The 63,721-nt window shown below is 46.7% G+C and overlaps 4 long non-coding RNA genes and 1 pseudogene across 7 annotated transcripts; 3 read left to right on the top strand and 2 right to left on the bottom strand.

Moving 5' to 3' along the window:
• Positions 1–17,115: 17,115 nt before the first annotated feature.
• On the bottom strand, positions 17,116–18,808 carry LOC147186604 (uncharacterized). 2 transcript variants are annotated; one of them, XR_015098936.1, is made up of 3 exons: positions 17,833–18,808; positions 17,328–17,384; positions 17,116–17,255 (listed from the first exon to the last, which is right to left on the bottom strand). It is a non-coding gene; the product is annotated as an uncharacterized LOC147186604 (long non-coding RNA). The 2 variants fall into 2 exon arrangements; XR_015098935.1 differs by lacking the exon at positions 17,833–18,808 and having other exon boundaries at positions 17,328–17,829.
• Positions 18,809–31,627: 12,819 nt separating this feature from the next.
• Positions 31,628–32,363, bottom strand: LOC147186603 (uncharacterized). The gene is made up of 3 exons (XR_015098937.1): positions 32,307–32,363; positions 32,043–32,057; positions 31,628–31,740 (listed from the first exon to the last, which is right to left on the bottom strand). It is a non-coding gene; the product is annotated as an uncharacterized LOC147186603 (long non-coding RNA).
• Position 32,364: 1 nt separating this feature from the next.
• Positions 32,365–33,195, top strand: LOC147186602 (uncharacterized; annotated as a pseudogene).
• An 18,039-nt stretch (positions 33,196–51,234) lies between these two features.
• LOC147186601 (uncharacterized) lies at positions 51,235–52,166 on the top strand. Of its 2 annotated transcripts, none has more exons than XR_015098931.1 (4): positions 51,235–51,355; positions 51,442–51,720; positions 51,886–51,949; positions 52,125–52,166. It is a non-coding gene; the product is annotated as an uncharacterized LOC147186601 (long non-coding RNA). The 2 variants fall into 2 exon arrangements; XR_015098932.1 differs by having other exon boundaries at positions 51,442–51,699; positions 51,902–51,949; positions 52,125–52,159.
• A 316-nt stretch (positions 52,167–52,482) lies between these two features.
• LOC147186600 (uncharacterized) lies at positions 52,483–53,195 on the top strand. Of its 2 annotated transcripts, none has more exons than XR_015098934.1 (3): positions 52,483–52,552; positions 52,716–52,885; positions 52,962–53,195. It is a non-coding gene; the product is annotated as an uncharacterized LOC147186600 (long non-coding RNA). The 2 variants fall into 2 exon arrangements; XR_015098933.1 differs by having other exon boundaries at positions 52,483–52,556.
• Positions 53,196–63,721: the final 10,526 nt, after the last annotated feature.

Genomic DNA, 63,721 nt, shown 5'->3' with positions numbered 1-63,721 from the left:
CTTTTCCGATCAGTGAGTCCCTAGGACTCACTGGCGGTAAACTGTAAAATTATTACTGCTATACACATTTACATTGTGATGCCTATGGTAGACATATTCATTAAATTGCATTTGTTTACTTTAGGTCATTACCTGCAACTGCTCCTTATCCTGAATCTGCTACTTATCCTGCATCTGCTACTGCATCTGCTTATACTATCTGCTACTGCTTCTGATATCATTCTACTGTTTCTGCAACTACCATCTGCTTCAATAAATGATCAAAAACGGACAGAGCGAGTAATCCTTCCATGCCGACTGACAAACCCTGTTCAGAGGGCCGTGAAAACGGAAATAACTGAACACATATCAAATTACACATTTTTTTTCGCCTACAAGTGAAACATCATGTTTGGCTATTTTATCGCTCAAGAAATTACTTTTATTGCAACCCTTGCTTTACTTAACGAAAATATAATTTTTTCGATTGCCGTGTATATCGATACGGCTATTTTGCCCAATCTATTGCTTTTATCGCAGCTGTTGCTTTACTTATGTGATCATTATGAAAATAAATGTGTTCGATCGCCGTGTATAACATGGTTATCTGCGTATTTTTTTAAAGCAGACTTTTCGCTTGACTCCTCTTAGTATTCAAAATCAGTCCTTGGTCCTTGGCCTTAGCCTCGGACAATTCCTCAAGTCCTTGGCCTTGGCCTTGGCCTCGGAGTTAAGTCATTGACATTTGTCATATTTTGGTTTGTGACCAACAGGTGGCACTGTAGGGATCTCCTGCAGCTGCACACCTGTTGGTTGTTAGGTAATTAGTGCTTTAAAAATACTCCCAGCCCGAGCACTCATTGTCGGGTCATTGTTGTTTGCTTGTTGCTTGCAACTGTCATGTTTGTTTCTGTCGTGGCTCTGTTCCTGTTAGTTTTTTTGCCACAGTTATGGTTTTGTTTTGGTACTTTGGATTCCTTGTGTTCTTGGAACTTTTAGGATTAAGTTTTCTGTGTTTTAATACAATTGGTCAAGTATACCCTGCTCCTCCCTCTTGCCTGCTTTTTGGGGTCCACCACCACCTCGCAAACGTGACAGAATGACCCGACCACCTGGACCCTGCAGGTACGAAGGACTGGTCCCCATTCCACCATGTGCCTGGCGGAGCACGTCTGCGGCCGACACCCTTTTCCCCTTCAGGCAGCGCTGATGATGCGGCTGTCCCATATTTTCATTTCGTCAAGCCGCGTCTACGGTGGGCCGAGCCCCGTCCGCGTCCATGTTGAGCCGAGGCTCGTCACGTGTCTGTTTGAACTGAGTCACATTCACGTACACGACGAGCTGTGCCATGTCCACGCCCACGTCAGGCCGAGCCCCCGTTCACGTCCGGCTGTCCCATGTCCCCCGCTACGTCGAGCTCCATCCATGTAAGGCCAAGCCCAGCCAAAGGGTTGCCGTCACTTTTGTTCCTGTTCCCTGGCGAGGCGAAGGTCGCTGTCGCTTTTGTTCCTGTTCTCCGGCGAGGCGAAGGTCGCCGTCGCTTTTAGTTCCCGTTCCCCGGCGAGGCAAGCCTTTTGGACAACTTTGGGACGTCTGGGATCCGTCCCTTAAGGGATGGGTACTGTCATGTTTTGGTTTGTGACCAACAGGTGGCACTGTAGGGGTCTCCTGCAGCTGCACACCTGTTGGTTATTGGGTAATTGGTGCTTTAAAAGGACTCCGAGCCCGAGCACTCATTGTCGGGTCATTGTTGTTTGCTTGTTGCTTGCAACTGTCATGTTTGTTTCTGTCATGGTTCTGTTCCCGTGAGTTTTTTTGCCACAGTCATGGTTTTGTTTCAGTACTTTGGATTCATTGTGTTCTTGGAACTTTTAGGATGAAGTTTTCTGTGTTTTAATACGATTGGTCAAGTATACCCTGCTCCTCCCTCTTGCCTGCTTTTTGGGGTCCACCACCACCTCGCAAACGTGACAGAATGACCCGACCACCTGGACCCTGCAGGTACGAAGGACTGGTCCCCATTCCACCATGTGCCTGGCGGAGCACGTCTGCGGCCGACACCCTTTTCCCCTTCAGGCAGCGCTGATGATGCGGCTGTCCCATATTTTCATTTCGTCAAGCCGCGTCTACGGTGGGCCGAGCCCCGTCCGCGTCCATGTTGAGCCGAGGCTCGTCACGTGTCTGTTCGAACTGAGTCACATTCACGTACACGACGAGCTGTGCCATGTCCACGCCCACGTCAGGCCGAGCCCCCGTTCACGTCCGGCTGTCCCATGTCCCCCGCTACGTCGAGCTCCATCCATGTAAGGCCAAGCCCAGCCAAAGGGTTGCCGTCACTTTTGTTCCTGTTCCCTGGCGAGGCGAAGGTCGCCGTCGCTTTTGTTCCTGTTCTCCGGCGAGGCGAAGGTCGCCGTCGCTTTTAGTTCCCGTTCCCCGGCGAGGCAAGCCTTTTGGACAACTTTGGGACGTCTGGGATCCGTCCCTTAAGGGATGGGTACTGTCATGTTTTGGTTTGTGACCAACAGGTGGCACTGTAGGGGTCTCCTGCAGCTGCACACCTGTTGGTTATTGGGTAATTGGTGCTTTAAAAGGACTCCGAGCCCGAGCACTCATTGTCGGGTCATTGTTGTTTGCTTGTTGCTTGCAACTGTCATGTTTGTTTCTGTCATGGTTCTGTTCCCGTGAGTTTTTTTGCCACAGTCATGGTTTTGTTTCAGTACTTTGGATTCATTGTGTTCTTGGAACTTTTAGGATGAAGTTTTCTGTGTTTTAATACGATTGGTCAAGTATACCCTGCTCCTCCCTCTTGCCTGCTTTTTGGGGTCCACCACCACCTCGCAAACGTGACAGAATGACCCGACCACCTGGACCCTGCAGGTACGAAGGACTGGTCCCCATTCCACCATGTGCCTGGCGGAGCACGTCTGCGGCCGACACCCTTTTCCCCTTCAGGCAGCGCTGATGATGCGGCTGTCCCATATTTTCATTTCGTCAAGCCGCGTCTACGGTGGGCCGAGCCCCGTCCGCGTCCATGTTGAGCCGAGGCTCGTCACGTGTCTGTTCGAACTGAGTCACATTCACGTACACGACGAGCTGTGCCATGTCCACGCCCACGTCAGGCCGAGCCCCCGTTCACGTCCGGCTGTCCCATGTCCCCCGCTACGTCGAGCTCCATCCATGTAAGGCCAAGCCCAGCCAAAGGGTTGCCGTCACTTTTGTTCCTGTTCCCTGGCGAGGCGAAGGTCGCCGTCGCTTTTGTTCCTGTTCTCCGGCGAGGCGAAGGTCGCCGTCGCTTTTAGTTCCCGTTCCCCGGCGAGGCAAGCCTTTTGGACAACTTTGGGACGTCTGGGATCCGTCCCTTAAGGGATGGGTACTGTCATGTTTTGGTTTGTGACCAACAGGTGGCACTGTAGGGGTCTCCTGCAGCTGCACACCTGTTGGTTATTGGGTAATTGGTGCTTTAAAAGGACTCCGAGCCCGAGCACTCATTGTCGGGTCATTGTTGTTTGCTTGTTGCTTGCAACTGTCATGTTTGTTTCTGTCATGGTTCTGTTCCCGTGAGTTTTTTTGCCACAGTCATGGTTTTGTTTCAGTACTTTGGATTCATTGTGTTCTTGGAACTTTTAGGATGAAGTTTTCTGTGTTTTAATACGATTGGTCAAGTATACCCTGCTCCTCCCTCTTGCCTGCTTTTTGGGGTCCACCACCACCTCGCAAACGTGACAGAATGACCCGACCACCTGGACCCTGCAGGTACGAAGGACTGGTCCCCATTCCACCATGTGCCTGGCGGAGCACGTCTGCGGCCGACACCCTTTTCCCCTTCAGGCAGCGCTGATGATGCGGCTGTCCCATATTTTCATTTCGTCAAGCCGCGTCTACGGTGGGCCGAGCCCCGTCCGCGTCCATGTTGAGCCGAGGCTCGTCACGTGTCTGTTCGAACTGAGTCACATTCACGTACACGACGAGCTGTGCCATGTCCACGCCCACGTCAGGCCGAGCCCCCGTTCACGTCCGGCTGTCCCATGTCCCCCGCTACGTCGAGCTCCATCCATGTAAGGCCAAGCCCAGCCAAAGGGTTGCCGTCACTTTTGTTCCTGTTCCCTGGCGAGGCGAAGGTCGCCGTCGCTTTTGTTCCTGTTCTCCGGCGAGGCGAAGGTCGCCGTCGCTTTTAGTTCCCGTTCCCCGGCGAGGCAAGCCTTTTGGACAACTTTGGGACGTCTGGGATCCGTCCCTTAAGGGATGGGTACTGTCATGTTTTGGTTTGTGACCAACAGGTGGCACTGTAGGGGTCTCCTGCAGCTGCACACCTGTTGGTTATTGGGTAATTGGTGCTTTAAAAGGACTCCGAGCCCGAGCACTCATTGTCGGGTCATTGTTGTTTGCTTGTTGCTTGCAACTGTCATGTTTGTTTCTGTCATGGTTCTGTTCCCGTGAGTTTTTTTGCCACAGTCATGGTTTTGTTTCAGTACTTTGGATTCATTGTGTTCTTGGAACTTTTAGGATGAAGTTTTCTGTGTTTTAATACGATTGGTCAAGTATACCCTGCTCCTCCCTCTTGCCTGCTTTTTGGGGTCCACCACCACCTCGCAAACGTGACAGAATGACCCGACCACCTGGACCCTGCAGGTACGAAGGACTGGTCCCCATTCCACCATGTGCCTGGCGGAGCACGTCTGCGGCCGACACCCTTTTCCCCTTCAGGCAGCGCTGATGATGCGGCTGTCCCATATTTTCATTTCGTCAAGCCGCGTCTACGGTGGGCCGAGCCCCGTCCGCGTCCATGTTGAGCCGAGGCTCGTCACGTGTCTGTTCGAACTGAGTCACATTCACGTACACGACGAGCTGTGCCATGTCCACGCCCACGTCAGGCCGAGCCCCCGTTCACGTCCGGCTGTCCCATGTCCCCCGCTACGTCGAGCTCCATCCATGTAAGGCCAAGCCCAGCCAAAGGGTTGCCGTCACTTTTGTTCCTGTTCCCTGGCGAGGCGAAGGTCGCCGTCGCTTTTGTTCCTGTTCTCCGGCGAGGCGAAGGTCGCCGTCGCTTTTAGTTCCCGTTCCTCGGCGAGGCAAGCCTTTTGGACAACTTTGGGACGTCTGGGATCCGTCCCTTAAGGGATGGGTACTGTCATGTTTTGGTTTGTGACCAACAGGTGGCACTGTAGGGGTCTCCTGCAGCTGCACACCTGTTGGTTATTGGGTAATTGGTGCTTTAAAAGGACTCCGAGCCCGAGCACTCATTGTCGGGTCATTGTTGTTTGCTTGTTGCTTGCAACTGTCATGTTTGTTTCTGTCATGGTTCTGTTCCCGTGAGTTTTTTTGCCACAGTCATGGTTTTGTTTCGGTACTTTGGATTCATTGTGTTCTTGGAACTTTTAGGATGAAGTTTTCTGTGTTTTAATACGATTGGTCAAGTATACCCTGCTCCTCCCTCTTGCCTGCTTTTTGGGGTCCACCACCACCTCACAAACATGACAGCCTTGGCCTTGGCCTCGGGTTGCCATTCCTTGGACACAACACTGATATCCGTGCTGCCTCGCAAACTAGTATTTACTCCTGCGTTCTTTTTTAAACCACTTCCTGAGCAGGGTTAAATTTGCCCCGGTTTAAGCTGTTTTCCGGTGCTACACTGGAATAACTTTGTAGGTGTGAAAGCTCTACGGGGGTAGCCCCGGTGCTACACTGGAGTAAAAGTTGCCGTGTGAACACCCCTTAAGTAACAGCGCTGGCGGGGCTGGCTTTTCCTTTGCGGAGGAGGTTGAAGAGCTGACGCAGATTGTTGTTTTGGGAAGCTTCCCCCTTGGCTGATGCCTGATTGCTCCAGAAAGTTTCTTTTTCATGTTGAAGGGAGATGTTACGTTGACTGTTGAGGAGCCGATACAGAGCCATGTGTATCTCGTCTTTTGTTAACCATGTCCAGGGTATCCTGGGATATGTAGGGCTTCTTCGGAGCAGGTCTTGTTCGCCCCATGATCTCTATGGAAGCCTTGATTACGGAAGTTGACATCAGACAGTGTTAAATTGTAACTAAGTGTTCATACCATCAAATGCTGATGAATTATTTTGCAGATAAGCAAAGTTGCTTGTTCATGCACGAGATTGCATCCTGTGTAGCTGCTCAAAATGCTGATTGTGCTTCACAGCCTGACCTTCACCCATCTAAAGAGAGACAAAATAAAAAGAGAGCGCAAGACACGGCGGAGGGATATGCTCTCTGGATATTTTCAAACTTTTAACAACTTTCACTTTGAGCTCCATTTATTTTTATTTACCCATTTTCTCATTATTGTTAGGATTATTATTATTTACAACATTTTTAATTAGTGATTTTTTTTATAGCTGTAGTGCCTGGGCATTCTCTGCAGTGGGAGGTGTGGCGGCTGCTTACTTATAAATGTGGATGTACTCAAAACACTTTATTTTTTTGGTGTAAATCTTAAACCTTACACATTGAGTTTCCAATGTCTCTTTCATCAAGTACTTAAAGAGACTCATTTTCTAATTTAATATGCCACAAAGACAATATTTAATGTTCAAACTGACAAACTTAATTGTTATTAAGCAAATGAATATTAACTTTTATGGCACTTAATAAATTTTATGGCTGCAATGTTTCAAAGCAAGCTGGCACATGTTCATGTTGCCAGCTTTGCCTCTGTGTTACATCAACTTTTCTTTTAACAACATTCACTCAACATTTGGAAAGTGAGGACACTAATTATTGAATCTTTGTATGGAGAAATCTTTCCCATTCTTGCTGAACGTACAGCTTCAGTCAATAGACTTCAACAGTCTCGGGTTTCATTAATTGTATTTTATGCTTCATAATGCACCACACATTTCAATGAGGGATAGGCGTTGGACTGCAGGCATGCCAGTCTAGAACCCATACTTTTACAACAAAGCCATGTTGTGACATGCAGAATGTGGTTTGCCATTGTCAAGCTGAATTAAGCAAGGGCAACTGTGAAACAGACATTCCTTGGATGGCAGTCTGGTTCTCCAAAGCCTGAATGTACAATTCAGTATTAATGGTCCCCGAACACATCTGTGGAAATTACCCATGCCATTGTAGCTAACACAGCCCCATACCATCACAGATGATAGTTTTTTTTAACTTTGTCTCCATTACATTCCAAATGGTCATTTTCTTCTTTTGTCCAGAGAGCACGACATCCACAATTTTCAAAAATAGGAAGTGATTTCTCACCAGAAAAAGTATTTGCCCCCTCCTGATTTCCGTTTTTTTTTTTTTTTTGTTGCAAATCTATCACACACAAAGGTGTCAAATCATTGATTTCAATCTCATTCAGAGACAATTAAAAAAATACAAAATGCATTTCTCCCTGATGACCACGCAATGTTGCAGAGGTGTGTCAACCAGGACAGCCCCACAACATCCAGAGCCTTGGGGAACTCCGGATGGATGTCATCCACCCCTGGGGCCTTGCCACCGAGGAGCTTTTTAACCAAATCGGTGACTTCAACCACAGAGATAGGAGAGCCCCCCTCAGAGTCCCCAGACTCTGCTTCCTCCAAGGAAGGCATGCTGGTGGAGTTGAGGAGGTCTTCGAAGTACTCCGCCCACCGGCTCACAACGTCCCGAGTCGAGGTCAACAGCGCCCCTTCCCCACTGTACACAGTGTTAGTGGTGCACTGTTTCCCCCTCCTGAGACGTCCGAAGGTGGACCAGAATTTCCTCGAAGCCGCTCGGAAGTCGGCTTCCATGGCCTCACCGAACTCTTCCCACGCCCAATTTTTTGCCTCAGCGACCACCGAAGCTGCATTCCGCTTGGCCAGTCGATACCAATCAGCTGCCTCTGGGGTCCCACAGGCCATAAAGGCCCGATAGGACTCCTTCTTCAGCTTGACGGCATTGCTGACTGCTGGTGTCCACCAGCGAGTACGGGGGTTGCCACCACGACAGGCACCAACTACCTTACGGCCACAACTCAGATTGGCCGCCTCAACAATAGAGGCGCGGAACATGGTCCACTCGGACTCAATGTCCCCCGCCTCCCCCGGGACATGGGAAAAGCTCTGTCGGAGGTGGGAGTTGAAACTCCTTCTGACAGGGGATTCCGCCAGACGCTCCCAACAAACCCTCACAATACGTTTGGGTCTGCCAGGACGGACCGGCATCTTCCCCCACCATCGGAGCCTACTCACCACCAGGTGGTGATCAGTTGTCAGCTCCACCCGTCTCTTCACCCGAGTGTCCAAAACATGCGGCCGCAAATCCGATGATACAACCACAAAGTCAATCATCGAACTGTGGCCAAGGGTGTCCTGGTGCCAAGTGCACATACCCTGATGTTTGAACAAGGTGTTCGTTATGGACAATCCGTGACGAGCACAGAAGTCCAATAACGAAACACCACTCGAGTTCTGATCGGGGGGGCTGTTCCTCCCAATCACGCCCTTCCAGGTCTCACTGTCGTTGCCCACGTGAGCATTGAAGTCCCCCAGGAGAACGAGGGAGTCCCGAGCAGTACTCTCCAGCACACCCTCCAAGTACTCCAAAAAGGGTGGGTACGCTGAGCTGCTGTTGGGTGCGTACGCACAAACAATAGTCAGGACCCGTCCCCCCACCCAAAGGCGGAGGGAGGCAACCCTCTCGTCTACCGGTGTGAACCCCAATGTACAGGCACTGAACCGGTGGGCAATGAGTATGCCCACACCGGCTCTGCGCCTCTCACCGTGGGCAACTCCAGAGTGGAAGAGAGTCCAACCCATCTCGAGAGAACTGGTACCAGAACCCAGGCTGTGTGTGGAGGTAAGTCCGACTATATCTAGTCTGAACTTCTGTACCTCGCACACCAGCTCGGGCTCCTTCCCTGCCACAGAGGTGACATTCCATGTCCCTAGAGCTAGGTTCTGAAGCCGAGGATCGGACCGCCAGGGTCCTTGCCTTTGGCTGCCACCCAGCTCACACTGCACCGACTCCTTTGGCCCCTCCCATGAGTGGTGAGCCCATGAGAAGGGGGACCCACGTTGTCTCTTCGGGCTAAACCCGGCCGGGCCCCATGGGTGTACGCCCGGCCACCAGGCGCTCGCCAACGAGCCCCACCTCCAGGCCTGGCTCCAGAGGGAGGCCCCGGTGACCCGCGTCCGGGCAAGGGAAACTGAAGTCCATTTGTGTTATTCTTCATAAGGGGTCTTTTGAGTCGTGCTTTGTCTGGTCATCAGGGAGAGTGCCTCTGGATTGACAGACCAGGGTGGTTGTCCCTCTTTTTAAAAAGGGGGACCGGAAGGTGTGTTCCAACTACAGAGGGATCACACTCCTCAGCCTCCCTGGTAAGGTCTATTCAGGGGTGCTGGAGAGGAGGGTTCGTCGGGAAGTCGAGCATCAGATTGAGGAGGAGCAGTGTGGTTTTCGTCCCGGCCGTGGAACAGTGGACCAGCTCTACACCCTGAGCAGGGTCCTCGAGGGTATGTGGGAATTCGCCCAACCAGTCTACATGTGTTTTGTGGACTTGGAGAAGGCATTTGACCGTGTCCCTCGGGGAGTTCTGTGGGGGGTGCTTTGTGGGTATGGGGTACTGAACCCCCTGATACGGGCTGTTCGGTCACTATACTACCGATGTCAGAGTTTGGTTCGCATTGCTGGCAGTTAGTCAGAATTGTTTCCAGTGAGCGTTGGACCCCGCCAAGGCTGCCCTTTGTCGCCGATTCTGTTCATCACCTTTATGGACAGAATTTCTAGGCGCAGTCGAAGCGTTGAGGGGGTCCGTTTTGGTGGCCTCTGTATTGCATCTCTGCTTTTTGCAGATGATGTGGTACTGTTGGCTCCTTCAAGCAGGGCTCTCCAACTCTCACTGGAGCGTTTCGTAGCCGAGTGTGAAGCGGATGGGATTAAAATCAGCACCTCCAAATCTGAAACAATGGTCCTCAGTCGGAAAAGGGTGGAGTGCCCCCTCTGGGTCGGGGAGGAGATCCTGCCCTAAGTGGAGGAGTTTAAGTATCTTGGGGTCTTGTTCACGAGTGAGGGCAGAAGGGAGCGAGAGATCGACAGGCGGATCGGTGCAGCATCTGCTGTGATGCGGACATTGTATCGGTCTGTCGTGGTAAAGAAGGAGTTGAGCTGACCTACCGGTCGATCTACGTTCCAACCCTCATCTATGCTCACGAGCTATGGGTCGTGACCGAAAGTACGAGATCCCGGATACAAACGGCCGAAATGAGTTTTCTCTGCAGGGTGCCCGGGCTCTCCCTTAGAGATAAGGTGAGAAGCTCGGTCATCCAGGAGGGGCTCAGAGTCGAGCCGCTTTTCCTCCACATCGAGAGGAGCTAGATGAGGTGGCTTGGGCATCTGATTCGGATTCCTCCTGAACGCCTTCCTGGTGAAGTGTTCTGGGCATGTCCCACCGGGAGGAGACCCCGCGGACGACCCAGGACATGCTGGAGAGACTATGTCACCCAGCTGGCCTGGGAACGCCTCGGGATCCCCCAGGGAGAGCTGGAACAAGTGGCGAGGGAGAAGGAAATCTCGGCTTCCCCGCTAAAGCTGCTGCCCCCGCGACCCGGCCCCGGATAAGCGGTAGAAGATGGATGGATGGACGGACAAAATGCATTTTACAAGTGGCAATTCAATTTATAAAGCCACCAAAAAAAATCTCAACCTTTCTGACCCTTTTTTGAAAAATTAATTGCCCTTGCCCCTCCACCAGCCCGTATTAAATTACCCTTTTGTTCAATCACAAATTTGCTGTTACTAACCACAAATTTGGCAAAGGTGAGTTCAATTTCACAAGCTACACCCAGACCTGATTACCACCAAACTCGTTGAATCAAGAAATCACTAAATTAGAATCTGACAGAGAATGTGAAGTCGGCTACAAAATCTCAAGAGCATCGTGGCACGACCCAAGAAATTCAAGAAGGAATGAGAGTGGCACGGCCCAAGAAATTCAAGAAGGAATGAGAATGGCACGACCCAAGAAATTCAAGAAGGAATGATAAAAATAGTGAATGAAATCCGTAGCAGTGATGTGTCGCTAATGTATGATTACACATGCCTGATGCTGTACATTTATGTCGTGTTATTAAACTAGGTTTGGTGGAGGACACTCCTGCAGGTCACTCAGCATTCACCGTTACCTATTTAGTCCTTCTTCTTTGCAGATTGGACTGTGTTTCGAGCTCTCCTGGCCCCTTATCATCGTTGGCTTCTTCACTTTGATTCTGCCTAAAGACCGATATCGATCAGGTGGGTCTTCGCATCAAAGTGATTATGTGGCCATCGCCTTGTGTTTTTTTTCATGACTGAAATACAACTCACAAGTCGTGACACATCCATTAACACAGATGTGGGCAAACTATTTAGCTCGGGGGCCACATTGATTTTCTAAAATTTGACAGGCGTGCCAGGTCAGCACAAGATACGGTACATATAAAAAACTGCATATGTTGACAGTCCATACCAAACATCAACAGAACAAAATCATCAAAGTATTAACATACTTTTTTTAATGAGAACAGTGAAACAACTATATATCTGTCCTGTATGAACGTCCCAAGTATGTTAACAACATACACGTGTGACAACACAAGCAACAAAGTGCAACAATATATTGCCCCAAAACTCTTTATAACGCAAAAAAACTGCAGTATACAGTACAGGTACAGTGAAATTCCTTTAGAACGAAACCTACATGGGCGAAAATACCCCCTTATGTGAAAACATCCTCATGCATTCACACAATTCCCATTCTCCTGCCCCCCATACAACAAAAACCCCCCTGATGCGTTATACGAAATCCTTTTTCTCTGCTCCAGCCTCGCGAAGACATTCACAACAACGAAGTCTTATCCAACAGTGACCTCTACTGGTTCGTTCGGAAACGGCAACAGCCACCACCACACTGGTTTACATAGTGAACGATGTTTATTTCGGTCACAGCTGCGAGTTTCCTGGACTCAACATACTCATAGCTGCTCTGCCATTGGCTTACTGAGCATCATCCTGGCCTCCGATTGGCAAAGAGGGACCTCACTGTCTATGTGTGTACATACTGAAGCAAGATCCGTAGCATCCGATTAGCTGCTCAGAGTAAATTGCTCATGGCTCGATGGACATTCAAATAAACGAACGTTTCCTCGAATGCTTTACTTGTTATCATGCTAAAAACAGCCACGGGACGCTTCGTAGTCCTCGATGGCCATAGTTAGCTCTCGAAGGCTAAAAACCTTACGCTAACTGGAGCGCTTCTCTCTCATTAGCGCTGCAGTTAGCGTAAGGTTTTTAGCCTTCGAGAGCTAACTATGGCCATCGAGGACGACAAAGCGTCCCGTGGCTCGACCGACATTCAAATAAACGAACGTTTCCTCGAATGCTTTACTTGTTATCATGCTAAAAACAGCCTTTTTCTTTGTGATGGCGCCCCCTGAGTGGCTGCCTCTCCAGCAGCGCATATCCCTGTTTGAGTTTCTTTTCGTCCTTTCACTTTATTTATTTTTTCTTCCCATTTTTTTTTTGCGTGGTTTTGTACCCCAAACCTACGGGGGGGGGGGGGGCAGCTTCATTTCTCCTCATCTCCTTTATTTGCTTTTATCTTTTTACTAGAGCTGTTAAAAGATTAAAATATTTAATCTAATTAAAAATGCAACTGTCATAATTAACTCAAATGAACTAAAAAATTAATTGTGATTACTCACACATTTTTTAACGTTTCTGAATTTCCTTTTACATTTTTTGTCCTATTTTTCCCCATTTTAATGCTCTCATCAACACGGAATCATGAATCAGTTTTCTATGTGCCAAATGCAAATATTTACTGAAATAACTATTTCGATTTTCAATTTTACATGAACATTTTTCACTTGGAGCAGTTATTCACACATAATCTCTCACACAATGTTACTGTCCATCAACAACAGTGAAAAAAATATTTTGTCACACAACAGCTGCTTTAACAGCTTTTAAACTGCTTTTTTAAAAGCTTTTTTTATGAAATCAAAACAGAGCAATATAACATTATAAAGTGCACATCTAAGGTAAACTAGTACTCAGCCTATAGTGGATTTAAACCATGGTTGCATACTTCGTTTTCTCAAGTTTGCTTTGCACACAGCAGTCTGTTTTTGTATGTTTGTTGAAGAATAACGAGACACCGGACACCAGTGTTCGTTATGTGCCGCTGTATTCAAAACTGCCTGCCGTACAAACAAGCGCACGCACTCCCCACTGCTGCTGGGCAAACCATTCAGAAAGAGGGGGGTTTCACTCCCCCGAACACAGTCAGGCTGTGTTGATTGTGTTGGTCCTTCTTGCGCGGAAGTCTCTCTACGGTTTTGTGTAGACCTCATTTCGGATGACTACACTTGGTTCGATGACAACACTGGAAATGTTTTATTTTTGCTAGGTCGCTACCACTGCAGCTCACTGTCAGACGAACACAGAGAAGCTCCACCCGCTCTATTTATATGGACACAGAACACCGTAACCTTCCACACAAAATAGTTCCAAACAAGTAACAATCGCGTCAGTGGCATACATCGTATACCTGTATGATACAGAGAGAGAGAAGAACAGGTAACTTTGGTCTTGTCAGTGGAGCAATCTGGCAACTTTTTAAAAGTGAACTTTCCATTCATAAACTCTTTAAGTATCCGTTTTCGGTGTCTCGCGCTGCCGTGGCTGGCAAAACAGACATGGGCGTGGACTTCTGCAGCGCGCTTGTTGTTTTGTTTCTGGTGTATTTATTGAGCAACGTAACATCCGCTTGTGACGTGTGCCGCGTTAATCTCGCGAGAAAAAATTTAATCCCGTTAAAATTCATTTAAATTAATGCCAATGAAAACGCGCTAAACTGACAGCGTTAATTTTTACATATCCTGTGAACGGGGATCCCGAGAGCACACGCAACCTCATTGTTTACAGTAAGGACCAGCTGTTAGCATGGCGGGCTAACAGCGGGCTACTGGCTGGTGACAAACCTGATATCCCACGCGAGTTGAAGAGGAGCAGATGAGGGTGTCGAGCCGGGAAGGAGCGCCGCACAAGGAGGAGAAGATACAGACATGTCCTCCCGTCCGTCATCATGGGGAATGTAAGATCGCTCCGTAAGAATATGGATGAGCTGGCGGCGCTAACGCAACATCAAAGGGAGGACCGCGAGGCTAGCCTCATGCTACTCACGGAGTCGTGGCTAACAGCAATCACTCCGGACACACATGCCGAGTTGGAAGGTTTCCAACTCATACGTGTGGACAGGAATGAAGGGAGTGGAAAGAGAAAAGGTGGGTGACTGGCTGTTTTTGTGAACGACAAATGGTGCAATCCGGGGCATTTCACGATCAAAGACAAACTCTGCAGCCGGGACATTGAGCTGCTAGCCATTAGCCTCAGGTCCCATTATCTCCCGAGGGAATTCTCACACGTCATAGCTGTGACAGTGTACGTCCCCCCCTTCGGCTAATTGTGATGCAGCGTGTGATGCCCTGATGACTGTCGTGAACAGGATGCCAAACACAGCCCCCCAACGCCCTGCTGATCATCTCTGGGGACTTCAACCATGTCTCTCTGCCGTCCTCCCTTTCAACCATCATGCAATATGTAACCTGTGCCACTAGAGAAAATAAAATTTTGGATTTGTTTTATGCCAATACTAAGGAGGCATATAAACCCCTCCCCCTCCCGCCTCTTGGAAGAGCAGACCACGACTTGGTATTTCTCGAGCATGTGTACAAACCCCTGGTGCACAGACAGCCAACTGTGACCCGAATGGTCAGGAAATGGTCCACGGAAGCTGAAGATGCTCTGCGGGACTGCTTCGAGACAACCAGGTGGGAACTCTTCAGCGAGGTTCATGGTGAGGACATTGATGCACTCACTGACACCATCACGGACTACATAAACTTCTGTGAGGAGAACATCGTACCCACCAGAACTGTGCGGTGTTTTTCCAACAACAAACCATGGATTAATCCTGACATAAAGGACCTCCTGAAGGAGAAGACGAGAGCTTTTATGTCGAGAAACAGAGAGGAGCTGAAGGCCGTGCAGATTCGGCTGAGAAGAAAGATCAGAGAGGGGAAGAAGACATACAGGATGAAATTGGAGGACCAGTTACAGGCCAGCAATGTCACTGGTGTCTGGAGGGGCCTGAAAACCATCTCAGGCCACGACGGCCCAAAGACATTGACTGAGAAGGACAAGGACTGGGCAGATGGACTGAACCGTTTTTTCAACCGTTTCGACCAGTCGTCTGTCCCTTCCCCCCAACCAACTGCACCCACTCTCACTGAGGACTTCTTCTCCTCCCCCTCCTCTTTGGACCAGCTCTCAACAACCCAGTCTGTCACCTGGTTCCTGACTGTCCGTCACAACAGAGCAGGTGAGGAACCAACTGAGGAAGATGAATGTGAGGAAGGCAGCAGGTCCAGACAAGATCAGTTCCCGACTCCTCAGGACCTGCTCTGACCAGCTGTGTGACATTGTCCAGCACATGTTCAACCTGAGCCTGAAGCTGGGCAGAGCTCCACAGCTGTGGAAAACTTTGTGCCTGGACCCTAAGGAGCTGAACAGCTACAGACCGGTGGCGCTGACGTCTCACCTGATGAGGACGCTGGAGAGACTCGTCCTCGCCTACCTTCGACCGCTGGTGAGCTCGGCACTGGACCCGCTGCAGTTTGCCTATCAGCCTGGCATCGGCGTGGAAGACGCCATTTTCTACTGTACCTCCTCCACTCAGTGCTGTCACACTTGGAGAAGGCTGGGAGCACTGTGAGAATCATGTTCTTTGATTTCTCCATTGCCTTCAACACCATCCAGCCCAACTTACTGGGAGACAAACTGCAGAACGCCGGAGTGGACCACCATCTCACAGCATGGATCATAGACTACCTCACAAACTGGCCGCAGTACGTGAGGTTGCAGAGCTGTGAGTCGGACAGGCTTCTCTGCAGCACCGGAGCGCCGCAGGGGACTGTTCTGGCTCCATTCCTGTTCATCCTCTACACCTCAGACTTCAGACACGCCACTCCAAACTGCCACCTTCAGAAGTTCTCCGATGACTCTGCGATTGTTGGTCTCATTACAGAGGGGGACGATCGGGAGTACAAGGGACTGACGAAGGACTTTGTGGACTGGTGCCAGCAGAATCTCCTCCAGATCAACCCTAGGAAAACTAAGGAGTTGGTTGTGGATTTCTGCAGGAAACAGTCCTCACCAGCACCGATGAACATCCAGGGTATGGACATAGAGAGGGTGACCTCCTACAAGTACCTAGGTGTTCTTCTCAACAACAAACTGGACTGGTCTACGAACATGGACTCTTCCTACTCAGGAAACTGAGGTCTTTTGGGGTTCAGGGGTCACTCCTTAAGACTTTCTATAACTCGGTGGTGGCCTCGGCCATCCATTATGGCATTGTCTGCTGGTCAGGCAGCATCTCGGCCCGGGACAGATAGAGACTGGAGCGACTGGTCAGGAAGGCCAGTTCTGTCCTAGCTGCTCCCTCGACACTCTGGAGGAGGTGGGCAACAGGAGGATGCTAACTAAGCTAAAAGCTATGATGGACAGTCCCTCCCACCCCCTCCAGCCCGCCCTGACAGCACTAGGTAGCTCCTTCAGCCAGAGACTGTTACACCCGCGCTGCAAGAAGGAGAGATACCGCCGCTCGTTCCTACCGACTGCTGTCAGGCTGCTGAAATAATAATATTAATCAAAATAATAATAATTGAATGATGTGAAAAACAATTGTAAATAGCACTGCGACTTATCCATTTTGTATTTGTATTGCACTTAACTCATTGAATACCACCCCTTTTCACTGGAGCAACCCCCTCAATCCCTCACATTTTACAGAATTTTGACTGATTTGCAAGGCCCACAGAATTTTCTGTTCTATGGCTATATATACATGCAACCTGTCAAAAGAAAGGTGAGACTCTCTTCTTTCAGCAGAAAAAAATGTTTGTTTCTATCTTTCTCCGTTCGTTGGCAATCAGCATTAGAAAACTGCTAAGTTTTATGGAAAATGCAGATTTTCTGCAGAAATCCAGAGAAAATGAGCTTTTTGTAAAAGCATGCATTTCAAGCATCATTTCAAGTTTTACACTATTTTTTGCTTTTATGGCAGCTCAAATACCTCAATAATGTGTTTCTCCTACAAAAGAACATTACAAATAATGTTTTTGTCGCAAAATAATTTATTTGCACACAACAAAACTATTGAACTATGAACAAAAGTGCAGCTGTGGAGAAGATGGTTTTTGGCTTCCATCCAGTTTGTCACCACATCGATTCATCCCACCACGTCCAGATGCACGACCTATAAATTATAGAAACATAAAAAGTTGCAAATATATCTTGCTGCAGAGTGAGGTACAATCATTTTATTTACCTTTCTTTCCGCCACCAAAGCGAGGAGTCGTCATCTTTTGGCTTCTGGTTGGACAATCTGTAATTTATAGAAGTATGTACAATTACCACACTTTTATTTTTCTATTTTTTTTATTGTTGCTTTCCACTTACATTTCAACATCTCTCTCACACACACACATACATGCTCCCACACTGCTATTTACACCATTCATTCCACGTTGCTCAGCATCCAATTTGAAATGAAATGGAATATGAATTTAACACTAGTGGTTTTAGCAGAGCTGAGCGGACCAAATGTGTCCTGTTTTTTTGTTTTTTTTAAACCTATGGCGACATGCAAGTCAGCACATTTACGGCGCATATTTTCATCCACATCTGCGAGACGCATCAACCGTACATAAATGATTAGTGTTACTGGCAACTTCATAGTATAGCGGGGAATGTAGCGGTACATAAAAGTGACTGAGGAGGCATAAGAAGTGATGAAGTTTTGAATGGGAACTTGCAAGCTAGTCAGCAGTTACCTCCTCGTTCCAGCGGCTCTGGCGAGGACTCTCGGCTGCTTTCCGTTATGTCCGAAGGCACACATTCGTCCGACATATCGGGATCCATATCGCTCTCCAATTCATCGTTTTCGCCGTCGTCTACGAGACGATTCCAACGAATTGCTGACGTGTGCCCGGCGTCGGCCATGCGAAGCAATGCAGCCTCTTTGCCGTCATCGCTGGAAGTCGCCGGGGAGACGATTTGTGGGCGATGTGGGGCATCGGGAGGCACAAAATGCTCTGCCAAGCGATGATCGCTGACGTGGAGCAAGTTCATCTTCATCAGATGAACTCGAAACTCGGCGTGAGCTATGCGGGCTGCATGTAGCACGCCATGTTTGTGCAGGCCGACGTTTGTTTGACCGGTGCCGCTTTCGATTAGTGACCGAAGCGTCATTTTCTCTTCCACACAAACACCATCTCCTTTGTTGTTTTGTTTCGAGGACGCTTTTATACCGAAAAAAAAATCATTTTTAGTTAGTTATTTCCTTTTCTCCATCGTTGCTAGTTGCTAATGTTCCAATCCACTATCCACATACGCCCCTCCTTCACTGTACGCCCTTTCTACTACTTCTGCGGCGTGATCCTGGTTGATTTTTGCACCACTGCCACCCGATGGCCATTTTTTTGCCATTTAACATTGCCGTCAAGCCTAATCCTGTGGTGAGAAGTTGCATCAGACTCTCTTGCACCCTCCCCCATGAAAACACGTGATTGACGTATTAATACGTCATGGGGAGGGAACGGCTATGCGCAAATTGACGTATTTATACGTCAAAGGGTGTAAATGAGTTAATTGAACGGTGTTTGTTTTTTTCTTCTTTCTACCCACAATCTTGCTGCTGTAGACTGTAAATTTCCCCAGTGTGGGATAATTTATAAAATAAATAAATAAAGGATATCTTAAATTGGACCTTTGGATGTCAAGCAGCTAAGACAAGAAGAGTTCTGATGCTCGAAGACAGGGTAAAAGTGATCAAAATGAAAGATGGAGCAAGCGAAATAAGACATTATCCAAGAAATTGATGTAAGTGAAAGTGAATGCTGATCGTAAATTTCTCAATTTCTTTCCCTTTTTTTCTTTCTACACTGACAATATGAAGTGTCCAATCAGTGTGTGCTCATATTTCTGCACTATTGGAATAAAAATAGAGTACACATACATTTGTGTGTGCGTGTACACATACGTTTGTGTGTGTGGGTGTGTGTGCGCTTACATCTGAGATCAAATTTGCTACAGTGAAAAATTCCCTGGTGTGAAAAATTTCTTGCTGCAAACATGATTTTGTTGTAGAGGAGTTTCACTGTATATGAACAAAACATACTATTAAAAAATTAGGACTGAAAAAAAAACACTGACGGGGAGAGTGGCGGATGGCAGTCATGGAGTAGGACGCACGGCTGCAACGCTGTACTTTATTAGTATTTTGACGAGTTATATTTGTATTTAAAGGCGTTGACGAAATGCCTAAAGCAAACAAAAAGTCGCGTACAGGAGAGTGGACAATGAAAATTGTTGAAGCCTGACAAGACGACAAGATTTTCCACTGTGGGACAACCAAGGGCTAAATTGGTTGAATTGAACTGTATTTGGGTTTTTGTGTGAATATGCTTGGGCATGGGTGTAAGCATGCGTGTGTTGGTGTATACGCGAACAGGTGTATGATTGAGTTTGTCGGGGTATGAATGCGTGTGTGGACAGTTATGTATGATTGCACAGGGGTGTATGTGAGTAAGTGTATTAGTAAGCACTGTAGGAACATGTGGAAAGGTATGTAGGGGAATAGGTATGCGTGAGTATGTGTGTGGGTGTATGTACGTATATGTAGATGTGCGTGTATATGTGAAATGCAACTAGGTGTTTATGCTTTAGAGTATATGTGAGTCAATGCGTATGTATGCCTGTTCGTGTGTGTACTTATGTGTGCATGTATGTATACATAGATATGATCGGGGACGCTTGGACTCCTATGCATAAATGTGTTTGGGGGAGCGACAACTAACGGAGGGCCCTCTACAAGGGAACTGTAGTGGAGGCTTCCCCTCCGAGCCAGCAGAAGATCCTGGCTCTTTTGGGGTCAGATTTGAGACCTCACAGCGGAGTGTTTACTCTGCGGAACTTTCGCAAGTTACTGAGTTTGTTCTTCTCAGATCTTATTCTATTTTTGTTTTTTTCTTTTTCTTCATTAACATGTCAGAGTTCGAGTGGAAAATGGGTCGTTTAAGCAATAGGCGTTGTTTACTTTTTGATGGAAAGTCACAAAATGCCACTTAGGTTCGCTTCGTACAATGTGAAAGGTATCCTAAATCCTATCAAGAGAAGCAAAATTCTGGGCAAAATGGCGAAAGACAAGGTAGACATAATGTTTCTGCAAGAAACCCACCTAAATGACTTGGAACATTTGAAACTCAGAAGACAGGGATTTAAGCAGGTGTTTTCAGCCTCCTACGAGAAAGGACATAGGAGGGGGGTGTCTACTGTTATTTCTACAAAAGTATTATTCGAGTTGCAGTCAGAAATTAAAGACAAGGAAGGGAGGTACAATATGATTGTGGGTAAAATGGAGGGATCTGTTGTGACCCTTATAAATGTTTATGCTCCACCTGGGGCATCGTGGTGGTTCTACCGACATATTTTTGACTTAATGATAACTAAGGCCCAAGGATTGGTCATATGTGGTGGTGACTTTAATATAAGATTGGATTTCAAAATGGACGTGTCACGAACATCACAGCAGCACAATAACCCAGTGGCTGAGAAAGTGGGAAAGATGATAAAGGAGATGGGCATATGTGATGTATGGAGAGAGCTTAACCCAACTACCAGAGATTACACTTTTTACTCAGCGCCACATAATACTTACTCAAGGATTGATTACTTTTTCATGTACAGTAAAGATCTCGGCCTTATCAGGACATGTAAAATTGGAATAATGGACCTATCAGATCATTGTCCAGTTTATTTAGATCTGCAAGTAAAATATAATAAAGGTCCATGGGCATGGAGGCTTAACTTAAATGCACTTAAGGGAAAGATGAGGGAGGAAATAAAAGAGGAAATCTCACTATTTTTGTCAGAAAATGACAACGGAGCGGTGTCCCCAATTATGGTGTGGGATTGACTTCGCAAAAGAAATCCAGACTGGAGAAATTGGAGAAACTCGAAAACTCATTGCAGCAATTAGAGAGACAGCACAAAAAAAACGTTCAATCGGAGGTGGACCAAAAAATTAAGGCAGTTAAAAATCAGATAAAAGATATCTATGATCTAGACGTTCAGAAAAAACTTACTTTCTTAAAACAAAATTACTATGAGGCGGGCAGTAAAGCGACGAGAAACCTGGCATATAAATTAAGGAAACGACAAGCCTAGAGGGTGGTACATAAAATTAAGGATCCTTGTACCAGACAAATTAAACATGACTTCAAGGATATCCAAAGTTGCTTCGAAAGATACTATAAAGATCTCTATTCTCAAAGGGTCCCTGATGATGGGGGAGCTCCCGACGCTATGTTGGAGTCACTCAACCTCCCAATGGTCTCAGGAGATCAAAATGAAGTTCTCATGGCTGAAGTGACTATGGGTGAATTACAGAAGGCTATTTCCCGACTAAAGCCGAATAAATGATGGATTCCCCTCCGAGTGGTACAAGGCTTACAGTGACATTTTATCGCCACTACTACTGAGAACATTCAATTGGGTCCTAGCAAATGGAACCATCCCCCCCTCTTGGAGAGAGGTGATCATTGCTTTGATACCAAAAGAGGGGAAGGACAAAACAGACTGTGCGAATTTCCATCCAATTAGCATCTTGAACCAAGACTATAAACTTTTTACATCGATTTTAGCAAGACATCTGGAATGGATACTTCCAGATATCGTACACTTAGATCAGACCGGCTTTATTAGGCAAAGACAGACTATGGATAACGTCAGAAGAACCCTACACATAATTGCTCATATAAAGGCACATGACTTAGAAGCCGTTTTGCTGTGATTGGATGCGGAAAAGGCCTTTAACTCTGTCAACTGGTCATATTTATATAAGGTACTACGGAGATTTAAATTCAAGGACAATTTTATAAGAACTATACAGGCTATATATGATATGCCAATAGCAAAAGTAAGGATAAATGGAGGATCTACGGATTTTTTCGATCTAGAAAGGGGATGCCGACAGGGCTGCCCTATTTCCCCACTCTTATTTGCCATTTTTATAGAGCCCCTAAGTCAGTGGATAAGGCAGAAAGACGAGATCGAGGGGATAACCGTTGGACAGGATACTCATAAACTAGCCCTATTTGCGGACGATATATTACTATTTCTGGGAAAACCATCTACCTCTTTCCCGGAATTGCTTTCTACGATCAGGGTGTAGGGAGGGTTTTCGGGATACAAACTTAATATACAAACCTCCGCCCCATCTCCAACCTTCCATTTATCTCGAAAATCCTTCAAAAAACTGTTGCTGCTCAACTCCACTCCCACCTGTCCCTTCACTCTCTCTATGAACCCTTTCAGTCCGGTTTCCGCCCCCGCCACAGCACAGAGACTGCCCTAATCCGTATTGTAAATGATCTCCTCATAGCATCTGATCCTATCCGATCCTGGGCAATCGGCCCCCGTCAGGGACTTGCCCCCCCTCCCGGGTCCCACACCCGGCACGAATCCCGTTGGTGTCTTGCAAGGTTCCCCGCCAACATTTCCTTCCCACACCTCCCGCAAGCCACCCTTCTCCCTCCGCGACCCCCATTCGCCCTTCGTTTCCCCCCAGCCCCCCCTCCACGCGCCCCGCCCGCTCCCTCCCTTCTCCCTCCTCCCCCTCATTCTCTCCGTCCACTCTTTCACAGCCTCTCACGTGTCTGGCATAGTTTGCTTTCGTCACCCACCTTTCACACCCTCCGCACTGTCTCCTTTCTCCCTTCTCCTCATACGCCCCTCCCGTGCAACTCCTTTCGTGACTTATTTTATTCCCTTTCGACCCAAACCTCCTCACACACTTCCCACACTCAAACTCCACCTGTTCCTCGTTCCTGCGGTGTATGCGTTTTTCGTGCATGGTTAAACCAGCTCTACTCCTGCATACTTTTCCGCACCCCTCATACCTACATACCAACCCGTCATTCACTCTCCTAACATTCCTTCCCAGTCTCTCCTCGTTCCTACCCACCTCATATCTGTGACCCTTCTGATTTTCCCATTTATACAGGTGATCCATTCGCTCGCTCACTCTCCGCTTCCATCCTTCCCTGTCACTCGTCAATCTTTCCACCTCCGTCCAGTCCATTCCTGCATTCCTCATCACTCTCTTCCAGTACAACACCGTCTTCCTTTTGCGCCCCATCTTCTTCCCTCTTCCTTCCAGTTCCTCCCACCATCCCAGTACCATAGCTTTTGTTAGTCTTTCATTCCCCATACGCATCACATGTCCGATTCTCTGCAACACTCTCCTCTCAATTTTCCATTCAACGGATTTTACTCCCAACATTTTCCTCACATCATACATATTCACTCCCCTTTCTTGCATTTGCCTCAGTGGTTCTCCATTTCTATCACTCCACACATACCTATAGCACCTATCCATCCACTTCTGTAGTTTCCCCACATCCCTCTTCAACCACGTTCTTACCTGACAGTCATACAACAAGCTGCTCTCCACACACGCCTCCACTACTCTCCCTTGCCACCGCTTTGATAGTCGTGTCCCTTTCAGCCACCCTTTCACACTCCCCCATAGCTGTCCCGCCCTTTTGATCCTGTTCTTCACGTCTATCTGAGTCCCAATCCAGCTTCCTAACACTCTAATCTCCTCCCCCTCTTGCGTTCCAAACTCCAGCACCTCCTCCTTGTCCTCATTATTCCTCTCTTCCCACTGCGTCATCACACTTTTCACCCTCCTTACACTTTCGTTCCCACTATAGTAGTGTCATCTGCAAACAAGGCGCTCGATACCCGCACTTCTTTCGTTTCCGAGCTCCCTCTCTCCCAGCCATGTTCCCCTGCGAACGACCCTCCTGGTATCCACCTCCACACCACCATTTTCTCCTCCCTGCCATCTCGGTTCCTCGCCGCCAGTGCCTGCCTCATCACCGCCTGATGGTAGATATTAAAGAGGATCGGCGATGTAGAGCATCCTTCTCGCAGCCCTCTTGCTGGCATCCATCCTCCACTCACTCCCTCCCTTCCCCTCACCTTGTACTCTGTCGTCTCATGCAGGTCCATAATGGTATCCAGACATTTGCCCTTTAGCCCATACCGTTCCAGCAACAACCACAACGCTGGTTTACTCACTCTCGGATACGCCTTTTTCAGATCTAACAGTCTTGCACATGGCCAGTCGTCATCCTTCACCCCTTCCTGAGTCACTCTTCTCTTACAATCTCTTACATCCTCCTGTATGCGTACCATCATCTGCGTCACATCTGCTGTGGACCTCCCTTTCCTAAAGCCCGCTTGGTTTTCATCAAGGAGCCTCAGGTGTTCGGCCCACCAACTCAGTCTCTTCGCTAACACTCTTCCTAACACCCTGCTGCACATACTCAGCAGGCACACTCCCCTGTAGTTGTTTCTGTCATTCCTGTCCCCCTTCTTATGTAACGGTACCATCAGTCCCACTTTTACACTTCTATCCCACTGGTCCGCCCTCTGCTCAAACATCCTCCTCACTATCTTAATCCCCCTTCCTAACACTTCCTCACACGCATTCCGTAAATATCCTATTCTCACCCCATCCTCTCCCGGTGCCGACTCTCGTATCTCCCACATAGCCTCCATGATTTCCTCCCTATCTGGCACCTCATTCATGATCTTATTTGCTTCGCTCGCCCTACAATCGTCCCTGAGATCTACGGCTCCTCGAACCGCCTCCTCAATCACTCTTGGTTCTTCCTCGTACCTCTCTCTCGACACACTTTCAAAATGCTCCCTAAACTCATTTGCCGTCACAGTCGTGCTCCGAGCGGCCGGTTTATCCCTCTTTCCTATCTTCCTCAAACATTTGTACATTTCGCCAATCCTCCCTCTAGAACATGCTTCCTGACAGTCCTCAATCACTCCTTCCCACCAGTCTCTTTCCAGCCTCCTCAGCAACTTCTTCAATTCCTTTCGCGCTTCCTTCACTTCCGCTTTTAGTCTGGTGAGCTCTTCTTCCATCTCCCCCACTCCTCTCCCTCCTCCCCTCACTCTTAGCCTTCTCCTCGCATTCAGTGTCTCCATTATCTTATTCCTTCTGTCTACCCTCTCCCATACCCTCTTCTTTATCTCTTCTATCTCCTCCTCTCTCCCTACCGTCCAAGGGTTGGATATTTCTCTTCTCTCCCTTCCACATACCTCCACTGCTGTTTCCACCATTATTTTCGCCAGCTCCGTCCACCCGCCCTCCTTTACCAGTCCTTCCTTATTCAACTCCCCCAATTTCTCTCTTGTCCTCTTCTCATATTCTCTTTTCTTCTCCTCCACTTTCAACCCCTCCCACTTCGCCTGCACCACTCTCCTCTGGATCCTCTCTTCTGTCCTCCATCTCTTCCACTTCCCATTCACCTGCATACACACCGGCCTGTGATCTGACAGTTCATACTCACTCATAGTCCACATCCTTTTCACCATGCGGTGTCTCTCATTCCCTTTCACCAGAAATCCATCCAACTCATACCATTTTCCACTCGCCATGTGTCGCCACGTCCCCCTCCTTCTAAACCTCATATAGCTATTAACATATGCCAGATCGTGCTCCTGACACCATTCTATTAGGTCCCTTCCGGCTTCATTCATCCTCCCCAACCCATGCCCCCCACACACTCCTCCTATCTTCACATTCGTTCCCACACTTGCATTGAAGTCTCCTCCCATCACCAGTCTTTCACTCCCATCGCCACCTGACTCTCTCGTCGGCATCTCTCCATTTCTCGTTCATCCGTTCCCCAGCTCGGTTGGTAGACTGATACCAGCCTGAGCCCTCCCAGCACCACCGCCACCACTCTCTCTCCCAGCCACTTCTGTTGTCCTTCCTCTATCCACATCCTCAATGCCGTTCCCCTCAACATCACTCCGGCTTTCCTCCCATGAACAAGCGCTACCTGTTCCTCCTCCTCACCCAACCACACCACCCCGGCTTCTTCTGCCTTTAGTTCCGTCATCAGTACCACTTCCCATTTTTCCTTGTTGACTCTTTCTGCCACTCTCCTCAACCTCTTTCTAAATGTCTCTCTCACACTCAGTCGCCTCACATTCCATGTGACTATCACTCGTTCTTCATTCTTACCCCGAACTTCCAGTCTGTCGCCCCTTTCCCGTCCCACCCTTCCCTTCCTCCTGTCTCCCCTCCTTTCATTCCTCTCCCTTCTTTTATCGTCCCTGCTCCTCGCTCCCCTCTTTCTGCCAGGGCCTGGATGGGGGTGAATCCCCACCAGTCTGTCTTTCACCCATCCTCCCACATGTCTTTCGTCCATCCCGCCCTGCTTACGCTTCCTTCTCACCATCCCCATCTCACCCCCTGGGGAACCTTTATCCCCCCTCGTCGCACCACGTGCGGGTCCTGCAAGGGCCCTCGCCTGACTTTTGTTTAAGGAGGGTTGTGGGGCGGCTACTCCCACTTCCCTCCGTTCCGGCGGGGCGAGCATCGGGTGTCTCTCCTTCCGGTGAGGTCCCTTCTCCTTCCCCGTCAGCTGGTAGGTCTTTAGCCGCAGCAGGGGCTCGAGACCCCCGGCGTTCCCCCTCGCGCCACGTGGAGGCATCCCACCAAGCGAGGCCTCATAGCATCTGATTCCGGTTTAGTCTCCATCCTCATCCTCTTAGACTTGAGCGCTGCCTTTGACACAATCTCTCACCCTATCCTCCTCAATAGACTCTCCTCCATTGGTCTCTCCCACACTCCCCTCAGTTGGTTCCACTCCTACCTCACTGGCCGCACTCAGTTTGTCCAGCTCAAATCCTTCACCTCAAAGCCCTCCCCAGTCACCACAGGTGTACCACAGGGATCTGTCCTAGGTCCCCCTCTCTTCATCATCTACCTCCTGCCTCTTGGCCATATCCTCCGCAAATTTAATATCCACTTTCACTGCTTTGCTGATGACACCCAGCTCTACCTCTCCTGCAAGCCAAACTCCATACTCCCACCCCCCTCCCTCACCTCTTGCCTCTCCGAACTCAAAACATGGTTCACAACAAACTTTCCTAAATTAAATGCAAATAAAACTGAAGTCCTCCTTCTTGGCACCAAATCCACTTTATCCAAAGTAAACAGTTTTTCCTTCAACATTGACAGCTCCCTAGTGTCCCCCTCCCCTCAGGTTAAGAGTCTGGGTGTCATCCTGGATAGCATGCTCACCTTCCACTCACATATCAACACCATCACCCGCACTGCTTATTTCCACCTCCGCAATATTACCAGACTTCGCCCTTCCCTCACCCCCCGCACCACTGCTATTCTTGTCCACAGTCTTGTCACATCCCGCCTTGATTACTGCAACGCTCTCCTCTTCGGCCTACCTCAAAAGTCCCTTCATAAAATCCAGCTGGTTCAAAATGCCTCTGCTCGCATCATCACAAAAACATCTTCCCAGCAGCACATCACCCCTGTTCTCCAACAGCTCCACTGGCTCCCTGTTCAACATCGCATCAATTACAAACTGCTTCTATATACATATATGGCCATCCACAACCTGCCCCTCCTTACCTATCCGACCTTCTCCAGGTGCATATCCCCTCTCACTCCCTCAGATCCTCGTCCTCCCTCCGCCTGTCAGTCCCCCCTGCCCGACTGAGCACCATGGGAGCCAGAGCCTTCAGTCACGCTGCTCCAAAGCTCTGGAACAACCTACCTCCGGACCTCCAAAACTGCACACCTCTTTCCACTTTCAAGTCCCGTCTAAAAACACACCTGTTCAGGATTGCCTACAACACATAGCTCTTCCATTTCCTATGTTTTTAAGATTTTATGATTTTATGTCCTGCTTTTATATAATATCTCGTTTACTAATTTTTACATTGTATTTTCTTATTGTCTGTACAGTGTCCTTGGGTGGCATGAAAGGCGCTTTTAAATAAAATGCATTATTATTATTATTATAGGGCAACCCAAGTAAAGATTTTGGCCAATATCTGTAATCCATCCTATAGTGCGAAGTGGAAAGACATTGAATGTCAGGTATCTAGTGATATTCCACGACAAGCAATTATCGGGGACCCTGGTTTGATCGATTGTCTTAAAAGTGTTAACTTGGATAAGAACCTCAATTAAGGTGTGGCACGGAATATTAAAGCAAGACAAAGAAAATAGTCCATATTTGCTTCTAAAATGGATTGGGTATGACTCAGATTTCTTACCAAACAGAATGGATACAGGATTTAAAAAATGGATTGGAAAAGGGTTAAAGATATATAGGGACCTCCTTGAGGTGGGCGGGATGCGACAATTCCAAGATCTTAGAAACAATTTCGGATTGAGTAATCAAGATTTCTATCAATTCTTAGACGAAGCTTAGACATTACTTAGAGAGAACTCTACGCACAGGATGGGTCCAACAAAGTGGTTTCGGCTTAATCAAGATATTCCTACTATCTTATGGGTCAGATCCTGGAAGGGGTACTATATCGAAAATTTACAAAGAGTTGCAGGTACTAGAAGGTGGAGATACAACATATATAAAGAATAAGTGGGCTAAGGAGGGTGGCATTTCAATTCAACTGGAAGCATGGGAGAGAACAATAGCACAGCAATGGAAATGTACATCGGCTCTCTCTTGGAGGGAATATGGGTGGAAGAATGTAGTCAGGTTTTTTAGAGTTCCGGCCCAAGGGACTTCACAAGGAATGAATACAGCCTGTTGGAGATCCTGCGGTAATAGCAAAGCCTCACATTTTCATGTGTTTTGGGAATGCCCGGTCATCTCCAAATACTGGGAAGAGACAAGGATGACTATGGGTAGGATTATGGGAACAGTGGTCCCTCCGACCTTTGAAGCCCTGTACTTGGGACTGGAACCTGACTTTACCATTAACTTTGCCCAGAAATACACCTACAACATCTTACTGTTAGCAAGCAAAAAAGCAATCACAAGAAGATGGCTGACAAAAGATCCCCCAACAGTCAAAGACTAGACTAAGGTGGTTGGGGAAATTTTTGAAATGGAGAAACTGACATTTACTCTTCGAGGCAAACAAGAGAAATTTGAGACATTATGGGAAACCTGGATAAAATTTACGGAAACCTAAGGAAGTGCTTGAGCAGATAGTTGACTTACCCTATTGGCCCCATTCCACTCAAGTTGGTTTATTTTTGTTTATTATTATTATTTTATTTTATTTCATTACTTTTCTATTCATATGGCACAGTGTTCAGGACATTGTATATGTGGGAGGGCAGTAATTGTAACCCGTTTCACAGGGATGTCAATGTATGTATTGAAGATATCACCTATGTTATATGTTTAGCTTAAAACTTTGTATCATAGACAGGTCGACCTTGACTATTAGGTCTCTGTCCTGAACATCCGCTACTTCAAACAAAGAATGTAGTTTGAAGCTGGGGTCCTATCTCCCCTTGAGTGATTAACAGCCCTCCAAGTGTTTTCTTTTGCGTCTCCCACCTTGGGAAAGTTCCTGAAGGCTGTCAAGGTCCCTAGAGGAGGAACTCTTGTCTCGAGATATGGTCTGTACTTTGTCAGAATGCCAAGATTGAACTACATTGACCTTTCTTTGTTTCTGATTTTTACATAAGGGGAAGGACTGCCCGCCCCTAAATTAATATAATTAACATACTATGCCTATATGTACGTGTGACTGTAGTTGCTCGGGGCTTCCTGATGAAATCTGAGACTCACAGGAGCCTGAATCGATTCGTGTTGTGCCCTGAACGTTCAGTAAAACATCTTGCAAGAACTTCTCCATTTCCAGCCTCTGACTTTTGCACATCAACTCAGCCCGAATCAAACGAACACGCGGAGGACCTGGGGAAGTGGAGAACGGTCAAGGGATCCCGCCGTGTCGACAACAACACACTTCCCCCTGTTTGATCATCCTCCAACAATTGGTGACCCCGACGTGATTCGAGCTGATTGTCGGTCAACAGGCAGAATTTCGGCGTGCCATAATTGATAAGGTAAGAGGACATTTATCCTCTCGATTGATTTTCTGCCCTGTTGACTGATATGATGTGATGATTCACGTTTGATTTGAGACCAAATTAGTTTGGGGCTGGTAATTGAGAAACCCAGTTTAAACGTATTACTAGGTGTATTTCGCTCTAATTCTGAGTTCTAGAAATAATAATTCCTCGTTTTACGGTTTAAACCGGTTTAAACGTATTACTGGGTCTACTCCGCTTGAATTATCGAGTTATAGGAGTAATAATTCCTCGTTTTGCGGCTTAAACCAAAGGCCTAAAATAACCGGTAAAGAAGAGAAGTACAAGAGAATAAGAGAAATACAAGTGAAGTACAAGAGAATAAGGAAAAAGGGAAAGGAAAAACTCGTCTTCAGGGAGGTTGTCTCGTTCTGTTAAGAATCCTAGAGACTAGAATTCCTCGAGGAAGACGAGTTGATTTTAAGACAAATACAAGTGAAGTACAAGAGAATAAGGAAAAAGGGAAAGGAAAAACTCGTCTTCAGGGAGGTTGTCTCGTTCTGTTAAGAATCCTAGAGACTAGAATTCCTCGAGGAAGACGAGTTGATTTTAAGACTGATCTTATTTTAGGCGGGGTTGTTTCGTTCTGTCAAGAATTTTAGAAACAGGAATTCCTCAAATTTAATAAGATCATAAAGAGAATACAGGAGAATTCACTTGTAAAGAGGTTCGCGAATAAAGAGGTTCGCGAATACAGATGTTCACGAATAAAGAGGTTCGCGAATAAAGAGGTTCGTGAGTCAGAAGTTTGTGGACAACGAAGTTCACGGATATTAAATACTGCAGTTCGCGAATGAAAGGGGTTCCCGGGAAAAAGAATAAAGGGAGTCACACATTTCAATTTACAGCATAAGGTAGGGCGAGATTGATAGGGAAAGAATTGACCTCCATTTGTGTGACGTTAATTAAATAAATAAGGCCGCTAATAAAATAAAAAGAGGAGGGGAGAAGAGGAGTTTGTAATCTGTGTGTCGTGTCTTTGTTTGTAATCTGTGTGTCGTGTCTTTATTTGTAATCTGTGTGTCGTGTCCTTGTTTGTAATTTGTTTTGTGTTGTTAAAGTATAAAGATGGATGGGGAATTCGATAGGGAGTTGGAGTGGTTCGATACCCGTGTTATTCCGAACCATGGCCGTAGTGTGGTGCTGAGTGATCAAGTGAGAAGTGCATGTAGTGTGTGTGTGGGCGCTTTGCCAGAGAAAAGTAGGGAAGAAAAAAGGGATGAACTGAGAGAGTGGGTGAGAGAATGTTGTGACAAGGGCTGGTTCCCGCCGATGTCTTCGGCTGCGTGCTTGGTGACTCTGATGAAAGAAGTAGAAAAAGCATGTTTGAATAAAAAGGAAAAATTGGAGGAAGATGTGAAAAGAACAAACAAGTTGTCTCCGAGAGGCAGGAAGGTGAGAGGAAGTCTAAAGAAAGTTGAAAAATGGACAAAAAATGCCAGACTGTTGGCAATGGGCTATGCTGTAAAACAGTCAAGAAAAGAATCTCAGACTGAAAGTGTGGGAGTCAAGCAGCTGCCCTCTGCGCCGCCATCCTATTGTGAGTCTGCCGTGGGGCGACAAAGTGTGCCTATTAACCCTTTCACCGACTCACCTTACGCAAACGTAAAACAAATGCTTAAAGATACATCTGTACCAGTTTGTCCTATCTTGTCAGTTTATGGAGGCAGCCTACAAGTGGACTGGGATGGAGTTGGCGCTGCGGGTCGACCACCTTCTGATCCGACCAGACAGACAGCTGCGGACTCGCTGGCTGCAGGAGTCACTGCTTCAATCGACATGATACAAAAAGACTTTGACGAACTAATGAAATACAGGCGTGAGCCGCGACAATTGCTAGACAGAGCTATAAAATTTAAAAGTTTGTTGACAAGACATCAGGAAGTGCCGAGGAATGTTAGTGACGAGCTACTCGCACTCTTAAAAGACGCAGAGGAGAAAGCACACAGACAGGAAGAGGAAGAGATGAGACGCAGCCGTGAGGCTCGAGATGTTATTTTTGAAGAGAGACAGAAGGAGATAGAGGAGGGGGAACGACGGAAGGATATGGCGACTGTGAATACACACCTATACATGTCCCAGCTGCAGAAGGAGATGACTGACATGAAAAGCGAGTTACAGAGCCTTAAAGATACGCATCCAGACTCACCCCTGAGTACATCGCGACACACTGAAATCGACACCTCATTACATGCAGATGCTTCACAGAGCCCACGAGGCATGTACACTCGTTCTATGGGAGGGATTGCTTTACAAGCTCCCATGATATCCAAGGTGGACCCTGTGTCGGGATGTCAAGCAATGTATTATAAACCATTCACCCCTTCTGACCTCAGTCTGATGTTGCAGAAACTTCCTCCCATGCAGAATGGTGGAGAGAGCTGGCTGAAAGCCGTCCAGCGATTTTGCGCTAAAAACAGGTCATCAACCCACTGACTCCTCTCTTTATTCCCAAGTATTTCGGGTGGCTGTGCTAAAAGGGGTTCCCAAATGCGTAGTCCAGTCCATGGAGTCAAACCCTGATCTCCCTGGCGCTGACCACGCTCGCTGGCTGTCTCACCTGAAGCACCATCTACGGAGACATAGTAAAGATAACGAAAAAAAAAAAGAAAAGCGAAAGAACGTTGAATCCCAATTGACTATTATGCAGCTGCAAAGCTTGCAGAAAAAGGAGGAGCCCGTGACTCCACCAGCTGCTAACACCTCATCACCTTCTGTCTTTTCTGAGTGCATGATGTATCAGTCGGGACCATTCAGGGGTCGGAGAGCGCCCCCTGGTGACCAAGGACAATGTTTTAACTGTGGCAAAATGGGCCACTGGGCATGTGACTGCCGAGCCAGACCACAAGGACAAAGATGGGGGGGCAGAGGCAGAGGACAACAAAGGAGCTACGACAGAGGAGGCTACGCACAGTCACATGGCAGGGGAGGCGACAACCAACAATCCTATAACGAGCCACCACAACAGACTGTCATGCCACCTCTGCAACCTGGCCCTCCTCAACCACCAAACCAACAATACCTGCCACCGACTGCCGGTCAATATTCGCAATGATGGGGCCCTGGATCCACTAGCCGCGGTCTGCAGGAACCGATGATCAACTTGACGGTAGGAGGAACTTCTCTACCTTTCATGGTCGACACTGGAGCGCGACATTCCACCGTCATGACCTTACCACCAGAAAGTTCCCTTACTACCGGCGGCATCTCATTAGTTGGATTCAAGGGAGAGGAAACCTCCCTGCACATGACTACCCCTGTCCGCACTCAATGTTACTCACAAATGTTGATGCACTCTTTTGTCTTTGCACCAAATTGTCCAGTGAACCTGTTGGGTCGTGATCTCCTCATCAAGACGGCCCCGATCATAAAATGCAGCCCTGATGGACTCACTTTGGAGTTCCCTGATGGGAACTCCTGCCACTGCTCTACTCAATCTGTCCACACGGACGCTCAATTACAGCTATTCGAGGGACAAGTCACCTCACCTGCAATTGCCTGTGCCACAGCTGACATCTACTGGGCGAGAGTGGACACAGATTCAACTGATTGGAGGAAGGCAGAGAGTTTCTGGACGAAATGGTCGCCTTGGGTTCGCAACCTTCGCACTTATGATATGGTGTCGGACTGCATGCATTGCACACTCTACTATGACAGAAAAAGTGATGAAGTGTACAGTGAAGCATTTAAGGAAGTTGAGGGAAACACGTGGCAATTGAACATGGGCGATTTGTTTGTAGGAAAGCCAGGAGTAGCCTTTTCGGTTTCTCTAACAGACGAACAACAAAAATGGTACATGATGGCAGATCCGTCCGACCCGTGTATGCCACCCTGCCATCCACATGTCTCGCTGATGGTTTCTCCACAACACACAGCCAAGGATCTTGGTCCATTCGTGAGGGAGTGTACGACGGCGACTGATTGGTATGAAACAATACACGAAAACTTGTTGTATTCCAAATCTCTCGATGCCTACTGGATCCAATCTGATGCATTTTATCCCTTTTCAGTTTTTGAACATAATCTTTTGGACAGGCATCATGGCAGAGAAATGACCGATAGTGACCTCGCTGCATCCATGCTTGAACAACTTCCACAGCACTTGTGGGCCACCGACTCAACAGACGTGGGACGATGCAACGTCACTCCAGTCATTTTTCAAATAAAACCCGAGCCGATTTATATTCCACAGTATCCAACTAAAGAATCGGGGCGTCTCAGTATAACAGACACAATAAATGGGTTGCTGGAAGCGGGTGTTCTATGCAAAATTCCGCGTTCGCGATATAACACTCCCATCCTACCCGTAGAGAAAAAGAATACCGGAAAATACCGCATGGTTCACGATCTACGCGCCATCAATGCTGCTGTCTTGACACCTACCTTGCCTGTCCCCAACCCGCATTCAACCTTATCTCAACTTGCACCATCCCACACTCATTTCACTTGTATAGACTTGGCGAATGCTTTCTTTTGCATCCCGCTTGATGACTCCATGTTGGAGTATTTCGCATTCACATGGAATAGTGAGTGCTATTCGTACAACCGACTGCCACAAGGCTTTGTTCTCTCTCCAGGCCTGTTCAATGCCTATTTGAAGCAACTTTTGGCGCCACTAATTCTCCCAGCCGGAGTACTATTGATCCAATATGTTGATGACATTCTGCTGGCTGCTCCTTCTGAAACTGTGTGTGTTGAAGCCACACGATCTCTGCTTGCTCACTTGGCAACGATTGGCTTGAAATGCTCGAAGAGCAAACTTCAAATCGCACGCCCTCAAGTTTCATTCCTTGGGCGGCTCATTTCGAGACACGGGACAGGCATGTCACCTTCACACAAGGATGACATCTTGCACCATCCCAAACCCACCACTGTCAAGCAAATGCTTGCCTTCCTGGGACTTTGTAATTATTCTCGACACCATGTTCCAGACTTCGCTGAACTCACACGTCCTTTGCGCGCCATGGTTAATGACCAAGGCATGCGAAACTTGACTCACTCTCTTACCTGGACTTCTGATGCAGACCAATCGTTTATCAGCTTGAAACAGTTTCTTTCCTCTGCGGCCTCGTTGGCCATTCCAGACTACACCAAAATGTTCTTTCTTGATGTGTCTGAAAAATCAAGCAGTGTGTCTGCTGTGCTTTTTCAGAAAGGGGGAGTTGGTGAACGATACACTTGCTTGTATGCATCCACTCCACTTGACGTATATGAACAACGACATCCTTTATGTGCGGCTTTTGCCTCAGCTCTTGGTCGGCTCGTTCAGAAAACATCGCACATAGTTTTACATCATCCACTCACTATCCGCACATCACACAGCACTGTACAATACGTCACAAGCCAGGCATTCACCATGACAGGAGGGAGACAAAGAAAAATCGAGACAATACTAACCCAACCCCACATCTTGTTTACGCACAAAGGCGTCAACATGGCGGAAGGAATGATGGAAGGAAAACCACACTGCTGCACACAGCGGATAGTGGACGAAAACACGCTCAGAGAAGAACTGTATGAGACACCATTGAATAATCCAGACATGATACTGTTTACAGATGGCTGTTGCTTCAAAGGAGAAAAAGGACTCCAGTCGGGATTCGCTGTGACACGAATGACGAATGACGACTTCACGACGGTAGTAGCAAAAAGACTAACAGGTCCTCAATCAGCACAGAGAGCTGAACTGATTGCGGTTCAAACAGCTTTAATGCTAGCCCAGGGAAAAACTGCCAACATTTACACTGACTCAGCATATGTGCACGTGGTAATACACACGGCTCTGGCTGAGTGGCAACGAAATGATTTTGTGACTGCTGTAGGAACGCCAATTAAGCATCATCAAGACATCCTAGCATTGCGAGATGCCTTAATGCTGCCCAAAGCAGTGGCCATCATTAAATGCAAAGGACATTCCAAACGCTCAGACTTTGTAGCAAAAGGAAATGATTCGGCTGATAAGGCGGCGAAAGAGGCAGCAGGCTATCATCTTCCCACATTGCAACTAATGATCAGTGAGAATGAATTAACCGATAGGGAAAAGGTGAATGAGGATACGGTCAAGTTGTGGCAGGAGCAAGCCAGTCCAGAAGAAAAGAGTGTGTGGAAGTCGAAAGGGGGTGCAAAGAGTGATAATGGAATATGGAAAAAGGATGGGAGATGCATCCCACCACAAAAACAGTTGAAACAGTTGATAAGTGAAGCCCATGGAGTGTGCCATGTAGGCGTGGATGAAACACTGAGACGACTCCACACCCGGTGGCACCCTTTCATGAGAACGATTGTAAAAAGTGAACTACAGGACTGTAGTGTTTGTAGCAGGTACAACAGCATGCCTACGACGAAGCCACCACAGGGCACTCACGATCCGGACGTGACTGCTCCTGGTCAAGTGGTTTCGATGGATTTCACTGACATGATCAAACCAGTGTCAGGATACAGGTATTTGTTGGTAATAGTGGATTCTTTTTCAGGATGGCCAGAAGCCTATCCATGCAAAACGGAAACAGCGAACGTTGTGGCTAAACACTTGATCAATCATTACATTCCAACTCATGGGTTCCCAAAGAAAATCAGGTCCGATAACGGAACTCATTTCAAAAACAAACATCTACAAGAAGTAGAGAGGGCCCTGGGTTTAAAACACTCTTTTGGTTCAGTGTACCACCCACAGTCCCAAGGTCAAGTTGAAAGAATGAACAGGAACATCAAAGAAAAATTAGCAAAAGCATTAGCATCGTCTAAGCTAAATTGGGTACAGGCTCTCCCAATTGCCTTAATGAATGTAAGGATGTCACTAAATTCAGCCAAAGGGTGGACACCATTTGAATGTCATACCAACAGACCGTTTCCGGCACCAACAGCTCCACTGGAGGAATCACAGGTGGAGGGACCGCCTGGGCTGCGACAGCTGACCTTTACGTTCTCCAGCCTGACCGAAAAACAGGCCGATGCTCCACCGCTAATGAATGTTTGTGAACTTGTGTGGTTAAAGGTTCTGAAAAGGAAGTGGTCGGAACCCAGGTGGACGGGTCCATACAAGGTGACGGAGAGGACTTCATCTGCGGTTCGCCTGCAAGGAAAGGGAGACACGTGGTACCACTTGACGTCTACCAGACCAGCTCGAGGCCCCACAGGGATCAGCTTCCATCACATCAACAGCCAGGGAGACCAGCCTGGGACGACTACAACGCCTGACGACTTCGAAACAACGCTCGACGAATCCCGAACAGAGCCAGACGACTCCAGATTGAACCCGGCAACAGACAACGCAGGAGCAACTTCCACCCAGGAAAACTGCAATCCAACAGCAGCTGAGCTCACATCTTGAGAAAAAACAAAAAACAAAAAAAAAAACACACAGCATTCCCAGCGACTCACCCTGAATTCAAGTGGTCTGCCCTAAAATTGTCATCACACTCAAAGTATCCACCGACGATGATCGCCAAGTATTTGATCGGTTTGTTGCTTGTGCAACTCGCATCCACCAGGCGAGAAACTCCCCTCTCGTCGAACGAACGCTGCCCCACTCCCAAAGCTATCACTTATACCACCGTGGGATACGGAGGAAGACTCTCCTCCTCAGCCTCCACCAGAGAGGGCATCTGCTTGCATATGATAGGAAACACCCAAATAACTTTTGAATTTGACGCATGCACAATGTTTTCATGCACTTGGGCGCCGAAGTATAATTATTATCTATCTTCTGTTAAATGGTCATATTACTCAACTGTGGCATACTCCGGTCAGGATTGGCAAATTTCATGTTCCGCCCACCCTTTTCCTTCAGAATGCGGAAGGCTAGCTGACAGTATGACTATGGTGAGAGTAGGGGCTTTAGGTACTGACAATGCACGGTTAGCTCTGACGGTTGACTGGAGGGAAATTAACATCACTAAATTGCAGACCTACACACAGTCATTCTCTGGATCAGACGTAATGTATATCTATCGAAATTGCTTGAATCTTTTGTTGACACCATATGCAGACTCAGTTACATGGTATCCCATTCGCATTTGCCAAACCTTTTCAAAGACAGCGCCAAGACACCGACCAGGAATGGTTCTGACAGACCAGAAGCCTAATGTTCGAGCACAATTTACGGCAGACTTTACCCTAGAAGACACATTTAGTATAGCGACAGGAGTGATTGACCTAAACTCCAATTCATGGATGGAGAGAGCTGTAGCAGCTCGTGAGGCGTACAACGACACTGACTGCTTAGTGTGTATGGTGTCCAGACCAATGATGTATCTATTGACCCCACCAATAGATGACGACCTAGGAGCCTCATGCATTTTACCTGTTATGTCACAAGATGTTCCCCCCCAGTCGTGCCAGAAATGGGACGCGATCCACCCATTATCACCCGCCAGCGCACACGCACCGACATTTAATGCCAGACACATTCAGCTCAACAGCACTTGTTTTCAGAAGGATAGTTCTGCAATGGCGAGACACAAGGATGTAGGCCAGATACCTCTTTCTATGTGCAGATCGGTCGTGACCACGAGCGACTCAGATGGCTCCAACCAACTGACGAAAGGCCGAGCAGACGTGTGGTGGTACTGCGGCAACGGCAGACTGTTCAACGTCCTCCCAGTAGCCTGGACTGGACGCTGCGCCCTGGTGTCGACTATTTACCCCATTTTGGTTGTTCCCCTTACATCGCATAAAGATATTTCCGTTCCACAACCTAGCATTCTTAAGCGCGTTCGCAGAGAATTGAACACCCCTCATCCCTTTTCAAATTCTCCAATATATATCGACGCCATAGGGGTTCCACGGGGAGTTCCCGACGAGTACAAATTAGCAGATCAAGTAGCTGCGGGTTTCGAAAACATTCCCATTATCGCTGCAATATTCCCGATAACTCCGAACAAAAATGTGGATAGGATAAATTACCTACACTACAACCAACAACGACTCGCGAATTTTACCAGGGATGGATTTGAGGCCGTACATGCCCAATTGGCAGCCACCTCCCTGATGACAATGCAAACACATATCGCGGTAGACATGTTACTAACAAAGGAAGGAGGCCTCTGCGCAATGTTCGGGGATCAGTGGTGTACAGTGATTCCTAACAACACTGCACCCGATGGTTCCCTCACCCGAACTCTCCAAAACTTGCGCGCCTTGTCAATTGAGATGAAGTCACACTCGGGAGTAGACACTTCTTTTTGGGACGATTGGATGGCCGTGTTCGGAAAATACAAATCCCTCGTGACATCGGTTTTGATTTCCATAGCTGTATTTTCATCGTTGCTTACGTTGTGCGGATGCTGTTGCATTCCGTGCCTTAGAGGCTGTTAAGGAATTATTCCGCTAGAAGTAGTAGTAGAACATTGTTGAGGAATTTCATCTTGCTATGAGAACTATTGACACTAGTCTCTGTCCTGAACATCTGCTGAAGTACTCAAAACAAAGAATGTAGTGTGAAGTTTAGGTCCTATTTTCACTTGGTTAATTAACAGCCCCCGAGGGTTTTCCTGCCTCCACCACCTCGTATAAATCCCTGAAGGCTGTCAAGTGCCCTCAAAGAGGAACCCTAATCTCAAGATCTGTGACCAACAGCAGTGGTCTATTCTTTGTCATCATATCAAGGTCGAACTTTGCTTGACCTTCTTTGTCTCTACTTTTTGCTTAGTTAGGTTTAATGGTTATGGTGTTATTCCTCTCTGCTAGTTGTGTTTGTTCAGACACTTGAGAGAAACAATGTAGAATGCTGTTAAAGGTGCTCGCTGTGTTTACAATCACCTTTAGTGCCCTCGAACCCCACCGCTCCCAACTTCTTCCAGCCACGCCGGGTTAGATGACATGTTACTTTCTTTGTTTCAGGGATTTGCATGAGAGGCGTACCTCCCCGCCTCTCATTATCATATTGTCTCTATATAATCTCATGAATGTGTTTCTTTGGGGCTTCCTGATGAAATCTGAGACTCACAGGAGCCCGAATCGATTCGTGTTGCGTTGCGATAAACTGAAGAAAAGACGACGTGGTGTTGGGTCTTCTTCCACATTATAGAGAGATAAAAGAACCTGTGTCCAAGGAGGACCAAGAGCAATTTGACCGCTCACATTCCTCAACAAGGCCTTTGCCAACGCCTTATCACCGCTGCGATAGAGAAGAGGGATCTCGCCTCTCCTCCCCCGTACGCCATGATGCTTGTGGAGGAGGTTAGAGCAGTTGACGAAGACCCAGCAGGAACCTTTATCTAGAGTGTTGGGGTCTGCTATGCAACATATTTTATAATCGATTAAGTTTGCATTACATTGTTTTTTGGATTTTTATATCACTGCCATTTTTGCATGCTGGAATTACACATTAGTATTTTTGACGTTTATGTTATTATTATCACATTTCATATCGTTTTGAATTTATCTCACCAATGTATTTGCTGTTGAAACATCACCTTTACATAATGTTTTCAGATGCATTTAAGGGTTTCGGACTCTTACGATTCCGAGAGAGGGAAAGCTTTTTCGAGCGAGTTTTCGGACTCTTATGAGCCCGAGAGAGGGAAAGCTTTTTCGAACAAGTTTTCGGACTCTTTCGAGTCCGAGAGAGGGATTGAAGGTATCACCTATGTTATATGTTTAGCTTAAAACTTTGTATCATAGACAGGTCGACCTTGACTATTAGGTCTCTGTCCTGAACATCCGCTACTTCAAACAAAGAATGTAGTTTGAAGCTGGGGTCCTATCTCCCCTTGAGTGATTAACAGCCCTCCAAGTGTTTTCTTTTGCGTCTCCCACCTTGGGAAAGTTCCTGAAGGCTGTCAAGGTCCCTAGAGGAGGAACTCTTGTCTCGAGATATGGTCTGTACTTTGTCAGAATGCCAAGATTGAACTACATTGACCTTTCTTTGTTTCTGATTTTTACATAAGGGGAAGGACTGCCCGCCCCTAAATTAATATAATTAACATACTATGCCTATATGTACGTGTGACTGTAGTTGCTCGGGGCTTCCTGATGAAATCTGAGACTCACAGGAGCCTGAATCGATTCGTGTTGTGCCCTGAACGTTCAGTAAAACATCTTGCAAGAACTTCTCCATTTCCAGCCTCTGACTTTTGCACATCAACTCAGCCCGAATCAAACGAACACGCGGAGGACCTGGGGAAGTGGAGAACGGTCAAGGGATCCCGCCGTGTCGACAACAACACACTTCCCCCTGTTTGATCATCCTCCAACAGTATGTACTATTTCGATGCCCAGAACTGGTGTGGTTCTATGTACTTAAACACGTGACCATGTTTTTCTTTTTTCTAACTGTTTGAAAAAATTCAATAAAAAGTTTAATAACAAAAAAAAAAATTAGGACTATGTGCTACAAAATGAGACGAGTATTAGACCTTGGTAGCTTTTCTTTCCACTCAACTGACTGTTTCTAACTTGATCACCCCTCATTCACCATCCAAGACAGCGTTGCTCAGCTGATATCATGCAACAAACTTTTGAAGCCAACCACGGAACGTTTCGAAGTCCTCGATGGCCATAGTTAGCGCAATGGAGCTCGCCTTCTCTCTTATTGTCCAGTTTGCGTAAGGCTTTTTGCACGATAACAGTCAAACTATTCCAGGAAATGTTCATTTACTCGAATGTCCGCCGAGCCGCAAGCAATTCACTCTGAGCAGGGAAATGGCCAGAATCGGACTGAGAAAGAATTGCTTCGTTGTTTTTCAAAGTCTTGTAAACTACAACTACAAGCGTCTCTTGATTGTTTCGTACTTTGTAACCCGCTTTGCTTAATCAGATGCATCAGTGACAGAAAATAGCAGCGCAGACACAGTTATTCCTTCGTATCGAGGGGGAGTTGCTTGACTTGGCGCTACTGCAGGCTTCCGGGACCGAAACTTCCATTGTTATAAATCGATCGTTAATGTAATATAGTCGTAGAAAGTTGAATGCATTTTTTTTTTTCACCGGGTTTCGGAATTTCCATTTGACAGAAGTCCGTAGGTGGTAGATAAGATCTCTCCCTCTCTCTCTTCCTCTTCCCCGGCCTTCCTGTGGTCTGCAATGTCAAGTCAATGTACCACCTGGCGTTATAATGCCTGTCATTCCAAGTCCATATGGAATTAAAGCAGTCATTCACATCGAATCTTGTGTACCAACCTTCGGCGGGCCGGATTAAGAAGACCAACAGGCTGGATCCGGGTCGCGGGCCGTTGTTTGCCCACCCCTGCATGAACAGAAAAGTAGCAAACAGAAAAATCGTAACACATCATCCACTCACACAAGTCCTAATCCATTTGCTTTTAAGATCAATCTTTTTTCATACTATTGAAGAAGTGAGTGCCATGTCGGTCTCTGTCTCACTGTACATGCGTGTGTACATTATGAGTGGAACGATAAATCTATTTAATCGATGTGTCTGGCCCAATGATCAGCACACATCATTTATATGATATTTATCAAATCGCTATAATTGACAAAATAATTTTGTCCTCATATTTCTAATATTCTTTGTTTCTAAACTTTTATTGCATGTCATTTCCAATCAGCGCTTTTATTTATGAACTTTTATTTAATGTCATCTTAGGTCAGCGCCAGGATTTTTGTGACATTGAAAAAAAAGGAGATGTTTAAGATGAACCAATGTATTTGCTTTTGTGGGAACAGCTTGGATTTTCCAAGGAAGGAGATCATGACAAGACAGTTGCTGCACACAGCCTTTGCAAATATAGTAAATATTCCCATCTCCAGAATTCTATGTAAAAGAATTTCCTTCACCCGAAATAAAAACCTATGCATTAACATTTTGACTATGATATTACATTTTACTGGAACTTAAGCGGAAGTTCCACTTTCCGTAACCCTGATGGAGACGGAGGGCTGCGGGAGCGTAAGTACACGCAGCGCCCACCCGATGCAACGGAAGACACGACGGAAGACACATGTTCACTGCGCCGTTTTCTATAATCGGATTCGAAACTAAGCTTGTGTAAGTGAATTTTTATTGGCGTGCGTTTTACTGTAAAAGCGAACAATTTTAACTTTATTTACGTACGTCCTGTAGATCGCGGCACTAGCTTAAAAAAGCACTCGACACAACGGGAGTCACGACGGAAGAAATGTGTTCGTTTCGCGATTTTCTATCATCGGATCCGAAACGATGACGTGTAAGTGACCTTTTATTGGCGTGCGTTTTACTGTAATTGCGAAAGATTTTAACTTTATTCACTAACGTCCTGTAGATCAGTGTTTTTCAACCCCTGTGCCGCGGCACACCAGTGTGCCACAAGACATTGTCAGGTGTGCCGCGGGAAAATATCCAATTTGTATGCCTGTGCAGTCTATCGCCCAGAAAGTAATCATGTAGTACCCTCCCATACTGCTAGGGAGCAGCAACAGCTCGCCAATTGCCTTGTATTTAGACGAGAGCCAAGCGAATTTGTGACGCATGAATGCAGGACGACGGTGAAACAATAAATATGAAAGATGAGAAAATACTTTTTTCATTGTGTTCATTTGATTCCAATTCAAGCTGTTATAACGCCATTCTTCAATGTTAAAAACGGTTATAGTAACAATATACACGTTCATTATTCAAATAAGTGTTTTTTGTTCACATTTTTAGCTAGCTAACCCAAAATAGACTAATTTTTTTCCCCAAGACGGAAAAAATATTTAAAATACTGTATGTACTGTACTGTGTTGTGATTTTTTTTTTTGAGACACTAGACTTGTACTATATACTGTACTGCAGTTTTTGTTATATAAATGGTTTTTGGACAGTATATTTTTGCATTTTATTGCTTGTGTTGTTACACGTGCATTTTGTCAACATACTTGCAGGTTCATAAAGCACGTGTACCATGCTCATTTCCCAAATAAGGAAATTCTGTTAAAAGGACAGATTGGACAGTGCAAACATGAGTCCGTACTAGAGAATGTATACTGTACAGAGTGGAGACACAGTAATATATTTTTTAAATAAGAATAAAAATTTTAGAAACTCTCCCAAATTTCCAACAATAAACTATACATTCAGAATTTTTGCCACATCATTTTTCACACTTTTTTTTCCAATCAAAAAAGTTTCAGTCTCTCAGGTGATTTCACTTTCCTTGAGGACTTTCGGGTCGGTTGTCCTGGAATTTGAGGCGTCTCAGTGGATGGATTCTCAGCTCTGTGAGGTCCTTCTACAGTCTCTGTTCCTTGACTTACGGTGACTGGTTCTTTGATAGGATCTCTGCAATTTCTCCGTAGAACAGCCCATTCACTTTCTGAACCAGTGTATGACCTTGGTTGGATCTGACACAGAACAGTCCCTTTCTGTGACCATGTCTCTGTTTTGTCTTTCAACCTAACTGGGTCACCAGTGTGTAATCCAGGTACAGCATTCCTCTGTCATAATAAAATTTCTGTTTTTGTTTCTGTTGTTCTTTGAGCATCCTCACTTTCTCCCCTTCCTTTGTCTTGAGCAGGTTTTCCGGGATGGGTAAGTTGGATCTCAGCACACGTCCCATGAGTAGCTGGAGGGGACATACCACACTCGAGTGGCGTTGTGCAATACATCAGCAAGCTCCGGGACAAATCAGTTCCGCTTTCGGCTGGCTTGTAAATCAGCCATTTCACAGTCTTGACAGAACTTTCCACCAAGCCATTGGACTGTGGAAATTGTGGACTTGAGGTTATGTGCTTAAAGTCCCACTTCTTGGCAATTTTCTGAACTTCTCATTCGTGAATTAAGATAAGATTAGAAATGATAATATCCTTTATTTGTCCCACACTGGGGAAATTTGCAGTCTACACAATTGTGGGCCGTTATCAGAAAAAAAACTCGGTTTGCAATCCCGTTTCAAGTTTGCAGTCTGCAAACCTCTGGATACAGGGAGTAATCGTCCGTGACTACAGATAATATTTACCTTGACACGAAAACAGATCAGCACCCACCTTGTGGTACGGTCTGTCTGGTGCTTGGTGTGGGTGTACAACAAAAACTCTCTTCACTAGGTGTAGTCTCTCACATACCGACAATCCTAGTCTGACCTGCACATCCCTGGGACCCATGATGAAGGATAGCTTGTGCACTTGGCCTTTGTGTGTCACATCACAATGCATTTTCCCTTCTTTGGTCTGTCTGCACCTGCATAAGCTGTGACTTTCATGTTTGCTCTTTGTAGTTTTGGTGTCGGTCTTATTTTCATGAAATCAGGCTCTTTCATTACATTCACATTGGCTCCAGTACCCAATTTGAATTTCAGATGTATGCCGTTCACTTTCAGTATAGTGATCCAATCTTTTTATCCTTTTCCATCTTTTACAACAGTGGTCCCCAAACTTTTTCTTGTGAGGGTCGCATAACCTTTCACTTCTGTGATGGGGTCCGGGGTCAATTTGTAACAGAAAAATTGTGACTGCAAGAGTACCTAAATGTAAAAAATTACTTTTTATTAATAAAATTGTTTTCCAGAAATGCACACAAAATCAAATATCCTTTTCTGGATTTTTCACAGAACAAAAGTCAGGAAATACATAGTAAGACTAAGAATGAAATAAATAATAACTAAACCATCCACGGGTTCTTCACAGAAAAAAAGCCAGGAAATAAATCACTCCACTTATCCCTTGACTTCTGTAAAAGTCGTTGGGGCGCCTGCGCCACCACTCTCCTCCACCAGTCTCTGTCCTCCACTGCTCTTTGGGACTCTGCCAGGCCCAATCCTGTCCATTCTTGGATGTTGTCCTCCCATCTCTTTTTCTGTCTTCCCCGTTTTCGGTTTCCTCTGACTGTGCCTTGTGTCACGTATGCGAGGTGGTGGTGGACCCCAAAAAGCAGGCAGGAGGGAGGAGCAGGGTGTATTTGAAGAATTGTATTTAAAACAAAGAAAACTAAATCCAAAACAAACAAAGTCCAAAATATCAAACAAAAACCATGACTAAAGCTAAAACATAATAATGAACTAAACATGACAGAAGTCAAGAGCAAACAGCAACACACATGACAGTAGCAAGAAGCAACAATGACCCAACACCGAGTGTTCGGGCTGGGAGTCCTTTTAAGGCCCTAATTACCTATGACCAACAGGTGTGCAGCTGCCGGGGGAGCCCTACAGTGCCACCTGTTGGTCCGTAAATTTGCACGTGTGAACTCTACAATTTGCTCCGGAGCAAATGCTCATTTGCGGGGGGGGGGGGGGGGGGGGGGTAGCCTCGCTACGCATGAGAAGAGTTGATTACGTACAGCGAGAATGCGTTGCTTTCGTGCTCTGTTGTACTTCCGTCATGTGTTTGTAATACCCCTTGTATTACAATTTCTACAATTTTTGCATAGAATTTATTTTGTGATTTCCTCTCTTGAATTTGTGTTTGGCGCATTATATGTTTGCTTTTCTGAGTCATTGAAGTCATCGTTGATTTACGTTTTTGGGGGCGGTCACTCTCGAGCAGAAGGCACGGAGACCGAGAAGGAGAAGGACGTGCCTGTACAGTAGTTGCTTGAGTCATATGTTTTAAAAAGAACCAACACAACAGCTCTTTGTTTTCTATCGTTTTGCTCCACTGCAGAAACTGCCGTGTGAACCCAACTGGGGCTGCACCAACGCTGCGCCGGTGCTAACACGCTCAGCGGCTTTGTACGTGTCACCGCTCCACAAAATTTGCTCCGGTGTAAAATATATCGCAACAAAATACATCGGTGCAGCACCGGAGCAAATGTGTGCTGTGTGAACACCCTTATAGTTTGTGCTAACTCCACAAATAAAAATTAGCAGTTGCGCCTTGTCCTGCACGTCCGTGATCTCATCCAGTGGTAATGAAAATATATATATTTTTTAACTTTTGTCTTCTGCTGCCGCTGGGCATATACATTACCCATGATTTCTTCAACACGTCTGGTGATTGTGCTCACTGATAGACTCAAGCTATTGAAGACGTCTTTCTTCTCGGGACACACCTCCTCCGCGACAGCATTCATGCATTTCTTGACAAACACCATCAGTAAAAGGTTTACCGCTGCTTGCCATCAGTTGAGCAACATGAAAGCTAGCTCGAACAGATGACTGGTTCAGCTAAGCTTGGCTTACAAATGTATTTTGCTGAGCTAACATTCCACTTTTTAGTTTTGACAGTTTGCTCGCATTTGTCCTTGCAGTCTCTCGTATTTGTCGATGTGACGGAATTCACAGTGTCTCCACAGATTGTATTCTTTGAATGCCGCCATCGCCTCTTGACAGATGAGACAGACAGCCTTTTCTTTGCATTGAACAAAAAAATAACCGTCCACTTTGGGTTAAATACCCTGCATTCTGCATTGATTTTTCTTGTACCTAACCTTTTCGCCATGATCCCATTCTCTTCGAGAGGGGCGGGTTTAGGATTTGTTTCTGGGGTTGACCGATAACGGCACAGACCGCAGAAAGATGCAACAAATGTCATGTTATAGGATATGTATTTATGAAATAGTTACTAAGTAATAGTTAAAAATGAAAATAGTTCTAAGGAACATTTTATTGCAAAAGCCCAACTTTATTATCAAATACAAATCCACATAGATGAAAAATAAATCAAAATACTCTGGTATTTTCAGGGGGGCCAGACCAAATGCAGAGACGGGCCGGATCCAGCCCACAGGCTGAAGTTTAGGGACCACTGTTTTACAGCATCCACATGAAGTTCTTCTACTTCATAATAATCTACATCAGGGGTGGCCAACCTGCGGCTCGCGAGCTGCATGCGGCTCTTGCTGGTTCAAAGCGGCTCCCGAGCTTCACATGACAAGCGTTGAAAACGCCTCAGCAGTGGCGATGCCATTCAAACAAGGCGCCAACTACACAGAACGTAATACGTTAGCCTGTCATCAATCCCGTTACTTGATTGACATAGAGGACAACGAATCAGATGACTGCATTACCACTCATGCGCAAACAACGGCGCTAAGCGCTAAGCTAGTCAGCGAATTACCTCTGATTTTAAGGCAGGGGTGCCCAATACGTCGATCGGAATCGACCGTGAGCCAGTGAACTGGTCGTAAGTCGACCGCAAGGGGTGGGAGGAGGAAATGGGGTGGGGGGGGGGGGAGATCTGTTTGTATGTATCTTTAGCTTTCATTCATTTTCGGCCCATTCCGACTGTTGCTCATCGTGGTGTGTGTTGTTGGAGGATGATCAAACAGGGGGAAGCGTGTTGTTGTCGACACGGCGGGATCCCTTGACCGTTCTCCACTTCCCCAGGTCCTCCGCGTGTTCGTTTGATTCGGGCTGAGTTGATGTGCAAAAGTCAGAGGCTGGAAATGGAGTTCTTGCAAGATGTTTTACTGAACGTTCAGGGCACAACACGAATCGATTCGGGCTCCTGTGAGTCTCAGATTTCATCAGGAAGCCCCGAGCAACTACAGTCACACGTACATATAGGCATAGTATGTTAATTATATTAATTAGGGGCGGGCAGTCCTTCCCCTCATGTAAAAATCAGAAACAAAGAAAGGTCAATGCAGTTCGATCTTGGCATTTTGACAAAGTACAGACCATATCTGCTGGTCCACAAATCTTGAGATTAGGGTTCCTCTTCGAAGGCACTTGACAGCCTTCAGGGACTTTTACAAGGTGGAGGAGGCAAGAAAACTCTCGGGGGGCTGTTAATTAACCAAGTGAAAATAGAATCTAAACTTCACACTACATTCTTTGTTTCAAGTACTTCAGCAGATGTTCAGGACAGAGACTAGTGTCAAAGTCGACCTGTCTATGATACAAAGTTTTAAGCTAAACATATAACATATATAGGTGATATCTTCAGTGTGCATATGTGAGCAAGTGCACTGGTGGGGAACCACGTGAGTGCGTGCGTGCGAGCGCGCGTGTGTGTTTGCATGTGTGTGCGAGAGCGTGTGTGCACGCGCGTGCGCGAGGAACGGGTGTGATATGGCTCTTTGCAGTAACACAGTAAAAAAATCGGCTCTTCGTCTCTGACTGGTGGGCCTCCCCTGATCTACTGCATCTACCTGTCCTTTCTGTGCTTGGTTCTTGCAGCAACGAGCATTGGGATTGTCTTTCTTGCATTTATTACATTTTTTTCCCATATGCTGGATATTGCTTCGGGGATGTTGCGTACCACACTGAGTACAAGATGTCTGAATGGAGATCCTATTTTTGTTTGGTTGTCTCACTCCTTTATTCACATCAGCGGTCTTGTCTTTGTAGAATCTGCATGCATCTTTTTCCACTGCATCCACATTGCAGCTAGCATCATTTAGCATCTCTTTAGCCTGTGATTTCATGGACTCAGCGACTCTCCACAGCGCTAAAGCTTTCTCTAGGTCCAGATCTGATTCTCTGAGTAGTCTCTCTCTCAGATTATTATCTGTTATGCCACACACAATTCTTTCCTTGATTAGTGATTCTGTTAATCCACCAAACTCACGTGTCTTTGATCTGTTTCTCAGCTCATTTACATATTGGTCAATATTTTCTCCAACTGTCTGTACACATGTGAAGAATCTGTGCCTTTCAAATGTCACATTGCATTTTGGAATGCAGCAAGCTTCAAACTTTTCTATTATTTTTGACAGCTTCATTTTATCATCCTCAGCAGCAAATGTGAAGTTGTTTTTAAACTCCCAAATTTCAAACTCCACATTTTAGAGCTTCATCTCCCACGATGTGTAAAAACACAGATTCTTTCATCTTCAGCTTTCAGCTTCAATCGCAGACAAATACAGTTCAAAATGTTGCTTGAATCTCTTCCAGTTTTCAGCCACGTTACCTGTTAGCTGCAGAGCTGTGTGTTTTCAAAATAATTATTAAAATGTTTTTATTATTTTATTTCATGCCCCAATCAGGTGCTGTCAGCCCCTGCATTCTGTAATACGGCATTTGGAAAGAGGTCAAATATGACCTATGTTGGAAATTTGACTTGTGGATTTAGTATTAATTTGATTTTTATTAAAATTTGACATTAAAGACTGGTGTCTCAGCTCTCGTCTCTGTACTCAAATCGCAACTCAACTGTATTTGTAGAGCACTTTCAAACAGCCATCACTGCATATCCTCCTGACAACCAGGAAAAAAAAATGTTGTCCAATCACATTTATTTTGAAATTCCCCAATCTATGTGAAGTAATTGGACTACTCCAAAATACATTTTTGAAATTCTACTACATTTTTTAAACACTTGAATACTAGGCTCAAATACACCTAAAACAACACAAACCACACTTTAACGTGTTCATAATAGTCTTGTAAGTAAAATACCAACAACATTTCAAGACAAAAAATTTTCCTCATCCCATAAAAAGGGCTTGCACTGAGGGAAGCCATTTTCTTATATTGGGAAGTCAAAGTAACAAAGCCCCACCCCCTACAAATTTGGTATCATTGGAAAGCACTGAATGTCCTCTTTAGAGCACAAAAGGAGTGAATGCGATTGGATGCACTGGGTGGGAGATATTTAGGTTCACAAATGTCCTCTACCACGGACAAATTTAAACTACTGGTAGTCAGGAGGTCGGTCGGTGAAGGCCCTCGTTATCGAGGAATGCGGCCCCCAGGACAAGGCGACGGCTCCTGGTGCTTGTGTCTCCGATGACTGTGGAGGCCCAGTCTTCCCCGAAAGCCCCGCCCGCAGGATTGACAGAAGTGGGTTGGGGGGCCGGGCGGTTGCCGGGCCCTCTCCTTCCTCCGCGCTCGCCGGTCCTCCTCCGCAGCGACGCGTCGAGTCTCGAGGACCTGGAGACCGCAGCATTGTCATCAGCATACTGGAGTTCGCTGACGGTCGTGACCATGGTCCCCCGCCTGCTCCTCAAACGGCTGAGGTTGAAGAGCGACCCTTCAGTTTGGTAGCGTAGAGTGATTCCGTGCTCCTGGACAGGGGTGACGTGGTGAATGAGCGCGGCGATGTAGAGGCAGAACAACGTCGGCGCCACCGTGCAGCCCTGTTTGACTCCAGTCCGAACCGGGAATGGGGGAGTCATTTCGCCCTGAGTCAGGACGCAACCCTTCATGCCGTCGTGAAACATCCGGATGAGGGATATGAATTTGGGGGGGCAGCCTTGACGTTCCAGCACTTTCCAGAGTGCTGCTCGGGGCACAGAATCAAACGCTTTGGCCAGATCATAAAAGATGGCGTGGAACTCCCTCCGCTGCTCCCGGCACTTCTCCAGGAGCTGTCTGGCGCAGAACACCATGTCCGCGGTTCCCCTTCCTGGACGGAAGCCCGCCTGGGACTCCGGAAGAACCCGCTTAGCGAGACAGGTGAGTCGGTCGGCCAGTATACGACAGATGAGTTTTCTAGCAGTTGACAGCAGCGAAATTCCACGATAGTTTCCACAGTCGAGTTTGTCGCCCTTCTTGAATATCGTGACGATGACGGAGTCCTTCAGTTCCCCAGGCACCGTCTCCTCGACCCAGCATTGAAGGATGAAGGTGTGGAGGCGGGTGAGGAGATGTGCACCCCCAGCTTGTAAAGGTTCTACGGGGATGTCGTCGACTCCAGCAGCTTTGTTCTTCTTCATCCTCCTCAGGGCTCCGGAGATCTCCCGGAGAGTCGGCAGCTCCGTCATCCAGTGTTGCACGGGGAGCTGGGGGACAGGATCGAGGAAGCCGTCTATTGCGCATGTCGGACGGTTCAGGAGCTCCATGAAATGCTCCTTCCATCGCTGGTGAGTATCCTCCTTTTCCTGCAGGATGGTGCCGTCCTTTGCCTTCACAGCCATTGGAGGACTGTGAGCCGGACCGATGATCTTCCTCGTTGCTTCGAAGAAGGATCTGGTATCGTGACGGTCAGCGAAACTCTGCATTTGGTGGTCAAAGTTGACCCACCATTGATTTTGGATCCTCCGGATCTCTCTCTGTGCTTCACTCTTGGCCGCCCGGTAGGCTTCTTCAAGTCTCTTGGAGGAAACGCAGTTCTGCCATGCAATGCGAGCCTCTCTCTCTCTTGAAATCAGTGGCTCAATTTCTTCCAGGTTTTCGGCAAACCAGTCGGGATTTCTCCTCTTCTGGACACCGAGGACCTCTTCCGCGGATTTGGTGAGCGCAGTTTTCAAGTGCTCCCAGTCTGAGTGGACAGTGGCAGGAAGGGTCCGAGGTTGAGTGTCCAGTTTGTCCGCGAGGGACGTCTGGTACTGTTCGAGGACTTGGGGATTCCTCAGCAGCCCAACATTGAAACGTATCCTCTTGGGGATCTTCTTCCTTCTTTTCGCAGGCGCGATCTTCAGCCTAAGTCTTGAGGCTACCAGCCTGTGATTGGACCATCCGTCATCCATGGAGCGGATGGCCCTCGTGACCATGACGTCGGATCGGTCGCAGATTCGGGTAAGGACGTAATCGATCAGGTGCCAGTGGCCGGATCTTGGATGTTGCCAGGTGGTCTTGTGCTTGTTGGCCATCCGAAACAGTGTGTTGGTTATTACCATCTCCGTCTCTGCGTAGAGACCAAGGAGTAGTTCTCCATTTTCGTTGCAGTTGCCAACGCCTTCCTTCCCCAGAGTCCCTCCCCAAAGCTGATGGTCCCGGCCCACCCGCGCATTGAAATCCCCCAGAACCAAGAGCTTATCCCGGGAGTTGACGCGGAGGATCAGGCCACGCAGCGCGGCATAGAAGGACTCCTTCGCCTCCTCCGAGGCGTCCAGGGTAGGTGCGTAGGCGCTGATGATGACAAGGGATTGGGATTGACACAGAGGTAGGGTGATGGACATGAGTCTCTCAGAAGTTCTTACGGGGATGATGTTGTGATCCCTAACCAGACGTGACTTAACGCAGAACCCTACACCGTGAATTCTTCTCTCCTCCACAGCTCGTCCGCTCCAGAAGAAGGTGTACCCGTGCCGAGGCTCCTCGATCTGCCCGGCACCAGGGAGACGGGTCTCGGAGAGGGCCACAATGTCCAGGCCGAGCTTCTGAATCTCAAGGGCGATGAGGGCAGTCCTGCGCTCCGGTCTCTTTGCTCTTGCATTGTCCATCAGGGTTCGTACATTCCAAGCGCCGATTTCCAGGAAAGCAGTCCGTTTTTTGTATTTGTATTTGTTTCGCCCGCATAAAGGATGAATCTGCTGGAGGCGGGTCTCCAGCCGATCGATGGCGGTGATGGGCGTGTTTAGGCCGCCTTTTATTGGCCCTTCCTCGGATTGAGGGGAGCAGCGCTGCGACTAGAGAGTCCTGCTCCGCCACCGTGGTCGCTGCCTCTCCCCTGCACCATCACCAGTTCGCAAGGGGAGCGACCATCGTGCCACGGCCGCCGACGTGTGGTTGTGGAGCTAGGGACGTGGGCCCTCATCTGAGCCTCTCCCCGACGGCCCGCGCCATCGCCGCCGGACTTCTTGAGGTTGAGGGGATCGAGAGAGGGGGGAAACGGGTTGAGGGGCAGGAGGGGGGGGGGGGGGGAGAATCGCCATCCTGGGGGCTATGTAGCGTGAGGGAGGGGGACGGGTCGCAACCCCGCCCCCGCACTTCGACCCCGTGGCCAGGGTCCACGGCAGCGCGGTGGCCGACGGTGGTGGTCCAGGGGGTCTGCAGCACCCGAGGTTGGACCGTGGGTGCGCCGGGCCCGGTGTTTTATTTTGAAGGGTGGGCATTCCTTCATAACCCATGGGGATGGTCGGCTTGGGGATCCGATCCGCCACCTTGCTAGGCGCTTAACGCCAGGACTGCGGTGGATTTGTATACCGCCGGACGCGGTTCCGCGGGATTTTGCTGACCCGAAGGTCATTACCACTTCGCACCAACTCTCCAGTGATGGAAAGTCCCGTCAATTCGGCGTGGAAGCTCCCTTACGGACTTCACTGCGATCCACTAGGAATTGGCGACAGTTTGATCCGCACCTTTGAGCCTAGGGATCGCAGATCTTTTGCGAATCTAGTCAGGAGGATACATGGAGCAAATAACATATACAACAGTAAAGCAACAAATCGGTAACAAAGACGGTAGAAAGCACCAAACAGCATAAAACAAGAACAAATCTGAGTCATGCTGAGTCAAATGCCAAAGTGAGTTTTGAGGCGGCTTTTAAAGATGGGCAGCGAGGGGGCTTGCCGAATGTTCAGTGGGGGGTCATTCCAGAGAGGGACCAGCAACGGAAAAGGCTCGATCCCCTCTGAACCTCCGTTTAGTTCTTGGTACTTCTAATAATGTCAGGTCCGCAGACCTAAGCCGCTGGGCAGGTGCGTAGGGGCGGATGAGCTCAGAGAGGTAAGGTGGCGCGAGGTCATTTAGAGATTCGAAAACAAATAATAGGATCTTGAAAATAACTCTAAAATGTATAGCGAGCCAGTGAAGGGATGCCAGAGTAGGAGTTATGTGCTCCCTCTTACGAGTACCAGTCAAGAGGCGAGCAGCGGCATTCTGGACCAGCTGGAGGCGCTTAATGGAGGATTGGCTCACTCCAAAGTAAAGGGCATTGCAGTATTCGAGCCGGGATGTGACGAAGGCATGAATTACTGTCTCAAAGTGCTCATGAGAGAGGAGAGGTTTTACTTTGGCCAGCTGTCTAAGGTGAAAGAACCTGGATTTAACAACTGCACCAATTTGCCACTCAAGGTTGAAATCACTGTCCAGTTTAAGACCCAAGTTTGAGACCGTTGACTTAAGATAAGGGGACAGGGGGCCCATGTCTACGGTGTTAATCCACTTGTATGATGGTCGTATAACTCTTTATTTTGCGACCGTCCACCTTAACCCACAGAAGGATCACTCCCCACACTCCACAAAACCTGTGCTATGTACCCCCTTCCTCAAGGCAACACTGCCCCCTAGCATTCTAATATTGTAAAGGTTATTACTAAAAATAAAACAACAATCTCAGTCTTCTTTAACAAAAAAAATATGTACTGCTCGATTCAACAAGAAAAAGCAGGACTGAGCATTACATTTGAAAGCATAATGTGTATAGTGAACAGTGTGTCGTTAATTGTCCAATGCCGTTCATAGAGAGCCTTGAGTAACAATGCCGGAGATGCTCCCTTTTTTGTTAGACAGTCTGCCAATTGATCTTTGGTACTTGACCATAGCACCCGTTGGACTCCTTTTGATTGGATCGGCTCTTTAATCGAACTGATTTCCAAGCGTAGCCTTTTCTCAGCAACAGACTTGGTGGATTTCAATGCCTCCATAAGCGAATGATTATCGGTGACACAAATAATCGGCACAGGTCGGTTAGTACTACCAGCATAGAGCTCAGAGAATAATGTTGACAGAAAAATGGCATTGTCAATTCCCTCAGCCATAGCCAATGTCTCACCCGCTAGTGTACTCCTGACAATTCTCTTAATTTTCTTTGACTGCCACGAGACGGGAGAAAACCGGCCGCTTTCGCCCATCAAAACAACAAAGTGCCCACCTTGGGTGCCCCCATCAGAGAGATTTGCAAAAGACGCATCAGTGTACGCAACCAACTTAAGGCTATCATCTTTACCGAGGTGTCTAAAGCTCAACTCAACTGATTTGGCCTTAAGCTTAGACACAACTCTGTTTGCTTCATGAATTGTTTGTATGGTAGCACATTTGAGATTTGCAGCCAGATTACTGGCATCAAACATGGCATCTAGTGATGGGAATTCCGGCTCCTTTTAGAGAGCCGGCTCTTTTGGCTCGGCTCCCTAAAAAGAGCCGGCTCTCCAATGGCTCCTCAGTTTTTTTGTTGCTTAAATTAATTTACTACCAAAAATAACGTAAAATGAATTACTAATGCAAAAAATAGACATTATATCAAATATTTATTATTTATATGGCTTTATTTATATTCTTCTGAACATACTCAACATGGAGTACAACATGGAGTGTATCTACCCCGGTCAAGGATGACGCCTCGTACTGATGTCCAAAACGTTTAATCGTGGAACACCGTGAAAACTAAAACATATTTCAAACAACAATCAAAATTACAATATCTTGAACAGGACATTAAATAAATAAACACAAAATGACATACCGTGTGCACCTTGGTAAACCGAAAGTAGATCTAATTAAATTACGTAGACCACACGGTATCGTAGCTGTCTCTGTCTCTCTCTCAAGTTGTCTTCTCGATCTTTCTCTCATTCCTCGCTATCCACGGCACATGACCCGGAAGTGATTCTTAACAAAACATTCCAAATAACATATTCAGAGGATTTAAAGAAAAAACAAATATGAAAGTTCACATAGAAATATAGAATACTTTTGCAAAACAACAAGCCTAAAATAAATTGTATTTTTGTTGTCATGGCAACCAACAACTCAAGTCTTGGCGCCAGTTACATGGAGTGCTACAAAAATAAAAACAAAGTACAAAGACCCATATCAAAACAAGGTCAACAAAAAGTTCCAATCTCTGAATGTGTATATTTATAAGCTTTTAACTATTTACAGTAAAACAACAAAAATAAGCTTTGAATACCACACAACAAATTATAAATTAACATTTGCAAAACAAAAAGAAAAAAGCAGCATCCAGGTAAAGGTTTTAGCTTGTCTGTAGCGAAGATTGGCATGAAGAAAAACCAAGTGCCTCAGCTTTGAGGGGTTGATCCTGTTTCTCCTCTCTGTTAATATTTGCCCTGTTTTGGAGAAGATTCTCTCTGAGGGGACAGATGTTGCGACAACACACAGCCAGCACAAAATGGCTGAAAATCACTTGCAATCATTTTACCCAGTTCCTCGTCAATTGTGTTCTGTTTTGCTGGTTTTATAGCTTTTTGCATAAGTGGCTCATAGAGCTCTGGGTTGTACATCTAGGCAGTTGTGACATTGCAGCAGCAGCAACAGTTGCAGACACACTAGCACCTTCATTAATAGCTGGTTCCCTTGCTTGTCTTTTCTCTTCAAATTGTACTGATGGGTGGACTTTTCTGATGTGCCTGTGCAGGTTATTTGTGGAGCCTGATCTATGGGATATGTTAACCTTGCACAGTCTACACGCTGCCTTTGAACTATCAACTAAATTGAAATGAGTCCAAATTTCACTGCGTTTCCTATCCATTTTCCTCACCTTTCCACTTTCCACCGTGGTGTGTTTTTTTCGCTAACTTGCTCCCTCGTCTCCTCGTCTGTTTTGTTCGCGTGCTGCTCAGTGTGCTGCTGTGTGTCTCTTCTCTAACCCCTCCCCCTTCTCTAAACTGCAGTGTGTGTGTGTGTGTGTATAACCCTCCCCTTCCTCTTCTACCACGGATCTTGAGCAATCACGTGCGGCTTTAACCAAAGGGGGGAAAAAACAGGAGAAAAAAAAGTCGGCTCCTATTCGGACCGGCTCCCAATAATAATAATAATAATAATAATACATTTTATTTATAAGTGCCTTTCAAGACACCCAATGAGGAGCCGGCTCCCATCGTTCACTTCAAAGAGCCGGCTCTAAGAGCCGGCTCGTTCGCGAACGACACATCACTAATACAATACAATACAATACATGCTGATTTATATAGCGCTTTCACAACAGCGACAGCTGTAACAAAGCGCTTCACAAAACAGTTAACATAAAGTAAAATAATAAACACAACACATAACATAAAACACGGACAGTCGTGCAGTCCTAATGGCATCGGGTCTGCTCTGTCTTGCAACCCACAAAAGTTGCCCTATTTTCGACCGTAGCTGATCTCTTTCCTCATCAGTAACAGGTGAAGCTTGCTCAGCTGCTCGCGATGGTGTCAGATGTATAGTCTGTAAATTCTCGATGTATGTGGCTTGGTGTATTTTTACCCTGTCGTCAAAGGTTACAAAATTTACACCCACAAAAGAAAAATTATCATGAGCTTCACGACCAACACTGAATTTCTCTTTGAGATGCACCATGACAGTCAGTTCAAACATATGAGATCCACCCCAAATGAAATCATCAACATGACAAGCAAGAACCCCAGTTACTCCTTTTTCACTGTCCAACCAGTAGAAAACTGCCAGGTCAACTTTGGATATAGTACCCCCCGCACCGATCATTATATCCTTCACTCTGTTGTACCAATACAGAGATGCATCTGCCAGACCATACACACACTTTTTTAACTCATTGAATACCACCCCTTTTCACTGGAACAACCCCCTCAATCCCTCACAATTTACTGAATTTCGACTGATTTGCAAGGCCCACAGAATTATCTGTTCTATGGCTATATATACATGCAACCTGTCAAAAGAAAGGTGAGACTCTCTTCTTTCAGCAGAAAAAAAAGTTTGTTTCTATCTTTCTCCGTTCGTTGGCAATCAGCATTAGAAAACTGCTAAGTTTTATGGGAAAGGCCGATTTTCTGCAGAAATCCAGAGAGAATGAGCTTTTTGTAAAAGCATGCATTTCAAGCATCATTTCAAGTTTTACACTATTTTTTGCTTTTGTGGCAGCTCAAATACCTCAATAATGTGTTCCTCCTACAAAAGAACATTACAAATAATGTTTTTGTAGCACAATAATTTATTTGCACACAACAAAACTAGTGAACTATGAACAAAAGTGCAGCTGTGGAGAAGATGTTTTTTGGCTTCCATCCAGTTTGTCACATCGATTCATCCCACCACGTCCAGATGTACGACCTATAAATTATAGAAACATAAAAAGTTGCAAATATATCTTGCTGCAGAGTGAGGTACAATAATTTTATTTACCTTTCTTTCCACCACCAAAGCGAGGAGTCGTCATCTTTTGGCTTCTGGTTGGACAATCTGTAATTTATTGAAGTATGTACAATTACCACACTTTTATTTTTCTATTTTTTTTATGGTTGCTTTCCACTTACATTTCAACATCTCTCACACACACACATACATGCTCGCACACTGCTATTTACACCATTCATTCCACGTTGCTCAGCATCCAATTTGAAATGAAATGGAATATGAATTTAACACTAGTGGTTTTAGCAGAGCTGAGCGGACCAAATGTGTCCTGTTTTTTTTTTTTTTTTTTTTTTTGAAAACCTATGGCGACATGCAAGTCAGCGCATATTTTCATCCACATCTACGAGACGCATCAACCGTACATAAATGATTAGTGTTACTGGCAACTTCATAGTATAGCGGGGAATGTAGCGGTACATAAAAGTGACTGAGGAGGCATAAGAAGTGATGAAGTTTTGAATGGGAACTTGCAAGCTAGTCAGCAGTTACCTCCTCGTTCCAGCGGCTCTGGCGAGGACTCTCAGCTGCTTTCCATTACGTCCGAAGGCACATATTCGTCCGACATATCGGGATCCAAATCGCTCTCCAATTCATCGTTTTCGCCGTCGTCTACAAGACGATTCCAACGAATCGCTGATGTGTGCCCGGCGTCGGCCATGCGAAGCAATGCAGCCTCTTTGCCGTCATCGCTGGAAGTCGCCGGGGAGACGATTTGTGGGCGACGTGGGGCATCGGGAGGCACAAAATGCTCTGCCAAGCGATGGTCCCTGACGTGGAGCAAGTTCATCTTCATCAGATGAACTCGAAACTCGGTGTGAGCTATGCGGGCTGCGTGTAGCGCGCCATGTTTGTGCAGGCCGACGTTCGTTTGACGGGTGCCGCTTTCGATTACGTGACCGAAGCATCATTTTCTCTTCCACACAAACACCATCTCCTTTGTTGTTTTGTTTCGAGGACGCTTTTATACCGAATTTTTTTTTTTTCGTTATTTCCTTTTCTCCATCGTTGCTAGTTGCTAATGTTCCAATCCACTATCCACATACGCCCCTCCTTCACTGTACGCCCTTTCTACTACTTCTGCGGCGTGATCCAGGTTTATTTTTGCACCACTGCCGTGGTGCAACATTCCATTCCAACATTGCCGTCAAGCCTAATCCTGTGGTGAGAAGTTGCATCGGACTCTCTTGCACCCTCCCCCATGAAAACACGTGATTGACGTATTAATAAGATAAGATAAGATAAGAAAACCTTTATTAGTCTCGCAATGGAGAAATTCCCAATTCACAGCAGCAAAGTTATCAAAGGAAGAAGTAGAACAACAAAATATAGGAGCTGCTGGAAAGGCAGCCACTCACGCGGCGCCATTTTGAGGTCAAAATAACAAAAATAACACAACACAACACGTAGGACACAGACAGTCGTGCAATCTTCACCACTTTTCTGCATACACTTTGTTGTCTGAAGCGGTTATAGATGAAAGAGGAGAGGATCAAAGTGTCCTTTCACCAGTGGATCAGAGACGTCATGCTGAAAATGTGCACACGTCTGCTACAAGCTAAGTTTTGGAAGCTGTAGCGTCCATTGACGAAAAGAGATTCGTTCACTTCTCCTGTCCCACGTAATCCGCTTCAAACTCCAAGCCGCGACTCCCAGTTCCAAATCCGCATCGGCGCTCCGCGCTAACGCTCCTTTCTTCTCATCGTCGGCTCCTCAAGACTTACATCCATCCAGACGCAGACCGTTCAACAGCACCGATCTCTCCGCTGAACAAAGCGGGGCTGTGAAAAATGCTGCCCATTCCAGGCGCAAGACACAAGCGCCCCGGGACTGTCCAGTAACGACAGTCAAATGGCGCCGACATTCCTCCCAGTCAAAAACAGTGCTGGTATACCCATGCTGCCGAGAAGGCGCAACCACCAAGCACAGAGTCTCCTCCTTGATGAATGTCGTGGCCAAAAAATGCTGAAAAAAGTCCACATCTTTTCCACACGACGTAACAACAAACACAAAGTGACAAAACAAACACAAAAACAACAAAAAAAGCAAGGCTCATGAGAGCACTTGCTGACGGCTGCCTACTCGGGCGCCATCTTGACTTCAAAGTCAATATGTCATGGGGAGGGAACGGCTATGCGCAAATTGACGTATTTATACGTCAAAGGGTGTAAATGAGTTAATTTCCAAAGTCTTCCCGTACAGTTAGCTTCCGGAGGAGGCTTGACAAAAATGTCTCTGGATAGTTCCATGCCCTGCAGGAATGCCGACTTTATGTCCATTGAATGAAGTGTCCATCGTTTTTGACAAATCACTGCTACAAGAAGCCTCAGTGACTCTGAGGCACAAGTAGGCGAGTCCTTTTGTAGCTCTGCAACTTGCAGCTCTTCAAATCCTCTTGCTACCAGTCTTGCTTTTGGTACCACACCAGTCACTGTCTCTTTCAGAGTGCACACCCAACGGGTGGATATGCACCTCTGCCCCTTGTCGTCAACTACCTCAAACACATCATTCTGTCTCCAATTCTGTATTTCACTTGTTTTGGCGTCATCAAATAATACATCATTCGCCACATATATATCCTCACTCCTGAAGTCCGATACATTTTGATCCACCTGAATTTGAAGATTCTCTAATTGTGACACATCTGCGGATATGCTGGTGCCAGCCACTCCAGCAGGCTCAAGAAGTTCCAAATGGTACCAATTTTTATATTTTCCGGTTGCTTTCCCTGCACGCCCTAAAACCTTTGCTGTTTGTTGAACGCTTGTGTCTGTGGTTTTGAATGTTACAATTTGACCAGTCTTCAACTTGGTATTTCTGTCATGCTCTTGTCCTTCAGCCCTTGTGTCTGCCACAGCTGGCAATGAATCAATCTCTGTGTACTCAGCAAGAGGCCCTTCTTCCTCCAACTCCTCAGTGGTACACCGTTGCTTGCTGTCGGTCTCTTCATCACAGGTTGTCTGTGGGTCAACATCATGTTCCTGAGTAACCTTGTTCAGTCTGAGGTGATGAACTCTAATGCAGGTGCCTTCATGTCGAACAAAAACAACAGCACCATCCTGTCCAATGACTACTCCTGGCCCTTTACATTCTGGACAGTCCAACCGCTTGTAGTAAACCTTGTCACCCAGTTCATACTTCTCATTTGTGTGACGCAGCCATTTCTTGAGTGCTCTCCGTATTCTCTCTGAACATTCCGCTTCAGTAAAGGCCTTTCTCGCTGCATGCAAAGCTGAGATATGCTTTGCAACCCATTCGCTTTTCGTGGTGCCTTCCAGAGCAGGTGCTTTGTCAATTAACACAGAGGGTAAGTTGGGGTTCTCTCCGAATACCAGTTGATGTGGACTGTAGCCATGGACACTTTGTATGCAGTTCTTTGCCATTAGAGCCCAATCCATAGCTGTGCTCCAGCCGCATCCAGTGCTTGTTTTTACTTTCATTATAATCTCAGTTAGCGTTTGATTGTGTCGTTCTAACAGCCCATTACTCCAAGGACTGTAGGCAGCTGTTGTCTTTACTTCCATGTTGAAATTCTCAGCCATGTCTCTCACTTCTTCATTGTTGAACTCCCCACCAGTGTCACTGAACAATCTTTTAGGGGGGCCATGCACACTGATCCAGTCATGAATAAAATGGTTCACAATCTCAGAGGACTTCTTGGTGGTCAGGACACTTCCTGCGCTGAAACGAGTGAACTGGTCAATAATATGTAGGTACCACACTCCTGGCTCGAGCTCATGCAAATCCACAGCAACAGTTTCATTGTATGTTGATGCAAGTGGTAAGCCAACAGCAGGTTTTGGTTTGACACGGCAATATTTCCTGCATACCTTACATTGACTCACTACCTTATGTAGCAAGGTGGCACAGCCAGTGTCCTTGTTGCCAGAACTACTTAGGAGTCTTTGCAGCCTGTCAGCAGAGGCATGTCCAAATTGCTTGTGGAGCTTCACTAAAACTCTCATCTTTTCATCGGTTTTCATTTCATCTGTTATTGTCAGTATCTCATCTTCAGTAGCTGATATGGGCTCCATGTTGTCGTTTATATTGTCACAGGCCAAAATGCTAACACAGTAATGTCCAGAGCTAGTAAAGTCCAGTTTAACAGGCCGCTTGAACATCACTGCACTGTCACGCTCCATGTCCAAAACAGTTCCAGCTCTTTTCAGTGATGCTTTGCTCAAAAGCAGTGGAATGTCGACGGGTACAACTTCAGTTTCTATGTGACACTTTGTGTGCCCAATTGTAGCCGGTATCTTCACACTTTTCACAGAATAGACCACTTTTCCATCTCCAAACTTATATGGCCTGTGACTTGGCTTTTCTGTCTCTCTCATAGTATTTGCACTGTTCTTTCCCAACGCTGTACAATAGTGTTCAAGCCACTGTTGTCCACACACTGTTCTAGTACAAGCAGTGTCTATTATAGCGGTGCCAAAACATTCTGTCATCAGTATTTCTGCCTCTGTAAGCAATTCCTTGGTGAGCAGTGTAACATTACACTCATCAATTTCCGTTCGATAATCCTCCGTTATTCTTACATTCTCACTTTTGTGTGGGCAGTCTTTTGCCCAATGAAACGTGCTTTGGCATACTGCACATTTCGATCGCCGTCCATACTTGTCAAGCGGATTAGTGCCGATCTGCGGGGTTTTCTGTCGAGGGTTTTTTTGCCAGTCACCGCTCTTTTTTCTTCGCTGCTCCGTAGCATACATTGTTTCCTGTTTGATGCCCTCCGTCCCCGCACCCGCGCTCGCGCCAAATATCCTTTTCAGCGCCGACTTCATATTAGTGAATGTTAAGTCACTGCATGCTGTTAAAGCCAGTTGTCTGTCTGTCGTATCCAGGCACGCCGTATCCAACAGTTTGAAAGCTAAAACAGCGTCGAGCAGCTCCATTTTGTATTTCCGCATACGTGAACATCGCTGTTCAAATTCAATAATATAGTCCGCCATGGACCCGTTCACGTCTTTCACAATCCGTTCAAAATTGGAGTAAGCCTCGTACGTTCTGTCCTTTTCTTCTCTTAGGAACAATCCATCAAGTTTGCCGAATAAAGTGTCCATTCCCGTGTCCTGATTTAAGTCATCAGCGGGAATTTCCATCGCTGTCTCTCGTGCCCTACCTGAAAGCGCCAAAGCCACCGCGAGGGCTTGCTTTTTCTTGTCCAAGTCGGTGACTCTTGTCCAAATTCCGACTTTTCCAGTTCTCGTAGGGTTTTCC

The sequence above is a fragment of the Hippocampus guttulatus genome, chromosome 21, assembly GCF_054856545.1.
Source record: "Hippocampus guttulatus isolate MCC_2025c chromosome 21, RoL_Hgut_1.0, whole genome shotgun sequence".
Taxonomy (NCBI): Eukaryota; Metazoa; Chordata; class Actinopteri; order Syngnathiformes; family Syngnathidae; genus Hippocampus; species Hippocampus guttulatus.
This window is presented reverse-complemented; position numbering and strand designations above follow the sequence as displayed.